This window comes from Hemitrygon akajei, unplaced genomic scaffold (genome assembly GCF_048418815.1).
Source record: "Hemitrygon akajei unplaced genomic scaffold, sHemAka1.3 Scf000100, whole genome shotgun sequence".
Lineage (NCBI taxonomy): Eukaryota > Metazoa > Chordata > Chondrichthyes > Myliobatiformes > Dasyatidae > Hemitrygon > Hemitrygon akajei.
The window spans coordinates 1-72,089 of record NW_027331986.1 but is presented as its reverse complement, the minus strand read 5'-3'; the positions used below and the strand labels follow the sequence as shown (position 1 = coordinate 72,089).

General features: G+C 44.6%; 2 protein-coding genes and 1 long non-coding RNA gene across 6 annotated transcripts; 2 read left to right on the top strand and 1 right to left on the bottom strand.

The window, feature by feature from the left end:
• Positions 1 to 1,532: 1,532 nt before the first annotated feature.
• LOC140723081 (uncharacterized) lies at positions 1,533 to 6,846 on the top strand. The gene is made up of 3 exons (XR_012097798.1): positions 1,533 to 1,649; positions 5,363 to 5,535; positions 6,672 to 6,846. It is a non-coding gene; the product is annotated as an uncharacterized lncRNA (long non-coding RNA).
• A 28,840-nt stretch (positions 6,847 to 35,686) lies between these two features.
• LOC140723102 (uncharacterized) lies at positions 35,687 to 65,911 on the bottom strand. Of its 4 annotated transcripts, XM_073037725.1 has the most exons (7): positions 65,746 to 65,910; positions 63,401 to 63,542; positions 60,653 to 60,818; positions 56,169 to 57,719; positions 42,419 to 42,550; positions 38,727 to 38,930; positions 35,687 to 35,841 (listed from the first exon to the last, which is right to left on the bottom strand). In XM_073037725.1, the coding sequence occupies exon 4, from the start codon at positions 57,397 to 57,399 to the stop codon at positions 56,278 to 56,280; it is 1,122 nt and encodes a 373-aa protein (XP_072893826.1). In that variant the 5' UTR covers positions 57,400 to 57,719; positions 60,653 to 60,818; positions 63,401 to 63,542; positions 65,746 to 65,910; the 3' UTR covers positions 35,687 to 35,841; positions 38,727 to 38,930; positions 42,419 to 42,550; positions 56,169 to 56,277. The 4 variants fall into 4 exon arrangements, with proteins under 4 accessions (XP_072893826.1, XP_072893824.1, XP_072893827.1 ...); XM_073037723.1 differs by lacking the exons at positions 35,687 to 35,841; positions 38,727 to 38,930 and having other exon boundaries at positions 42,025 to 42,550; XM_073037726.1 differs by lacking the exons at positions 35,687 to 35,841; positions 38,727 to 38,930; positions 63,401 to 63,542 and having other exon boundaries at positions 42,025 to 42,550; positions 60,653 to 60,814; positions 65,746 to 65,911.
• Positions 36,190 to 46,184, top strand: LOC140723103 (uncharacterized). Its single transcript, XM_073037727.1, has 3 exons — positions 36,190 to 36,274; positions 38,514 to 38,681; positions 44,661 to 46,184. Exon 3 carries the CDS (start codon positions 45,062 to 45,064, stop codon positions 46,181 to 46,183), a length of 1,122 nt encoding a protein of 373 aa, XP_072893828.1. The 5' UTR covers positions 36,190 to 36,274; positions 38,514 to 38,681; positions 44,661 to 45,061; the 3' UTR covers position 46,184.
• Positions 65,912 to 72,089: the final 6,178 nt, after the last annotated feature.

Genomic DNA, 72,089 nt, shown 5'->3' with positions numbered 1-72,089 from the left:
TGAACACTTGGAGAGGTATAATATGACTAGTAATAGTCAGCATTACTTTGTCAAGGACAGGTCGTGCCTTACAAGCCCGATTGAATTTTTTGACGATATGACTGAGCACATTGATGAAGGAAGAACAGTCGATGTAGTGTATATGGATTTCAGCAAGGCATTTGATAAGGTACTCCACGAAAGGCTTACTAAGTAAGGAGGCATGGGATCCAAGGGAACATTGCTTTGTGGATCCAGAACTGGCTTGCCCACTGAAGGCAAAGAGTGGTTGTAGACGGGTCATATTCTGCATGGAGGCCGGTGACCAGTGGAGTGCCTCAGGGATCTGTTCTGGGACCCTTACCTATTTGTGATTTTTTAAATGACCTGGATGAGGAAGTGGAGGGATGGGTTGGTAAGATTGCTGATGACACAAAGGTTGGATGTTTTGTGGATAGTGTGGATGGCTGTCAGAGTTTACTGCGGGACATTGATAGGATGCAGAACAGGGCTGAGAAGTGGCAGATGGAGTTCAGCCCAGGTAAGTGTGAAGTGGTTCATCTTAGTAGGTCAAATATGATGGCAGTGAAAATGTCGGGACTGAGATGAGGAGAAATGTCTCCACGCCGAGGGTGGTGAATGTCTGTAAATCTACACCACAGAGGGTGTTGAAGACTCGGTGATCGTCCTCACATAAAACAGAGGCTGGCAGATTTGTGGAGACCCAAGGGATCGAGAAAATGAGGATCGGTAGAAGCATGTGGCTGAGATGGGAGAGTAGCCTCCATCTTGCTGATGGTTAAAGGGGCCTAATGGCCTCCTCCTGTTGTTTCTCACTTAATGTTTCAGTGTTCCTGTCCAGTGAGGCTAGAGGAATGTGAATAAAAATGAGTGTTTATAAACATAGACTGATTTAAATGACAAACACGAGGAAATTTGCAGATGCTGGAAATTCAAGCAACACACTCAAAATGCCGGTGGAACGCAGCAGGTTAGGCAGCATCTATAGGGAGAAGCGCTGTCCACGTTTCGGAACGTTTCAGGACTGACGAAGGGTCTCGGCCCGAAGCGTCGGCAGTGCTTCTCCCTATAGATGCTGCCTGCCCTGCTGTGTTCCACCAGCATTTTGTGTGTGTTGACAGATTTAAAAGAAACCTGCTCATTTTCTGTGTGGGTCTGAATTGTGTGTCGGGATGGGAAGTGAATCAAAACTATAACTCTGAGAACTCTGTGACCTGGGGCTGGAGGGAAAGGGATCGAGGAAGATATGGACGGAAAATCTAAATACGTATGGAAATGATATAGGGAAATAATGAAATAATGTGGGAAATGCGGCGGTGGGTAGGGCAGTATGTGAAGGGCGAGGAACAGTCACCGGTCACATGGGAGATCCTCCAGCGAAACGTGATCATGTTTTACCGCAGATCGGCAGCATTTGCGGGTTTGTTTCCGTGGCCCCGCCCACCGCCTGTGACGCAAAAAGAAGCACAATGCGCATGCTCACAGGCCCGAGCCGGGCAGTGATGTTTTTTTCGTTCTTTGTGGAAGTGGGTCAGTGGAGGGTCCGGGTTCGGGATCGGGATCGGTATCGGGAGGAGGTCCTCGTCCCCTTGGACGGGGAGCCGGAGACAGATTATACTCTGCAGGGCAACACCAACAATTTCCCTTCGGTGAGTATTGAAGCCGGTCTCGAGCGGGGAGGTCTGACGTTGAGTGGTGAGTTAACTTTCCCGAACTCAAACAAGAGAAAATCTGCAGATGCTGGAAATGCGAGCAACGCGCTCAAATTGCTGGAGGAACTCAGCAGTCCGGGCAGCATCTAGGGGAAGAATACAGTCGACGTTACCGGCCGAAACCCTTCGGCAGGACTGGAGAATAAAAGGTGGGGGTGGGGAAGGGAGCGAGAAACACAAGGTGATCGGTGAAACCTGAAGGGGGAGGGGATGAACTTTCCCGAACTGGCGGCCTCGCCTCGCTTCCTTCACAGAATCTGCCGGGGTCGGTCCGGGTTGTGAGACCTTCACACCGAACCGTCTGAGATGAGCCGCCGTTCAGCCCCTGTTGTTCTGGTCCTATTAGCAGGATGAAGTAAAACATGTTTCTGTATTGTCACTGACAGAGAATTGTATAATTGCTGTTCTGTGTGTTATCTGAATGTACTTGCCTGTGATGCTGCCACAAGTCAATGTTTCTCTGTACCTGTACCTTCCCGTACTTGTGCACTTGGTAATAAATTCAACAGGACCTGAGAAATCTCAGTGAGATTTGATTAGTGATGATCATCTTGGCAGCTCGGTAGGTCGAATGTATGAGACAGTACATTGTTAAATGCAAAACCCTGAACAGTGTTGATAATCAGAGGGATCTTAGACTCCAAGTTTATCGCTCCCTGAAAGAGACTACACAGATTGATCGGGTGGTTAAGAAGGCAAATGGCATGGTTGTCTTTATCAGTTGAAGCATTGAGTTCAAAAGTCGGGAAGTTGTGTTGCAGCTTTATAAAACTAGTTAGACCACATCTGGAGTGTTTCATACAGTTCTGATCGCTCCCATTCTCGGAAGGATGTCGGGGCTTTGGAGTGGACGCAGAAAAGGTTTACCAGGATATTGCCTGGATTAGAGGGCCTGAACTTTAACGGGAGGTTGGGCAAAATTGTGTTGTTTTCTCTGGAGCCGTGCCAGCTGGGGTGAGACTGGATGGACGTTTATAAGATTACCAGAGGATTAGAAGCAGTGTCTCAGAAAGGCAGCGTCCATTATCAAGGACCTCCAGCACCCAGGGCATGTGGTTTTCTCAATGTTACCAGCAGGTAAGGAGGTACAGAAGTCTGAAGGCTCTCACTCAGTGATTCAGGAACAGTTTCTTCCCCTCTGCCATCTGATTGCTAAATGGATATTGAACCCTTGAACACTACCTCACATTTAAAATATACAGTATTTCTGTTTGTTGCACGATTTTTAATTTATTCACAGAAACATAGAAAACCTACAGCACAATACAAGCCCTTCAGCCCACAAAGTTGTGCCAACATGTCCCTACCTTAGGAATTACTATGGTTACCCATAGCCCTCTATTTTTCTAAGCTAGTATTTCTTTATTTTTCTCCAGTGTCTCCAGGTACCTATCCAAAAGACCATATTCTACCCATCTCCACCACCTTTGCTGGTAGCCAATTCCACACACTCACCAACCACTCCCTGAGTAAAAAAACTTATCCGTAACATTTCCTCTGCAACTACTCCCCAGCACCTTAAACCTGTGCTGTCTTTTCATAACCATTTCAGACCTGGGAAAAAGTCTCTGACTATCCACACGATCAGTGCCTCTCATCATCTTATACACCTCTATCAGGTCACCTCTCATCCTCGTTGCTCCAAGTAGAAAAGGCCGAGTTCACTCAAACTATTCTAATAAGGCATGCTCCCCAATACAGGCAACATCTGTGTAAATATCCTCTGCACCATTTCTATGATTTCCACATGCTTCGTGTAGTGAGGCAACTAGAATTGAGCACAGTGGGGTGTGACCAGCGTCACATATAGCTGCAACATTACCTCTCAGCTCCTAAATTCAATCCCAGGATTAATGAAGGTCAATGCATCATATGCCTTCTTAACCACAGAGTCAACCTGCGTAGCAACTTTGAGTGTCCTATGGACTGGGACCCCAGGATCCCTCTGATTGTTATATCTGTTATATTCTGCCATCATGTTTGACCTAACAAAATGAACCACTTCACAGTTATCTTGGTTGAACTCCATCTGCCACTTTTCAGCTTATTTTTGCATCCTATCAATGTCCCACTGAAACCTCTGACAGCCCTCCACACTATCCACAACTCCCCCAACCTTTGTGTCATCAGCAAACTTGCTAACCCATCCCTCCACTTCCTCATCCAGGTCATTTATCAAAATCACAAAGAGTAAGGGTCCCAGATATACTGTAAATGATTTAGTTGTTTATTTTTATTATTTTATTTTGGTTTTTTTCCTTCTATAATATGTATTGCATTGAACTGCTGCTGCACAGTTTTCAAATTTCATGACACACACCGGTGAAGATAAACCTGATTCTGATTCTGAGTGGACAGACAATCTATTTTTCCTGGGGGTTGAAATGTCTAATATATTTATGGTGAGAGGAGATGTAAGCAGCAAGTTTGTTTCTTTACACAGAGTGGTGGGTAGCTGGAAAACTCTGCCTGGGGTGGGAGACCCGACTGGTCACGTGATCCCGTTTGCCCCTCCCATTTAACAGCAGATGGGCAGCACCTGTGCATCTGTTTCCGAGGCCCTGCCCTCCGGATGATGTGACACTCACTTCGCGCATGTTCACTGTCTCCGGCCAGGTGGTGTTTTCTTTTCCGCTCAGTGCTGAAGTGCATCATCTGTGGGATCGAGGGAAGGGTCCTCACCTCCTGGGTGGGGGAGCCAGGGGTCGGGATCACTGTCTGTGGGCAGAAGATATTGCGTTCCCATCGGTGAGTATTGAGACCGATCCCAAGCGGGGAGATCTGATGTTGGCCGTGAGCCCCGAACTGAGGACCAATTACTCATTTATGTTCCGATTATCTGGGCTGGTCAAAAATGTGTCGATTTCACTTAATCTGCATTGAACGATCCAAACCTGGAGCCCAGGCTGTCTATTGCCGCAGAGTTGAAATGGGAGACCCACCAACAGGTCACGTGAGGCTGTTTACTGCAGATCTGCCCTGCCATTCACTTTGTGATGCAAGATGACATGGTGTGTGCTCAGAGTCCCCGGATGGGTCAGGATGCTTCCTCTATGTTGTGTTGGGGGATCTGATGTTGGTCACAGAGTCCCATTAACTTCCCCCAACTCGCCTCACTTCCTGAGGCTGCTCACATTTGTCCTTGAGCTTTCTGGCTGTTGTGTCTTCTCCCAGACTGGGGTGGGTGAGAAAGGAGAACGTCCCAGGTTGTGGGGATCTTTGATTTCACTGCCTGCTTTACCAAGGGACTGGGAAGTCTAGGGGGGTGAGTGGTTTCTGTGATGTGCACGTGGCCAAGTGGTTAAGCAATCTGAAGGTCATGAGTTTGAGCCTCAGGCCAGGCAGTGCGTTGTATCCTTGAGCATGGCACTTAACCACACATTGCTCCTGCACGTTTATAGCCCAGATGGATCAAATCACCTAATCCTGTTCCTGTGTCTTATGTATTACCATGACAGAATGATGGCTCCTTCTTATCCCATATTGTTTTGTGATGTGTGAGGGACAATAAAAGATTGTTCACTGAGATTATTATATTTGGCTTCAACGTTTAAATTTCAGTGAGTTTTGTTCTTAGTAACATTAAGCAGAAATGTTTGGTTCTCCTTTTCATTGTTAATGTGCTTCATTTTCTCTCTGGTTAATGTTAGACCTGCGGTGAGAGGTTTATTGGAAGAAAAACCCCAACTGGAAGCAAACCATGGCTAAAGATGTGGGAATAGCAACAAGTGAACTGGCCCGAGGACTGAGAGCATCAACTGGAGAGAACAACTCTGAATCAGCTGACTTGGAGTTCCCAGTGAGTCAGTGAGGAGGAAGTTTGGTGAGTCTCATTTACTCAAACACTGGTCCTTTATACATTACATACCTGTACAATAGAAGGTGGGAAATAGTTGGTGAGACTGAATGTGCCCAGAAGAACCATTTATGCCTCTGTCAGACACAGTTGCAATCACACCAGGTCTGGTAATGTGCTTCCAGCAGCCCAGCCCTTTAAAATCACTCGCATTTTGTGGAAGTCAAATCTGGATAAAGTGGTGGAAATCGGGCAGAATCTCAAGTTGCTGAAGATCTGCACTAAAAACTGAAAATGTTTGACGTCATTCTGACAAAATATTATTAACCTGAATTGTAAAGATTGTTCCTCTCCCCACAGCTGTTCCTTACATGCTGAGCAGTTTGGTAATACCAATTTCTTTTTATTACATTCACTCTGGATTGGTTTATGTTTCCTGAAATGTACCGTTTTTAATGTGGAAGTGGAAATGGCTCACTCTGTGACAGTTGAACAATAAAGTAACCACAACTTTTCCCTGCAAATTACCCTGGTGCCAATTAGTTTGTTATTCCTAGAAATGTGTTCAGTACAGTTGTTGTGAACAAGGTTTACAAGAATAATCTCAGGAATGTTCGGCGTTATGTATGAGGAGCATTTGATTGTTTTGGACCTGTGCTCAATGGAGTTCAGAGGGACGGTGGGGGTGGTGGGGGATGTTTGGTTAAGTAAACCTACCAAATGCTGAAAAGCCTGGATACAGTGGACATGGAGAGCATATTTCCATTAGACTGTGATCTGACAGCACAGTCTCGGAATAAAGAAGCTTCCCTTTAAAACTGAGTGGAGAAAACAATTTGGCCAGAAGATGTCTGATCTGTGGAATTTGTTGCCACAGAGGTTGGTTGAAGCTGCCATTTGGGTATATTTATGACAGAGATTAACATATTCCTGATTGCTGAGTAGCTCAGGGTTACAGGAGGAAGACAGGAATATGGTGTTGGAATGAAAATCAGCTGTGGTTAAATGGTGGGGCAGACCAGATGAATCGAATCACCTAATTCTGTTCCTGACTGCATGATGGCTCCTCCTTATCCCATATTGTTTTGTTCTTAGTAACATTAACCAGAAATGTTTGTACTCCTTTTTATTGTTATTGTGCTTCATTGTCTCTCTGGTTAAAGTTAGACCTGCGGTGAGAGGTTTATTTGAAGAAAAACACCAACTAGAAGCAAACCAAGGCTGAAGACGAGGGAACAGCAACAAGTGAACCAGCCTGAGGACTGAGAGCATTAACTGGAGAGAAAGCCTTCTGACTCAAGAGACTCTGAGATTCCATTGATACAGTCAGGAGAAAGTTTGGTGAGTCTCATTTACTCAAACACTGGTCCTTTAGACATTACATACCTGTATAAGGGAAGGTGGGATATAGTAGGAGTGAGACTGAAAGTGCCCATTAGTACCAGTTATGTCTCTGTCAGACCCAGTTGCAATCACTCCAGGTCTGGTAATGAACTTCGAGCAGCCCAGCCCTTTAAAACCACTCCCATTCTGTGGAAGTTGAATCCGGATAAAGTCACTCAGAGACCGTACGGTACAAACTCTTTAATCCAAGCACCCGGGGCTTACTTAGTTAGTCGCTCAAACGGGAACAGTCTGTGACTGTACCCACCAAATCCACTAACTGACTAACAATTCCCCTTACACCACAGATATCTCCATCCATATACCCCCCACACAAGACAGGCGTGAGCCAAAGATATAAACAATAGACAATAGGTGCAGAAGTAAACCATTCGGCCCTTCGAGCCTGCAGCACCATTTTGAGATCATGGCTGATCATCTACTATCAATACCCGGTTCCTGCCTTGTCCCCATATCCATTGATTCCCCTATCCATAAGATACCTATCCAGCTCCTCCTTGAAATCATCCAGAGAATTGGCCTCCACTGCCTTCTGAGGCAGTGCATTCCAGACCCCCACAGCTCTCTGGGAGAAGAAGTTTTTCCTTAACTCTGTCCTAAATGACCTACCCCTTATTCTCAAACCATGCCCTCTGGTACTGGACTCTCCCAGCATCTGGAACATATTTTCTGCCTCCATCTTGTCCAATCCCTTAATAATCTTATATGTTGCAATCAGATCCCCTCTCAATCTCCTTAATTCCAGCGTGTACAAACCCAGTCTCTCTAACCTGTCTGCGTAAGACAGTCCTGACATCCCAGGAATTAACCTTGTGAATCTACGCTGCACTTCCTCTACAGCCAGGATGTCCCTTCCTTAACCCTGGAGACCAAAACTGTACACAATACTCCAGGTGTGGTCTCACCAGGGCCCTGTACAAATTCAAGAGGATTTCCTTGCTCTTGTACTCAATTCCCTTTGTAATAAAGGCCAACATTCCATTAGCCTTCTTCACTGCCTGCTGCACTTGCTCATTCACCTTCAGTGACTGATGAACAAGGACTCCTAGATCTCTTTGTATTTCTCCCTTACCTAACTCTACACCATTTTGATAATAATCTGCCTTCCTGTTCTTACTCCCAAAGTGGATAACCTCACACTTATTCACATTAAACGTCATCTGCCAAGTATCTGCCCACACACCCAGCCTATCCAAGTCACCCTGAATTCTCCTAACATCCTCATCACATGTCACACTGCCACCCAGCTTAGTATCATCAGCAAACTTGCTGATGTTATTCTCAATGCCTTCATCTAAATCGTTGACGTAAATCGTAAACAGCTGTGGTCCCAATACCGAGCCCTGTGGCACCCCACTAGTCACCACCTGCCATTCCGAGAAACACCCATTCACCGCTAGCCTTTTCTTTCTATCTGCCAACCAGTTTTCTATCCATGTCAATGTCTTCCCCCCGATGCCCTGAGCTTTGATTTTACCCATCAATCTCCTATGTGGGACTTTATCAAATGCCTTCTGAAAATCGAGCCTTCTGAATCCTTATGCACCTTGTACATTATTCCCAAGAATACCTGCCATTGCAGTTCCACTGTCTTTTCTGCTAGGATATCCATCCAGTTAACTTTGGCCAGCTCCTCCCTTATGGCTCCATAGTCTCCTTTGTTCAACTGCAACACTGACACCTCTGAGCTGCCCTTATCCTTCTCAAATTGCAGATAGAAACTTATCATATTATGATCACTACGTCCTAATGGCTCCTTTACTTAAGATCGCTTAACAAATCCTTTTCATTACATAACAGTAAATCCAAAATAGCCTTGTCCCTGGTCGGCTCTCGTACAAGCTGTTCCAAGAATGCATATTTACTACATGACAAGCTGGAGCCCCTAAAGACAAACTACTAAATAGTCATAATGGTTTACACACAGAGAACAGACTGAAGCTGTCCTATCTCTGCATGTGAATGCGCAAGGAGATAAGCATCTTGAAACTCTAGCTAGCTACCCACAAGAAGAAACATGACTCAGCACATCAGTTGATCATCAGCAGTTTCTTTCAGAAAAACAGGCTGCTATTGTTTAACGAAGTGTCAACCATTTTACAGATTTTATCATTCCCTCCTTTTGATCATTACATTATCAACAACACAGTAACTTTTTACAGAGAAAGCAACTGACGACAGCATTGACTTATCAGTGGGTAAAGACAGTGCACAACAGTAATTGTAACAAAGATATGTAGAACTATTAGGACATAATGCAGTATCATGCCCCACATATTACCAAACAGGCCTTCAAAGATCACCATTTCGACCCTTCGGTGAACCCGTGCAAATCCTGCCCTCCTCTCTTGATGCTGTCAATCTCCTTTGCAGTGTGCTCGGAGAGGGGTGTAATGTTAGTAGATTCATCAGGGATATAGGTGCAGCATTCTGTGTCAATAATAGCACAGGTTCCCTATTTCTCAGCTGGGATAAACTCTAAAGCTGTACGATTCTGTATGACTGTTTGCCAGATTGCAATCATTTCAGTGGATATTTCTGTTACTTGGGCCTGTGTTTCTGTCAGGGCCCCTGCAGTGTTGTGGCCAGCTCCTCAAGTGCTGTAGCCAAATTGATGATCTCTCGTGAATTCCTGGCTACTCCATAGGAGAGAAAAGTAATCATCCAAAATTAATCAGTCTCAGTTGTTCCTCTCGGCTGCTGGGCACCTGCAAGTATGGCCAGGATGCATGTTTCCCAGTACAGGAAGTTCCGTTTGATGGGGGCCTGAGACACCATCCCTCAAAACACTGACAGCCACAGTCATCTCTGTCTGGACCACAGATCCTCATCTCACTTCCCCGGATGTTATTTGAGAAAGCCCAGGCTGAGAGTTCCTCACTCTGGTTGAGCGGGATTACTGACATTGGAACCATAGTTTTACCATGCTGTGGAATTTCAGCACAAACCCAGCAGGCCCCTAGTTCTACCTGTTTGGCATAGGTATGACAGAAAGACGGAAATGTGTTAACATGGGGGCCCCCGGATGCTGGGGTGAGCCCTCTCAAAGACATAAACATGAACACCACTAACAACCAATACATTTTCCATTAGTCCGAGAGAGACCTTCTACACAGTTCCTTCAGTAACATGTTTGGCACCTAATGATGTATCCACTGAGATTGCCCCTTCAATTTCACAGCTGTGGGAGTGGTCGGTAACACCTGATATGGTCCTCTCCTCCGAGGTCCAAGATTCCCTTAATCCCAGTTCTTCATCAGGAAAAAAAATCCCAGGTTCCATGGTGCGGAGTAGTTCTCTTCCTTGTAAGCCTGTCATACCTGTGAATGTATGCTTGGAAAATTTTGGTTAGTTGGTATATATATTTCCCCATGTCTTCCCCTCATGTATGAATATCCAATTTTGCTGGTAGACTTTCTGGGAGCAATGGTACACAAGGCCTTAGTCCCCAGGGTGTCTTCATGGGCCATCCATAAATGATTTCAGCTGGTGACAACCCTGTTTTCCCCTGTGGGGTAACCCTCATGTGGAACTGGATAACGGTAGGACCTTCAACCAAGTGAGTCCAGTCTCCACTGTTAGTTTGGCCAGTTTACTCTTCAGAGTGCCATTGGCTCTCTCCACTGTGCCAGCGGCCCATGGGTGGTGTACACAGTGGAATTGTTGCTTGATAGCTAGTTCATTACGTATGCCTTTGTTTACTTTCATCACGAAGTGTGGGTCATTGTCAGAGCTCAGCATATCTGGCAGGCCGTACCTGGGAATTATTTCCCGTAATAATACCTTCACAACAGTCATAACAGTATTATTGGTAGTTGGAACAGCTTCAACACATCTACTAAACACATCTATAATATCTAAGCAGTATCTATAGCAATGTACTCTAGGCAATTCAATAAAATCAACTTGTAGACACAAAAAGTTCCACCTGGCAAGGGACTCGTACCCTGTTTGCAGGGTACAGGTTACCAACCATTCCCTCCTTTCTCAGGTGTGTACAATTATGTATCTAATCGACCAATATTGGTAAAAACTCTGTAGGAACACAAATCTGTCCCACTGGGGTGATCCAAAAACCTATGTTGGGGTCTTTCTGGCACCCCATCTGGGACCACAGTTTTCACTCCTCCTCAGAGGTGTCCCCCTGAGAAGAACAAAACTCGAGGTAGCTGTAGAGCGGTGAGTAAGTTCTTTACAAAGGTGGCATTACTAATGGGGTGGCCAGAGGAAGTCAGGAATCTCCATGTTCCCAGAGAGCCCTGTAGTCATGTACAATTCCAAATGTATAACGGGAGTCTGTGTAAACGTTCCCTCTTTACTCTGTTGCTGGGATACAGGCACGAGTCAGAACAAACAGCTCAGCCTTCTGGGCGGAGACAGCTGCTTCAAAAGAGGCCTGCTCAATTACTTCACTGTCCATCACTATTGCATAGTCAGAATATTGTTATCCTGCTGGATCCACAAAAGAGCTTCCATCCTCATAAAATGTTGCCTCGGGATTGAGGGGATATTGCTAAATGGATGGGAGAGTCTGTCCTTCTTTCGTGGTGATCCAGACAGGGGGGCAGTTGATGTGACAGACTTCTTGGCCTGAAATTGCACAGAGGTGGGGTACAGCGACTAGGGATCGGTCAATATTAAAAGGTTGTCTTACCAGATATCCCGTCTTCACCTCAGACTCCCTCCCGTATTGGACTAGACCCGCGGCCAAGTCTTGCCAGTCTCCCTCGGTGCTGGAGGCTTGTTTCGTTAGGGTGTAGGCCAGGAACCCTGGGCTCTTTGGCTTGAACCCAGTGCAAACCCTAATGGTGGTATGGGGAACTACCAGTTCTGTCTGTCGCCAAAGGAAATCTGGAAATTCGCCCAGTAATGCAATACCGTCTCATCCTTTAACCTGTCTAATCACCATGACTGGGAACTTCTGTCCATCGAGGGGTGCATAATATTGGCTTTCCTCAGTGGCACACCCTGTAGGGTCAAAGCACAGAGTCACATGAGGGTCGGCTGCTGGCAGAAGGAGTGGAATCTAAATTAAGTGCCCTCCACTTGGGGGTCGGAAACTGGGGAAGCTGCTGGTTGTTCACCTGTCAAGGGTGACAGCATTGTCTGTGCAAAGAATCTCGACTTCCAACAGACAGAGCAAGTCAGATTACACCCCCCGTCTGGTGGTGACTGTAAATGAAACCTCACACTGGCTCCCCTGGAATTCCACCTGCAGTGGCTGGGTACGTGAATACGTACGTTCCGTGCCTTCGAACCCTGACAGAGTGATTATAATGTCTGATAGCTGGAATCCCTTTTCCAATACTATTTCCTGATCGAGAGTGGTTGTGGTTGCCTCATATCAATCATAAACGGAACTGGATTTCCAGCAACTTGCAATATTACATTGGGCTCTTCCTGAGGGTTGGCACTCATGGTTGGAAGCATCTTCTTGTCAGTTTCTAAACGGGTTGTTGTCCCTACCTGTCCCGTGCTAGGTTTTTTCTCCCATTTCTGTTCCTCAGATATAGCCTGCTCGCGTCCTTCTTCCCACTGAGCATATTCACCTTTAATATTAGTTCCCTTCGGGGTTGATCGAGATTCGAAAGTTGGGTCCTAATGATATGTCAAAGCTCATCGCATTTGATTTCGGTCATTGTCAGTCCAATCCATATTATTTGTTTTAATCATGTTGGCTAACTTAGTTGGTAAGCATTGGAGCAGTAGGGCATTGAACTGGGGGAACAGATTCCCATCATTAAAGTCTTGGTCTCCTGCAAAGGTGCCGTAGCAGGCCACAAATCGCTCTCAATAGTCTGGTCCTGATTTCCCAGCCTTATGTTTGCATACAGGTACTGTAGTGATGTTTACAGGTTGCTGGAGAGCCCTTTCCAAAGCTTGAATGATCTGGTCCATCTGTTCATTCTCATTATGTTTTCCCGCCTGTGACTGCTGATAGGTTTGGTATCTCAATTCTGCCTTCCATTTCCACCCCTCATCAGCTGAGAGAATCATGCAGCAGAGACCGAATAAATCTTGCGGAGTCACATTAAACATTTGTGTAGTACTGTGGACACACTGAGCAAACTGTGCTGGTTTTTCTTTTCTATCTGGGGCCTCATTCATGATCATTATCATTTCTTGAGGCTTCCAGGGTGCAAACACAGGAATCACTGAGGGCTGTCCCTCCTGCTAGTCCTAGGGGGAGCGTTTGCTACTGCTGTTCAGGAGGATTTAAACTAATGTGGCAGGGGGATGGGAACAAGTGCAGAGAGACAGAGGGGTGCAAAATGAGAGTAGAAGCAAAAAGTAGTAAGGTGAAAAGTAAAAGTGGCAGGCAATCAAATCCAGAGCAAAAATCAAAAAGGGCCACTTTTCAACATAATTGTATAAGGGCTAAGAGTGTTGTAAAAACAAGCCTGAAGGCTTTGTGTGTCAATGCAAGGAGCATTTGTAATAAGGTGGATGAATTGAATGTGCAGATAGTTATTAATGAATATGATCTAGTTGGAATCACAAAGACATGGCTCCAGGGTGACCAAGGATAGGAGCTCAACATCCAGGGATATTCAATATTCAGGAGGGATAGACAGGAAATAAAAGAAGGTGGGGTAGCGTTGCTGGTTAGAGAAGAGATTAACGCAATAGAAAGGAAGGACATTAGCCTGGAGGATGTGCAATCAATATGGGTAGAGCTGTGTAACACTAAGGGGCATAAAACGCTGGTGGGATTTGTGTACAGGCCACCTAACAGTAGTAGTGAAGTTGGGGATGGCATTAAACAGGAAATTAGAAATGCGTGCAAAAAAGGAACAGCAGTTATAATGGGTGATTTCAATCTACATATAGATTGGGTGAACCAAATTGGTAAGGGTGCTGAGGAAGAGGATTTCTTAGAATGTGTGCAGGATGGTTTTCTGAACCAACATGTCGAGGAACCAACTAGAGAGCAGGCCATTCCAGACTGGGTATTGAGCAATGAGGAAGGGTTAGTTAGCAATCTTGTCATGCAAGGCCCCTTGTGTAAGAGTGACCATAATATGATGGAATTCTTCATTAAGATGGAGAGTGACATAGTTAATTCAGAACCAAATGTTCTGAACTTAAAGAAGGGCAACTTTGAAGATATGAGACGTGAATTAGCTAAGACAGACTGGCAAATGATATTTAAAGGGTTGACGGTGGACAGAAACATAGAAAATAGGTGCAGGAGTAGGCCATTCGGCCGTTCGAGCCTGCACCGCCATTCAGTATGATCATAGCTGATCATCCAACTCAGAACCCTGTACCTGCTTTCTCTCCATGCCCCCGATCCCGTTAGCCACAAGGGCCATATCTAACTCCCTCTTAAATATAGCCAATGAACTGGCCTCAACTGTTTCCTGTGGCAGAGAATTCCACAGATTCTCCACTCTTTGTGTGAAGAAGTTTTTCCTCATCTTGCTCCTAAAAGTCTTCCCCTTTACCCTTAAACTGTGACCCCTCGTTCTGGACTCTCCCAACATCGGAAACAATCTTCCTGCATCTAGCTTGTCCAATCCCTTTAGAATTTTATACGTTTCAATAAGATCCCCCATCAATCTTCTAAATTCCAGTGAGTATAAGCCTAGTCGATCCAGTCTTTCTTCATATGAAAGTCCTGCCATCCCAGGAATCAATCTGTTGGACCTTCTTTGTACTCCCTCTATGGCAAGAATGTCTTTCCTCAGATTAGGGGACCAAAACTGCACACAATACTCTAGGTGCGGTCTCACCAAGGCCTTGTACAACTGCAGTAGAACCTCCCTGCTCCTGTACTCAAATCCTTCTGCTATGAATGCTGGCATACCTTTCTGCTTTTTCACCGCCTGCTGTACCTGCATGCCTACCTTCAATGACTGGTGTACAATGACACCCACGTCTCGTTGCACCTCCCCTTTTCCTAATCGGCCACCGTTCAGATAATAATCTGTTTTCCTGTTCTTGCAACCAAAATGGATAACCTCATTTTTATCCACATTAAATTGCACCTGCCATGAATTTGCCCACTCACCTAACCTATCCAAGTCACCCTGCATCCTCTTAGCATCCTCCTCACAGCTAACACCGCCGCCCAGCTTCGTGTCATCCGCAAACTTGGAGATTAATTTAAATTGCACCTGCATTTAATTCCCTCATCTAAATCATTAATATATATTGTAAACAACTGGGGTCCCAGCACTGAGTCTTGCGGTACCCCACTAGTCACTGCCTGCCATTCTGAAAAGGTCCCATTTACTCCCACTCTTTGCTTCCTGTCTGCCAACCAATTCTCTATCCACATCAATACCATACCCCCAATACTGTGTGCTTTAAGTTTACACAGTAATCTCCTGTGTGGGACCTTGTCAAAAGCCTTTTGAAAATCTAAATATACCACATCTACTGGCTCTCCCCTATCCATGCTACTGGTTACATCTTCAAAAAATTCTATAAGATTCATCAGACATGACTTTCCTTTCACAAATCCATGCTGACTTTGTCCGATGATTTCACCTCTTTCCAAATGTGCTGTTATCACATCTTTGATAACCGACTCTAGCATTTTCCCCACCATTGACGACAGACCCCGGTTTTTCTCTCCCTCCTTTTTTAAAAAGTGGGGTTACATTAGCCACCCTCCAATCCTCAGGAACTAATCCAAAATCTAAGGAGTTTTGAAAAATTATCACTAATGCATCCACTATTTCTTGGGCTGCTCTGGGATGCAGACCATCTGGCCCTGGGGATTTATCTGCCTTTAATCCCTTCAATTTACCTAACACCACTTCCCTACTAACATGTATTACCCTCAGTTCCTCCATCTCACTAGACCCTCAGTCCCTTACTATTTCCGGAGGGTTATTTATGTCCTCCTTCGTGAAGACAGAACCAAAGTAGTTATTCAATTGGTCTGCCATGTCTTTGTTCCCTATGATCAATTCACCTGTTTCTGGCTGTAAAGTTCCTTAAATTTGTCTTGACCAATCTTTTTCTTTTCATATGTCTGTAAAAGCTCTTACAGTCAGTTTTTATCTTCCCTGCCAGCTTTCTCTCATAATCTTTTTTCCCTTTCCTAATTCAGCCCTTTGTCCTCCTCTGCTGGTCTCTGAATTTCTCCTAGTCCTCAGGTGTGCCGCTTTTTTTTGCTAATTTATATGTTTCTTCTTTGGACTTGATACTATCCCTAATTTCCCTTGTCAGCCACAGGTGCACTACCTTCCCTGGTTTATTCTTTTGCCAAACTGGGATGAACAATTGTTGTAGTTCATCCATGCGATCTTTAAATGCTTGCCATTGAATATCCACCGTCAACCCTTTAAGTATCATTTGCCAGTCTATCTTAGCTAATTCACGTCTCATACTTTCAAAGTTACCCTTCTTTAAGTTCAGAACCTTTGTTTCTGAATTAACTATGTCACTCTCCATCTTAATGAAGAATTCCACCATATTATGGTCACTCTTACACAAGGGGCCTCGCATGACAAGATTGCTAACTAACACTTCCTCTTTGCTCAATACCCAATGTGGAATTGCCTGCTCTCTAGTTGGTTCCTCAACATTCATATGCAATGGCAAGCATTTACAGATTGCATGGATGAACTACAACAAGTGTTCATCCCAGTTTGGCAAAAGAATAAACCAGGGTAGGTAGTGCACCCATGGCTGACAGGGGAAACTAGGGATAGTATCAAGTCTAAAGGAGAAACATACAAATTACCCAGAAAAAGTGGCACACCTGGGGACTGGGAGAAATTCAGAGTCCAGCAGAGGAGGACAATGGGATTAATTAGGAAAGGGAAAAAATGTTATGAGAGAAAGCTGGCAGGGGACATAAAAACTGACTGTAAGAGCTTTTATAGATAAGTGAAAAGAAAAAGATTGGTTAAGACAAATGTAGGTCCCTTACAGTTAGAAACAGGTGAATTGATCATAGTGAACAAGGACATGGCAGACCAATTCAATAACTACTTCAGTTCTGTCTTCACTAAGGAGGACATAAATAATCTGGAAATAGTAGAGGACCGAGGGTCTAGTGAGATGGAGGAACTGAGGGAAATACATGTTAGTAGGGAAGTGGTGTTAGGTAAATTGAAGGGATGAAAGGCAGATGAATCCCCAGGGCCAGATGGTCTGCATCCCAGAGTAGCCCAAAAAATAGTGGATGCATTAGAGATAATTTTTCAAAACTCCTTAGATTCTGGATTAGTTCCTGAGGATTGGAGGGTGGCTAATGTGACCTCACTTTTTTTAAAAATGAGGGAGAGAGAAACCGGGAAAGTTTGCCTGACATCGGTGGTGGGGAAAATGCAAGAGTTGGTTGTGAAAATGTGATAACAGCACATTTGGAAAGAGGTGAAATAATCGGACAACGTCAGCATGGATTTGTGAAAGGAAAATCATGTCTGGCGAATCTTATAGAATTTTTGGAGGATGTAACTTGTAGAATGGATAGGGGAGAACAAGTGGATATGGTATATTTGGATTTTCAAAAGTCTTTTGACAAGGTCCCACACAGGAGATTAGTGTGGAAACTTAAAGCACACAGTATTGGGGGTATGTTATTGATGTGGATAGAGAATTGGTTGGTAAACAGGAAGCAAAGAGTGGGAATAAACGGGACCTTTTCAGATTGACAGGCAGTCACTAGTGGGGTACTGCAAGGCTCAGTGCTGGGACCCCAGTTGTTTACAATATATATTAATGATTTAGACGAGGGAATTAAATGCAGCATCTCCAAGTTTGCGGATGACACGAAGCTGGACGGCAGTGTTAGCTTTGAGGATGCTAAGAGGATGCAGGGTGACTTGGATAGTTTAGGTGAGTAGGCAAGTTCATGGCAGATGCAATTTAATGTGGATAAATGTGAGGTTATTCACTTTGGTTGCAAGAACAGGAAAACAGATTATTATCTGAATGGTCGATTAGGAAAAGGGGAGGCACAATGAAACCTGGGAGTCATTGAAAGTGGGCATGCAGGTACAGCAGGCGGTGAAAAAGGCAAATGGTATGTTGGCATTCGTAGCAAGAGGATTTGAGTACAGCAGCAGGGAGGTTCTACTGCTGTTGTACAAGGCCCTGGTGAGACCACAGCCGGAGTACTGTATGCAGTTTTGGTCCCCTAATTTGAGTAAAAACATTCTTGCCATAGAGGGAGTACAAAGAAGGTTCAACAGATTGATTCCTGGGATGGCAGGACTTTCATATGAAGAAAGACTGGGTTGACTAGGTTTACACTCGCTGGAATTTAGAAGATTGAGGGGGGATCTTATTGAAATGTATAAAATTCTAAAGGGATTGGACAGGGTAGATGCAGGAAGATTGTTTCCGATGTTGGGGGAGTCCAGAACAAGGGGTCACAGTTTAAGGATAAAGGGGAAGCCTTTTAGGACCAAGATGAGGAAAAACTTCTTCACACACAGAGTGGTGAATCTGTGGAATTCTCTGCTACAGGAAACAGTTGAGGCCAGTTCATTGGCCATATTTAAGAGGGAGTTAGATATGGCCCTTGTGGCTAAAGGGATCAGAGGTATGGAAAGAAAGCAGGTACAGGGTTCTGAGTTGGATGATCAGGCATGATCATAGTGAATGGTGGTGCAGGCTTGAAGGGCCTAATGGCCTACTCCTGCACCTATTTTCTATGTTTCTATGAGTGGAAAATTAAAATCTCCCACAATCACAACATTGTGCTTACTACAAATATCGGCTATCTCCTTACAAATTTGCTCCTCCAATTCTCGCTCCCAATTAGGTGGTTTATAATACACCCCTATAAGTGTTACTATACCTTTCCCATTCCTCAATTCCACCCAAATAGGCTCCCGAAATGAACCCTGTAATCTTTCCTTTCAAAGCACCGCTGTAATATTTTCTCGGACAAGCATTGCAATACCTCCCCCTCTTGCCCTTCTGATTCTATCACACCAGAAGCAACAAAATCCAGGAATATTTAGTTGCCAATCACACCCCTCCTGCAACCATGTTTCACTAATAGATACAACATCATATTTCCAATTATCAATCCATACTCTCAGCTCATCCACCTTTCTTACCTTGCTCCTAGCATTAAAATAGATGCATTCAAGAAACTTTCCACCTCTTCCTCTCTGTTTATCCCGAACGGTGCAAACAACTTTATTATCTCTTTTTTTTCCTTCTCCCCTACATCTTTGTTCTGAGTGCTCCTACATCAGGGAAGAAGTTCAAATGATCTCTGTGTTAAAAGTTTAGCCATCAAGTCATCAAGGCGATTGAAGGCAGCTGCAGGTTCATGAGGGACTGTTACTGTCAAATTCTGCAGTTCTTGCAGCTGCTCATCGCACCCAGGACTGAACCCTGGTCACTGAGCATTGGAGGAGTCTGTTCTGCTGATGTTAGTCTTAATCTAGACTGGTGTTTAATATTGTGGATCAGTGAAAGATAAATCAGTTCTGTATCAAATCCCGTGTCTCAGGTACTCACTGTCTCTACCACACTCACAATGTACACTAGAAAGGCCACTCAGCCCATCTGGTTCCTGCCCATGTTTCTGTTCCATATCAGTATATCAAAATCTATCCTGCCGTTCCCCTCTCACTCTCCCTGAGATGACAGGTTGCAACTAGTCACCACTCCGTGGGACGGGAGATTTCCCATGAATTTCATGGAAACATATAAATTCACAACACATTACAGATACTTTGTCCCACATTGCCGTGCCGACCATGTATCTTACTCTAGAAGCTGCTTAGAATTACTCTACCACATAGCCACCTATTTTCCTGAGCTCCATGTACCTATCTGAGAGTCACTTAAAAGACCCTATTGTATCCGCCTCTACCACCATCGCTGGCAGTGCATTCCACACACACACCACTCTTTGCTTAAAAAACTTAGCTCTGACATCTCCTCTGTACCTACTTCCAAGCAGCTTAAACCTATTCCCCCTCGTGTTAGCTGTTTCAGCCCTGGGGAAAAAGCCTCTGGCTATCCATCTGACCAATGCCTCTCATCATCTTATACACCTGCATGAATTTCCTGCGTGATTTTCTCCGGGGTGAATAAGATGATGAGCTCACTGTGGTTGTGACGTTCTCTCTCTCTCTCTCTCTCCTTGTGTCTGACGTCACAGCCCCGCCTCACTCAGGCACTTAAAGCGACACTCACAGTAAGCGAACCTGCGGTCTCGTAACACAATGCACCTCTAAAGTCTGACAGCAGACTAGCGAGTGAATCTTCGATGGTGCAGAGTCAGAAACCGAAGAGTTGCCAGACTGAGTCAGGGGCTCCAGAGAGAGATGGGGTCCAGAGGAGGAGGACGAATAAGACCAGCAGGATGTGGTCAAAAGTGAAAGATTAGAAGCATTTGGAAACTGGTTGATCGAAAAAAAAGGTGGTTAATTTCTGCAAAACACAGGTGGAAATCAACAGATCAGGCAGAAATTTTGGAGAGGAATAAATAGAAAACGTTTAGGCCGAGCCCCTTCCGCATGCCGAGCCTGTGTACTCCGCTGCTTAGTTGCTCTCTGAATTGCAGAGTTCCTCCAGCGTTTTGTGTGTGCATCTCTGTATTTCCAGCAACTGCAGAATCTCCTGTGTTTTATATCTGCATTTTACCTTGGCATTAGATACACGTTGATATTGAGTATATTGCTTATAGGAGCCGCTTTCTGCGTTAAAACAGCTGCAGATTTTTTCTATACCCAAGATAAAAAAAATGAGGTATGGACATTGAACCGGTGCTTGCAGAAATGTTTAATGGCACCGTGATTACCCATAGGGCCATGCGTTAAGAATTTTGCCGGCGCTAAAGCGCCGATGAAATGCGCAGGCGTCAGGCTGAGGACGTCCCTGAGTTTCACGCATGCGCGCAGTACACAGAAGGCCTTGAAAATGTCGGTTGCAGGTAAGAGCGTTTCTCTGTGTTTTTATCTTAAATACCAACTTCGGGATAATTCCTGTGAAATCCGGTCACTGTGACCAGCAAACCCGGGACAGTCCTGCCCTCTTCCCTCTCTCTCAGCCCCACGATCCATACACGGGCCCCGGGGAGCTTCCGGTTGATGAGGGAATGGGAACTGATGGATCTCTCAGACAGAGCTGAGCTCCAGCTATCTAAATAAAAGGATTAGGAACTCGGAGAAAGGGAACAAAATCTTTTACATCAGCAGTTGACAAAATCCGCATTAGTACTCTTTTCCGTAGATGCTGCCTGGCCTGCTGAGCTCCTCCAGTATTTTGTGTGTGTTGCTTCCTCTACCTCCTCTTGCTCTGGACTTTTCTACCGGTGAGAACATGTTTTGTCCCATTCTCTCTGGGTACGTAATGATATCAAATACCTTTACCCTGGGCAACAAGTAGCTTTCACATCACAAATGTGCCAGACTCCAGTGAGACAGAGAACTGCCCTTCCCTTCATGTTCATTGGGATTTCATTCACTGAGTTCACCACCGTCAGTCATTGGGGGAGGGTTCAGGGGGAATATTTATGTAGAATACAGAAACTGGTGATGCCTGCGTGCATTGTGGTGATGCAAAAGTTGCTGGAGAATTTGCAAGTGGGAAGAAGTGGAGTGATATTTGGAAATCTGACTTTTTAAAGCATAATTTAGCAAGGAAACCACATATGGACAATGTGCAAAAGTTTTGGTGAGAAAATCCTTCATTACCCGTTACAGGCCTGCTACGTAGGTTGTGTGAGAGTGCAGATAAACTGGATTGAACCCAGAGGAGATCAAAGTTCCTATTGACCGTGATTTGCTAGTGTGTCACTGTGCACATATTGTCACTGGGTAAAAAATGCACAGTACAAGATTTATCTGCACACTGGTTATTACAAATTAGAGGGGAGATTATTACAAATTAGAGGGGTATTGGAGGGAAGGAGGGGAGACCTCCAGTGTCCCTGATGCCCTCACCTACAAGATGTGCAGCTTGTAACCCTGCACTTCAATGAGCTGCAACTTGAAATGGGTGAATTCCAGATCATCCAGCAGTTGGAGGGGGTGATAGATATGACATGAAGAGAAGTGAGTTACTCCCAAGGTGCAGGACACAGGAAACTGGGTGAGAGTCAGGAAGGGGAATGAGGTTAAATATCCATCGCAGAGTACTCTTGTGGCCATTTCACACAACAACAGGTGGACAACTTTAGTAGCTGTTAGAGGAATTACCGGGCAGAGGAAAGTCAAAAGGCTGATAGGGGATTTGTTAGTTAGAGGAACAGAACAAGAGGGGACGAATATCCTAGTGGTAAGGCTTGCTAGTGGTAGTGAGCAGGGGAGGGGGTGATGTGGTTAAAATAAGTTGTAGGGGGAATGGGAGCCAGAATGACAACAGATAGTGGAGAGGGTGAATTGAATTGACTTTATTAGATACATACTTCATAAACATGAGGAGTAGAAATATTTACCTTACATCATCTAAATGTGCAATGTGTAATTTATAGTAATTTATAATAGATAGTTTGCACATAGGACAGTCAATATAACATCGAAATGCAATTGTATCAGCATGAATTAATCATTCTGATGGCCTGGTAGAAGATGATGTCCCGGAGCCTGTTGCTCCTTTTGCTGTGATACCGTTTCCTGGATGGTAGCAGCAGGAACAGTTTGTGGTTCTGATGAATTGGGCCTGTTTGACCCTGATATTCGTTGGGCCCTTTTTACACACCTGTCCGTGTAAATGTACTGAATCGTGGAAAGTAGATTGTGCAATGTATAATTTCCTTGTTTATATTTAGAGACATTTTTTGGTGTATAAAATGATGAGGGGTATTGAGCGTGTGAGTGGCCAGAGTAGTGTTTTTTTATTTTTCCAGGGTTGAAATGGTTAATGCCGCTTTTCCACACTTCCATAGACCCTTTGTCCATCTCCTGAGTAAATAGAGATGGAAAAATATTTAAGATGTCCCCCATCTGCTTTGTTTCCACACGTGGATTGCCATTCCGGTCTTCCAGAGGACCAACTTTGTGCCTTGCAATCCCTTTGCTCTTAATCTATCACTAGAATCCCTGAGGATTATCCTTCACCTTTTCTGTGACAGCAACCTCATGCCATCTTTTAGCCATCCTGATTTATTTCTTATGTGTTCTCTTGCATTTCTTATCCTCCATAAGAAACTGACTGCCTATCCCTGTTATGCAATTCCATTTTGTGCTTTACCAGGGTCTCAATATCTCTTGCAATCTAAGTTTCCCTACAGTTTCTATCTTTACCTTTTATTCTGACATACCCGCTCTGATACGGCTTTCAAAATTTCACTTTGAAGGCCTCCCATTTTCCAAGCCCACCTTTGCCATAAAGCAGCCCGTCCCAGTCCACAGTTGCCAGATCCTAGTGTTGATTCCAGGTGTTGATCCATGCCCTGAACACATCCACCTTTCCTACACTGCTCCTTGTATTGAAATACACAGGGCTCAGCATATTCACTGCACCATGCTCAACTTTTTCATTCCTGACTTTGTCTGAGGCCTGAACAACATCTGTCTCCACAACCCCTCCACTATCTGTTCTGTTATTCAGGCTCCCATTCCCCCTGCAACTTTAGTTTTACCCCCCTTACCCCCACCTCCCAGCATGCAGCTCTATCACCCCTTTGGCTTTCCTCTCCCAGATCAATAAAAAGGAGGTGCATACCAGGTACAGGCAGATAGGAACAAATGAGGTACTTATGAAATACAGGAAATTCAAGTGAACACTTATGAAAGAAATAAAAGAAGGCATCAGCTTGCCCCAGACAAGGTGAAGGAGCATCGTCAGGGATTCTGCAGATATGTTAAGAGCAAAAAGATTGCAAGGGAAAAAATTAATTCTCTGGAAGATCAGAATGGTAATCCATATGAAGGGATAACATAGACTTGGGGAGATTTTTTTTGCATCCGTATTTACTCAGGAGATGAACACAGAGTCTATAGAAGTGAGGCAAAGCCACATCAACTTCATGGACCCTGTACAGATTACAGAGGTGGAGGTGTTTGCTGTCTTGAGGCAAATCAGTGTGGATCAATCCCCAGGGCCTGACAAGTTGTTCACTATGACCCTGCGGAAGACAAGTGCAGAAATTATTGGGGCCTTAGCACAGATATTTAAATCATCGTTAGTGACGGGTGAGGTACTGGAGGATTGGAGGACAGACAATGTTGTTCTGCTGTTCAAGAAAGGCTGTAAAAATAAACTAGGAAATTATAAATTGGTGAGCTTGACATCAGAACTGGGAAAGTTGTTGGAATGTGGGTGTAGGAACCAAGTATATACTGTAAGTATTTGGATAGGTGTGGACTGATAAAGGATAGACAGCATGGCTCTAGCCAATCTTATAGAGTCTCTCGAGGAAGTTATCAGGAAAGTGGATGAATGCAAGGCAGTGGATGTTGTCTACATGGACTTTAGCAAGGCACTTGACAAAGTCTCATATGGGAGGTTGGTCAAGAAGGTTCAGTCACTCAGCATTCAAGATGAGATAGTAAATTGGATGAGACACTGTCTTTGGGAGAAGCCAGAGTGTGGTAGCAGATGGTTGCCTCTCTGACTGGAGGCCTGTGTCTAGTGGTAGCCACAGGGATCAGTGCTGGATCTGTTGTTGTTTGCCATGTATATCAGTAATCTGGATGATAGTGTGGTTAACTGGATCAGCAAATTTGTGGATGACAAGACTGGGGGTTTAGCGGACTGCGAGAAGACTATCATGGCTTGCAGTGTGATCTGGACCAGGTGGGAAAATGGTTTTAGAAATGGAAAATGGAACTTAATGCAGACCAGTGTGAGTTGTTGCACTTTGGTATGACCTACCAAGGGAGGTCTTTCACAGTGACTGGTCGGGCACAGAGGAGTGTTGTGGAAGAAAGGGACCTGGGAATACAAGTCCTTAATTCACTGAAAGTGGTAGATAGGGATGGAAAGAATGATTTCAGCCCATTGCCCTTCATGAACCAAAGTACTGATAACAATAGATGGATGTTATGTTGACTTCTAGAAGAGATTGGTGAGGCCTAACTTGGAGTATTGTGTGCAGTTTTGGTCACCTACCTACAGGAAAGATGTAAAAGAAGTTCAGAGATTTCAGAGAAAATTCACAAGGATGTTGCCATGTCTGGAGGACTTGGGTTATAAGGAAAGATTGAACAAATCAGGACTTTATTCCTTGGAATGCAGAAGATTGAGGCGAGATTTGATTGTGATAGAGAGGCACAGATAGTGTTAATGCAAGCTGGCTTTTTCCATGAAGATTGGATGGGACGACAACCAGAGGCCATGGGTTAAGGGTGAAAGGTGAAATGTTAAGGGGAACATGAGGGGAAACTTCTTCACACAGACGGTTATCCAGCAGTGGAATGAGCAGCTAGCACAAGTGGTGCATGCGAGCTCGATTTCAACATTTAAGAGGTTTATGTTGGTACCTGGATGGTAGAGGTGTGGGAGTGGGCTGTTTAAATAGTTCAGCACAAACTAGATGGCCCAAAGGGCCTGTTTCTGTGTTGAAATTTTCTATGATTGTGACAAGAACTTGAAATAATACAAAAATTCACTCTAACCCCTTTTGACAGCTGTGTGAACCAACCAGTCATTTCAGCAGGAATTTTTTATATGGCGTTAAAACTGTGGCACTTTAAGTTAATAATACATAAAAGAAGATCCCAGCTGCACGTCAAGAAAAACTATTTGTGTGAGAGTGTTTCAGTTACTGTGGGGCGAGGAACCCATGCAGCTCAGTGGGAACAGGGAATAATACCAATGGAGAGAGTCAAACTGAGCAAGGAGATGGCAGAAATGCCCCATTCTTATAGAGACAGGAAGGTCATTCCAGATACCAGCACTCTGCCCAGTAAAGAGATGATTTCTCTGTCCAACTTTCGTTGAACCTCACTGTGACAGTGTGATACCAGATCAAACCTTGGCAACTCAAGTGATCTCATCTGAAATGTTGTCCTACACCCATTGATGGATTTTGTAAATCTTTTTACAGGTTAAAAATGAGAAGGAATTCGTCTCCAGGAAGCTCAAACACACCACGCCAGTTTTGTTGTCTCTGTCTAGATATTTAAGAAGTGGAGCAAGGGATCCTTCCTGCTCAGACAGTGGGGAGGGATTCACTCTATCATCTGACCAACTAGCAAGCCCGGCATTTTACACAGGAGAAAGGCCGTTCACCTGCTCAGACAGTGGGAATGGATTCACTCGGTTATCACAATTGAAGGTACATCAGCAAGTTCACACTGGGCAAGGCCATTCATCTGTTCTGTGTGTGAGAAGGGGTTCAGTCGGTCTTCCCACCTGTGGACACACCAGTCAGTTCACACCACTCTGGGCAGAGGCTGGTCACCTGCTGAATTTGAGGGGAAGGATTCACTCAGTCATCTGACCTAATGGCTCACCAGCGGGTTCACACTGGGGAGAAGCCATTCACCTGCTCAGTCTGTGGGAAGGGATTCACTTATTTATCCCAACTGCAGAGTCATCAGCGAGTTCACACCGGGGAAAAAGCGTTCACCTGCTCAGAATGTGGGAAGAGATTCACTTTCTCATCCACCCTACAGAGACACCAGCGAACTCACACTGGGGAGAAGCCATTCACCTGCTCAGTCTGTGGGAAAGGATTTACTCAGTCATCTGCCCTACTGGTACATCAGCAAGTTCACACTGGAGAGAAGCCGTTCACCTGCTCAGTCTGTGGGAAGAGATTCACTAATTTATCCAGCCTACAGAGACATCAGCGAGATCACTCTGGGGAGAAGCCATTCACCTGCTCAGTCTGTGGGAAGCGATTCACTAATTTATCCAGCCTACAGAGACATCAGCGAGTTCACACTGGGGAGAAGCCATTCACCTGCTCAGAATGTGGGAAGAGATACGCTGACTCTTCCACCCTACAGAGTCATCAGCGAGTTCACACTGGGGAGAGGCCGTTCACCTGCTCAGTCTGTGGGAAAGGATTCACTTGGTCATCTGACTTACGGAGTCATCAGCGAGTTCACACTGGAGAGAAGCCGTTCACCTGCTCAGTCTGTGGGAAGAGATTCACTCATTCATCTCACCTACACAGTCACCAGCGTGTTCACACTGGGGAGAGGCCGTTCACCTGCTCAGTCTGTGGGAAGGGATTCACTCGGTTAGCTAACCTACAGAGACACCAGCGAGTTTACACTGGGGAGAAGCCGTTCACCTGCTCAGTCTGTGGGAAGGGATTCACTCATACGTCCCACCTACAGAATCACCTGCGAGTTCACACTGGGGAGAGGCCGTTCACCTGCTCAGAATGTGGGAAGGGATTCACTCAGTTATCCCACCTACAGAGACACCAGCGAGTTCACACTGGGGAGAAGCTATTCACCTGCTCAGTCTGTGGGAAAGGATTCACTCGGTCATTCACCCTACTGGTACATCAGCGAGTTCACACTAGGGAGAAGCCATTCACCTGCTCAGTCTGTGGGAAGGGATTCACTCAGCCATCTACCCTACTGGTACATCAGCGAGTTCACACTGGGGAGAGGCCATTCACCTGCTCAGTCTGTGGGAAGGGATTCACTCAGTCATCCACCCTACGGAGACACCAGCGAGTTCACACTAGAGAGAGGCCGTTCACCTGCTGAGAATGTGGGAAAGGATTCACTCAGTCATCCCACCTACTGGCACACCTGTCAGCTCACAATGGGGAGTAGCCATTGTTATGAATCCCTAGGTTTTGTTTGCTGTGGACTGTCATTTTAAGAGAGAGAGAGAGAGAGAGAGAGAGAGAGATTAAGAAGGCAAATCAGTCTGACTTACAGCTTGTTTTCATCGTGTGCAGCTTGTTTAGTTTTAACCGAGGACACAGACACTCAGAGTCAGACGGAGACAAAGGAGGAAAAATGGAAGAATCGAAACCAGGGAACTAGTGGCCAAGGGTCACTGTTTGGAACTTTCCTTTGCCCACAAGGGTGGGCTAATTATCGATTCACCGTACATCGAATGTGTGGTTGTCACCTCATTTGATCCATAGGAGTGGATCTGATTTGGCGTATCCTGTGGAGACCACTTATGTGTTAACCATTGCCTGGCTGTGGTGTGGTAATTCATTAAGACAATACCAATTATGACAAGTCACTTCGGGTGATAATTAGTATGTGGATTTGGAAGGATGACAGATAAAATCTACAGTGACTGTTGTCTCGTTTTACCACCATGGAACCTGTGGAATACAACATAATTGCCTTCTCTCAATATTTACCCTGGATTACAAATATCTCTCTCTCATCACCTATTCTGTGGTTGAACTGAACTTTCATACTTTACCATCTCAAGACTCCAAGCCTTGTTTCCCCCGAGCTCAATAGTTTGGGAGTTATATCTATACACATTTATACACATAACACTCACGAGGAAATCTGCAGATGCTGGAAATTCAAACAACACACACAAAATGCTGGTGGAACACAGGTCAGGCAGCATCTATAAGGAGACGAACTGTTGACGTTTCAGGCTGAGACCCTTCGTCAGGACTAACTGAAAGGAAAGATAGTAAGAGATTTGAAAGTAGTGGGGGGAGGGGAAATGCGAAATGATAGGAGAAGACCGGAGGGGGTGGGATGAAGCTAAGAGCTGGAAAGGTGATTGGCGAAAGTGATACAGAGCTGGAGATGGGAAAGGGTCATGGGACAGGAGGCCTCGGGAGAAAGAAAGGTGGAGGGGAAGCACCAGAGGGACATGGAAAACAGGCAATTAAATATGTCAGTGATGGGGTAAGAAGGGGAAGAGGGGCATTAATGGAAGTTAGAGAAGTCAATGTTCATCCCATCAGGTTGGAGGCTACCCAGCCGGTATATAAGGTGTTGTTCCTCCAACCTGAGTTTGGATTAATTTTGACAGTAGAGGAGGCCATGGATAGACATATCAGAATGGGAATGGGATGTGGAATTAAAATGTGTGGCCACTGGGCGTAGTCTGTTGCTGCTGGTTCGTTTCTAAATCATTATGGTTTGTAACAAAATGGGACCTGCGTCTGGGATATGAACAAATTTAAGGATTGATTTATTATCGATTTCATTGGGGAAATCCCTTTTGATTTATTTGTGTGTGGAAAACCAGCAGCAATGGATGTTGATAGATATCTGGAAGTGTGAACCTCTCAGGCATTAGAGGACACCAGAAGGATTGAGTTGTTGAGTATTGCTAAAATGTTAATACTTGCTAAGGTGAAATTGACAATAAGGAGGGCACAGATGCAGAGTGTAATAGCTGAACATTATGTATCTGAGGGTGTATTTAAAGTGGAGGAGTTGGAGCTGTTTCCTGAAAGTAAACCTAGTGATCTTGAGCTCCAGTAGAAAAATTAAAGATGGAGGCTCCGGAAAGGCAGAGTCAGTTTCAGGCTGGAGAGGCAGAAAAGCAGAAAGAAAATTCTCTTACAAAGTGTAATTAAGGGGAAGGCTTAGCAAGCCTATTCTGCTTTGACAGTTGCTGAAGCAGCTTATTATTTATTTATTTATGCTGCCCCAATCATCGCCACTGGGCTATAAATGTGCAGGAGCAGTGTGTGGTTCAGTGCTTTGCTCAAGGACACACACGCTGCCTCGGCTGAGGCTCGAACTCATGACTTTCAGATTGCATGTTCAACACCTTAACCACATGGCCACGCACCACACATTATGACATAGTGAAACAGGCTGTGCTCAAAGCTTACGAGTTGGTCCCAGAAGCAGACAGGCAAAAGTTTAGAAATTTGAAGAAATCTGTGAACCAGACATACGGAATTTGCTTATGAGAAATTTGTGTGCATTGACCGCTGGTGCACATCTGAACATGTAAATGATGATTTTAACAGCTTGAAAGAGTTGGTTTTAATTGAAGAATTCAGAAGGTGCGTCCCTGATGACATAAAGACGTATTTAGATGGAAATGATGCTGCCACTATGCAGGAATCTGCTAGATTAGCAGATCAGTTTGCTTTAACTCATAAAGTTATGTTTACCCTGAATAAGAGTTTCCAAAAGGCACTTGTCAAGTTGTGGGTAAACCTAATGAGCTCACCCCAGTGGCCTGTACCTGCATTCGGTGAACCCTTTTCCAAAGTTATAGTGGACTGTGTTGGCCCATTGCCAAAGACTAAAGCTGGCCATCAGTATCTGCTAACCATTATGTGTACTGCATCCAGATTCCCAGAGGCAATACCTCTCAGAAATATTAAAGCTAAAACTGTGGCGAAGGCTCTTACCAAGATTTTCACATTATTCGATTTGCCTTAAGAAATCCAGTCTGATCAAGGATGTAATTTTACATCTGGATTATTCCAGCAGGTAGTTTCTGAACTGGGAGCAAAACAAATTGCATCATCTGTGTACCATACAGAATCACAAGGGGCTTTAGATAGATTTCATTCTACCCTCAAAACAATGATTAAGACATATTGTGTTGAAAATGGAAAAGACTGGGATGAAGGAATACATTTGCTTTTGTCCACAGAAAGAGTGTCAGTACAGGAATCACTGGGCTTTACTCCATTTGAACTTGTATTTGGTCACAGAGTGACCTTTGACCTTGTTAAAAGGAACGGTGGATTGATGGGGATGTACATGTTAACTCGTTAGACTGTTTTAAAGTTCAAAAATAAACTACACCAAGCCTGTAGTCTAGCGAGATTTCTCAAAACAAAATGAAGTGTTGGTTTGATAACAGGGCTCGCGAAAGAAAATACCAGGTGTGAGATAAGGTGCTTGCCTTACGTTGACGAATCCACTTCAGGCGAAATTCAATAGACCGTATGAAATAGTCTCCCAAATTAATGATGTGAATTATGTTATTAAAACACCCAACTGACTTGAACTAACACAAGTGGTACACATAAATATGATAAAACCTTTTTTGACAAGCAGGTACCATCTGTGTGTGTTGTTGTCAAAACAAATGAAACTGGCAACCCTGAGAATGAAACAATTGACTCGTCTGAGACTTTTCACAAGCCAAACATGGTCCCAGTTAGGCTAATGAACTCGATTGTTCCAGAAAACATTGCTAACAAGTTGTCTCATCTGCAGCCAAAGCAACAACAACAGCTGAAGGAATTAATTCTGAAGTTTAAAGGTTTATTTCCTTATGTTCCCAAGCAAACCACGGTCGCAGAACATGATGTAGATGTTGGTCAAGCCAAACCGATTAAACAACTCCCAAAGCGCATTAATGTAGAAAAGTGTAAATTGGCTGACCAGGGAATTGAGTATTTGATGGAAAATGGTATTATTAGGCCTTCAAAATGAGATTGGAGTCACCCTGCATTATTGTGCCCAAACCTGATGGTCATGTTAAATTTTGCACTGATTATAGAAAGATAAATGCAGTAACAAAAACAGATGCCTATCCTATCCCTAGGGTGGATGATTGCATCGATAAGGCTGGAAAAGCTAATTTCTTACAAAGATTGATCTGTTGAAAGGGTATTGGTGTGTTCCATTGACGGACAGAGATAGAGAAATTTCTGCATTTGTGACACCATCTGGGTTGTATGAATACAATGTTTTGCCTTTTGGAAGGAAAAATGCTCCAGGAACATCCCAGAGAATGATTGATTTTGTAATTCGAGGGTTAGAACACACAGATACCTATATTGATGACTTAGTTACAGGGAGTGGCACTTGGGAAGAGCATATCTCTGCAGTAGAAAAGCTATTTGACAGGCTTTCATTGGACAACCTTACAGTTAACTTGGCTAAGAGTGAATTTGGACATGCCAGTGTGACCTGTCTTGGCTATGATGTTGGTCAAAGCAAGTTGGCTCCTGTTCGGGCAAAAGTCCAGGCAATTTCTCAAGTTCCTATTCTGACTGCTAAGAAGGCTCTTAGAAGGTTTCTGGGAATGGATGGATATTATCGTAAGTTCTGTAAGAACTTTGCTGCTATCACTCTTCCTCTGACCAATCTCCTGAAGAAGGGTGAAAAGTTTGTTTGGACCGAGCCTGGTCAGAAGGCATTTGATTGATTGTTATCAGTATTTGAGATTAGGCCAATCAATGTAGTGCTGTCAGCAAAATTTAATTAGCAGATTGGAGCTATGGGTGGCAACACAAGTCATGGGTGCACAGAGAGTAAAGAAGGGGGCCAAAGTGACAACCCTGTGGGGTATGTGTGCTGAGGGTCAGAGAGACAGAGGAGATGGAGCCCACTCTTACTTCCTGCTGGCGATCTGACAGGAAGTCCAGGATCCAGCTGCACAAGGCAGGGTGAAGGCCGAGGTCTCTGAGCTCCTTGTCGATACTTCACGCCTTTGTATGGCTGCTTCTCTGCCCATGACTGCAAGGAACTGCAGATAACTTTGGAGAGCAGAGAACATCAGAGAAACAAGCCTCCACTCCATGGATTCTTCCTACACTTCCCCTCCCTTGGAAAAGCAGGCCAAAGAACCTCATTACCTAGACATTCTTGCTGCAAACCTGCTCCCCCATCGGGGAAGAGATACAAAAGCCTTAAAGTGCGTAACACCAGGCTAAAGGATGGCTTCCTGTCTGCAGTTATAAGCCAAATGAATGATAAAATGGACTCAACCTCACAATGTAACTTGACGTGACTCTGCACCATATGTCTAACTGCACTGCACTTTCTCTGCAGCCATAATGCTTTGTTACAGTGATTATTTTGTTGTATATCAGCTCAATGTACTGTTGAAATGTATCCATCTGTGTGGATGGTACGTCAGGCAAGATTTTCACTGCAGCTCAGTACATGATGATAATGAACAAATTCCCCATTTTAATTGTGTGCAAATATTAGACAGACTGAGCTTCTGCTCTAGAAGCTCAGAAGGAAACTGACCTGTTGTCATTTCTGTGGAAAGCAAATATATGGAAAATGCTTCAATCTCACATTACAATCTGCGGTAACTGGGATCAGGTGACCGGTGGTGGGTCTCCCATATCAATATAAGAATCAGGTTTAATAGCACCGGCATATGACATGAAATTTGTTGTCCCTGCGGTAGCAGTAGAACCTAATTCATAACAATAGTTATTAACAATTGTGATTTAAAATAAGAATATACATATATATAGTACAAAAATAGAAAAAAAATGTAATAAGCTATTTTAATTGTGTGGAACAATTTGACTGACTGGGTGTTGCTTTGGAAATTCTGAAGTGAAGCTGAACTAAACTTTACACATTTATGAGAAGCTCAGATAAATACAAATGGCTAAATTCTCACATGAACGGGTCAGACACCCAGAAACATCGGCTGCACTTCAGCACCTCAAAACAGTGGAGTGAAACATGCAGAAACTATTGCAGAGAGAAAAAAAAACATTGTCCACCCACAATGAGAGGATGTGACAGATCCGGATCTCACTGACTTGTCTGAACGGGCGAAAGATGAAGCTACACGGACACGTAGAGCAGTGACCCGCAGATGCTGCAGATCTGCAAAATAACATGAACAGGAAACGGGATCAGGTGACGGGTGGAGGGTTTCCCTCCTGAACCGGTGACTCTGCTCCTTGCCCCTCACACGCTGCCCGACCCATCCACCACATTCCCCACATTATTCCATATTTACACCAGATACATGTTTATTTTTCCACACCATATCTTCCCCGATCCCTTTCCCTCCACCTCCAGGTCACAGAGTCACCGGCTTAATTCCCATCCCGGTCCAAAACATAATTCAGACCCAAACAGGAAATGTTCACGTTTCATTTAAATCAGTTCTGTGTTTATAATCACTCATTTCTATTCACATTCCTCCGGAGCCTTGCTGGACAGGAACACTGAAACATCAAGTGAGAAACAGCAGGAGGCCATTCAGCCCCTCTAACCATCAGCAAGATGGCGGCTGTTCTCCCATCTCAGCCACATGTTTCTGCCCGATCCTCATTTCCTCGATCCCTTCGGTCTCCACACATCTGCCGGCCTCTGTTTTATGTGAGGACGATCACCGAGTCTTCACAGCCCTCTGTGGTGGGGATTTAAAGACATTCACCACCCTCGGAATGGAGACATTTCCCCTCATCTAAGTCCCGGACAGTCCATCCCTGTTTCAGAGACTGGGATCCCTGGTTCAACCGGTAATGATGTTGTGCATTTCAATGTGTTCACCTCTCAGTCCTCGATTCTCTAAATGAAAGGGTTATCGCATTTGATCTTTCTTCATATGATGACCCCACCACTCCAGGGATCAGCTTGGTGAATCTTCATTGCACTCTCTATAACAAATACTCTCTAACCTCTTTGTTAATCCTCTATGGAATTAATTTCCACCTTCTGCAGCCCCGTGTTGCCCCAACCACTCATCTCCCACCCCTGTTACTATTTCCACCTTCCCACCTCCCCCTCACCTGGATCCACCTCTCGATCCCCAGCTCTTGCCCCATCCCCACCCCTCACCTCTTTTCTCTAACTATTTCCCGTCCACTCTCAGTCCAGAGGGAGGGTCTTGGCCCGAAATGTTGACGGTCCATTTCCCTCCACAGATGCTGTCCGACACATTGAGTTCCTCCGGCAGTTTGTCCTTTGGTCTGTATAACCCGTGTTAGTGTGGGGAGCGGGATTTTACACCATATTCCAGGTACAATCTCAACAAAGCACAAATAATTGTCACTTTGCCCGGACCATCGGCCCCGCTTGCAGGGCAACAGTCTGCCGGTGTTTGCCCCCAATGTGGTGAATCCCTCTGCTCGACACCACCGTGGGCTCAGACATTTCCACAGATGAGCCCCTCCTGTCCCCACCGGGACAAACATCCTGTCCGCCCCCTCTCTCACCATCTTCACCCTCTCAATAAAATCCCTCCCCGGGGAACTGGCATCAAACCGACGGGCCGAGCGGTCTCCTCCTACCTCTCGGCGATACATCAGACTCCGGCCGCGGGAGACGCTTCACAAACGCCCCAACTTCCCTCGGAGGGAAATGGAAATAAATCAGAAAGCGGACATTTCTCCGCACTGTGGAGGCGGTCGGCGCTTGAGCGGGAGACGGACTCAGCGGGGTAACGCCCACTCGGCCTGTCCGCCTCCGCAAATGGTTGTAACCTGTGATTGGCATCGCTTCGCACCAATGGGAATAGCGCAGCTCGTGACTCCTCTGTTGACAGCGGTGGGGGAAGGGGCTGGTCACGTGATTATTAGCCCAGCCGTTAAACCGATAAAGCTCGAGCACAGCAGCGCGTGAGTGACGTAAGACACCGCGCACGTGAGGGCAGATCCCGGTGTCGGGAGCCCGTGTGTGACGTCAGGCGCGTAGGGGGGGCGGAGCTGTGTGACGTCACCTGTGGGCGAGCGCTGGCATTTAAAAGCACCTTAATGGACTTTTCAGTGGGACAACAACATTAATCACGGGTTTCATCACTGAATCCAGTGTTGTGAGATGTAAAGTCCCCTGTTATGTGTCCGGCTGTGCCGTGTTGTTGGTGGAGTGGGCAGCGTGGTGTTTGTCTCGATTCGGGTCACAACACCAGAATTGCCAGCGGGGTCCACACACAGTGTATTAGTCAACAGAAAACTTCTCGTCCCTGCAGTCTTTGTCTCCTGGTAAACTCAACACCCTGACAGTGTGGACCATAGATACCCCTTCCTCTCAGAGTCAGGGAATCATTCAGACAGCTGATCGCTGAGAGGAATTATATTTATTGGTTATTAAAGTTCACCCAGATTCGTTTGGACGGATTTGATGTGGAGTTCGGGGTATCAGAGTGAAAGGGCCGGACGGTCGATCTCTCTCCATTGTTCAAACATCCTTCCAGGTGAGGCGACACTTCACCTGTCAATCTTCCGGGGTCACCTGTTGTGTCCGCTGCTCCCGATGCGGCCGCCTCGACACTGGTGACACCAGCTCCTCCGCAGTTGTGCGGGGTAGGAGTGTTCTTATCGGGGGTCGATATTATTGTTCCCTTTTGTGCGGGAGGTGTGGTTTTTGGGGTTTGAAGATTGGGATCCCGTACTTCTTGATCCGGGGGGTGGGGTAGGTTTGATTTTTCCCTGTGAACGACTTTCATGCTCTTTCTTTGTTTCGTGGTTCTCTGGAGAAGAAAAAAAACTCAGTTGTTTACGGATATCTGCTTTAATAATAAACTAACCTTTGAACTATCCGCTCCGAGCGGGACTTCCCGGTGTCCAAACATTTTCATTCCGGTTTCCATTCCCGTTGCTACCCGGCCTGCTGTGTTTGGCCAGCATTTTGTTTGTGTTGCTTTGGATTTCCAGGAGACTTTGTCGTGTTTGTGATTTTCCTCTCCGTTGTCCCTCCGGCCTCCGGGCACTGGTGGCGCTGTGCGGATCTCCGGCCACTGGTGGTGCTGTGTGGATCTCCCGCCACTGGTGGCGCTCTGCGGACCTCCGGCCTCGGCACCGAGGAGCAGACCTCCGGCCACCGATGGCGCTGCGGAGAAACGCCTGTGAACGCATGCGCGGTGCCGACTGCAGCTGTTTGGCGGTTCTCTGATTCGAGCAGGGGTGAGTAGGGAATGATCCCGGTGTTGTGTAAATGTGGGCCGGTTGCATTGGGAAAGAGCCGGGTCCGAGCTCTACCGGACGGCTGGAGCAGGGGTGCAGTGGCAATTTTTTAGCTGCCGGATCTGTCCGGGGGGAGGAGGTTGGTTGATTGATAAGTTCGCGACCTGAAGTTATACAGCGCTCGGTACCTGCACGTGTAGTTCAACTCTTTGAGTGATTATGCAGAAAGTTTGAAATTAATAACTTTTGTGGTATTTCTGTTTCAGATAATTGAAAATTGCTAGGTTTTGTAAAATTGAATCCTTCCACCTTAGTTTCAATCACCCTTAGTTTGTGACACCCAATTTGTGTACCTGCGCCTTTCATGTACTGAACAACTTCCTTGCCCCATTCGTGTAATGAGCAGGTACACAAATTGGGTGTGACATATATAGGGCTTCTTGTAACGTCAAGCAGTAAACCAAGATGAAAGAAATATATGAATTCCAGAGCTCCACAGAAATATAGTGATAGCTAAGACATTAACAAGGTTATAGCCTCTCACTACATTTCAGTGTATATCTGGTACAATTAAACATATAATACTTAATTTAATAATATGACAAAGTATTACACAGTTGCACTTAACTGATTATCATAGAATATAATTATCAAGCAAGTAAAATAACTTTGTTTGCTTAGAAGTCAAAGGGTTTTTAGTGAGAAAAATGTACTTTAGGCTTAGCGAGTAATCCACGGACCACCACAGATGTAGCCTCACTAATACGACTGAGTCGGAGCAGACGGCAGGGCCCGCAGCGCTTAGCAGTGTTCCTCAGAGGTATAAAAATAACAGAAATAAAGCAATTCATTTTTTTACACTTTTAGCCCCTAAATTGGAACCAAGTAATCAAGTATGAAAAAAGAACATCTGATGAACTATTGCTAAAGCCATGAATATTGGTGAATATTAGTCTCAAAAGCTGTAGGTTGGCAACTTTGCCTTGTACCGTTTCTCTCGGAGAAATGGTTGGACAGGAAGTGTACCTGTGAGTGTCGATACTCACAATATCCTCACACGTCGGTTGTTACATGGTTAGACCTTTACAGATCCTGTTTAGTCTTTAAATATATAAAAAATTAAAGAAGCTTGAATCTTTACATAAATTATTATCACATCTATACGAATAGAAAATATTGTATTTTGGAAGTGATAAATGTTAACGGGAGGAGAGCAACCATTTGGGAGGTTTGGAAATGTGTTTTGTCTCGGCTGTGAGTAAATGGGCTGTTCCGTGTTTAAACAGTAGAAATAGACCCTGAGTTTGGTGTTCAAACTGTGTTTGGAAATCCACCCCCCCCCCCCCCCCACCCTCACTGTCACACAGTGGAAATCAGGTAGCTGTGCTGGAGATCTACACTAAAAACTGAAAATATTTGAAGTCATTCTGATGAAATGTTATTAATTGAATTGTATTGTAAGCTGTTCCTTACCTGCTGAGTGTTTCTGGTAATTCCAGTTTCTTTTTATTTCTTGGTTTATATTTCATGAAATGGACCTGTTTTAACCTGGAAATGAAAATGGCTGTGATAGTTTGTAGGCCTCCGTTGGAGTCTCTGCAAGTCTCTGATGGTTCTGGACCTGTGCTCAATGGAGTTCAGAGGGACGGTGGGGGTGGTGGGAGATGTATGGTTAATTAAACCTACTGAATGCTGAAAAGCCTGGATACAGTGGACATGGTGAGGATGTTTCCATTAGACGCAGAGTCTGTGATCTTACAGCACAGTTTCAGAATAAAGATGCTTCCCTTTAAAACTGAGATGAGAAGAATTTTTTGGCTAAAAGATATCTGATCTGTGGAATTTGTTGCCGCAGAAGTTGGTTGAGGCTGCCATTTGGGTATATTTATGACAGAGATTAATATATTCATGATTGCTGAGTAGCTTCAGGGTTACAGGAGGAAGACAGGAATATGGTGTTGGAATGAAAATCAGCCCTGGTTGAATGGTGGGCAGACCAGATGGATTGAATCACCTAATTCTGTTCCTGTGTCTTATGTCTTACCATGACAGAATGATGGTTCCTTCTTATCCCATATCGTCTGTGACATGTGAGGGACAATAAAAGATTGTTCACTGAGATAATTAAATCTGCCTTCAGTGTTTAAATTTCAGTGAGTTTTGTTCTTAGTAACATTACGCAGAAATGTTTGGTTCTCCTTTTCATTATTAATGTGCTTCATTGTCTCTCTGGTTAAAGTTAGACCTGTGGTGAGAGATTTATTTGAAGAAAAACCGCAACTGGAGGCAAACCACGACTAAAGACGAGGGAACAGCAACAAGTGAACCAGCCCGAGGATTGAGAGCATCAACTGGAGAGAACCCATCTGACTCGGAGATTCCAGTGATTCAGTCAGGAGAAAGTTTGGTGAGTCTCATTTACTCAAACACTGGTCCTTTAGACATTACATACCTGTACAAAGGAAGGTAGGAAATAGTTGGAGTGAGACTGAATGTGTCCAGAAGAACCAGTTATGCCTCTGTCAGACCCAGGTGCAATCACTCCAGGTCTGGTAATGTGCTTCCAGCAGTCCAGCCCTTTGAAATCACTCCCATTCCCTCACAGTGGTTACTCAGTTCAAGATCTTGCATCCTCTGTTGTAGCTTTTGGTCAGTTCTGAGTGGGGAGAGGGAAAGAGAGGGGAGTGTTTATGCTGACTGTCTTTCAAAAAGATTAATTGTTTGAACTTGCTGCAAACTCTCTCCCCATACCCTGTACTTTCTCACTAAATTATTGACATAGAAGACAAGTAGCAATGGGCGTAACCCCTGGGAAAGTCACTAAGCACGGGACTCAAGTCCAAGAAACAGGCTGTCACCATAACACTCTGCCTCTTACCAATCATCTGTTTGCAGACCCTGGGGCTCTGTAACAAACTCAATGTTAACAGGAAGATTAGTCAGTGATTAAGATGAAGAGAGAATTGTGGCCTCCTGAAAGGACACGTGAGCTGAGCTGTCTGATTCAATGGACCAGATCCACCCTCGTTGACAATGTAATTTACCCCTTGCACATCCACTCAGGTCATGTTACATCCGATCACCCACAGTACCCCAACCACCCTCCGTCCCACCAGTGGCCCCACACCCTTCTGACCATTCACCCCACACCCACTCATAGACAGGCCCCCTTCACCTACATCCACCCTCCCAAGCTGGAGGAGAAACACAACAAATTGATCCCGCAATCCCGACTCAGGCGCAAATCTAAAAGACTGGAGAACCCGGTGCCTCCAGCTGTCTGGATCGATCCCAGCCCATTCCCACTGCAACCGGCCCTCGATTTACACAAACCCGAGATTAACTCTTTCCTCACCACTACCTGAACAGGAGAAACACCAGCATCAGCTGGGGTTGGCATTGCACTGCGATTTGCAGTAGGTCTCCGTATGCTGTGAAACTCCCCACTGTCAAACATGTAGACCAGAACCGTACGCGTTAAGACTCCCCACTGTCAGATATGTTGACCAGAACCGTACGTGTTAGAGCTCCCCACTGTCGGATATGTTGACCAGAATCATACACAGTAAATCTCAAGGCATGGAACCGTAATCGCATGGTGGATTTGTTCGGTGATTGTGAACATATGTGATTAACGACCCTGCAACTGGGGACTGAATAAATAGTTAGTCTAACAATTCTAATCAGACACACCATCTTCTCACATTTCTCCTCATCCCTGTCTACGCACCCCGTTTCCCTCACCACTCCCTCCTCACAGTCCCTCTTCATCCTCCTGCCCTCTACTCCAGACCTCCCTTTTTATTCAGTCTCTCCCTCGCCATCTCACCTCTCCCTCACCCCTTCCATATCATCACCCCTCTCAATCATTCTTGCTTCCTCCCCACCTCTACCCTCCCCTTCCCTCTTCTCTATCCGCCTCAGTGACACTGCTACTTGACCATTCTCCCACTCTCTTTCACCTTCTGCCTTCCCTTCTCCATCTCCCCCTCTCTCATGCACCCTCTCACTTCAATCAAATTTGTCTCTCTCACTCAGTCACCTCCACCACTCTGTAACCTCCATTTCCAGCTCTCATCCTCTCTATCTCTCTCCCTACCTTCCACCCTCCCCCCTCTCTCAAACACTCTCCCTGCTGGCTCCTGTATCCCACATTGTCTTCCCCTCTTTATCACCCTCTAAATCTACCACTCACCCCACACGTTCTCCCTCTTCGCTCCCTGTCAGTCCTCCTCCTCACCCCCCCCATCACACCCCGTGCTCACCACCTCATTGAATACAGTGGTATGCAAACAGCTGGGCACCACTGGTCAAACATTCTGTTACTGTGAATAATTTAGTGAGTAGAAGGTGAACTGATCTCCAAAAGTCATAAAGTTAATCACAAAACATTCCTTTCAACATTTTAAGTAAGATTAGTGTGTTATTAAAAACACAAAATGCTGGCAGAGCACAGCAGGCCAGACAGCATCTATGGGAGGAGGTAGTAACAACGTTTCGGGCTGAAACCCTTCATGAGGAGTTTAGTGTATTATTTCTGTTTTGTACAATTTTAGAGTGGGGAAAAAAAAGGAAAGGAGCACCATGGAAAAGTCTGGGCACCCAAAGAGATTTGAGCTCTCAGTTAAATTTTACCAAGGTCTCAGACCTGAATTAGCTTGTTAGGACAATGGCTTGTTCACAGTCATCATTAGGACAGGCCAGGTTATGCAAATCGCAAAGCTTTATAAATACCCTGTCTCTTCAAACCTTGTCCCAACAATCAGCAGCCATGGGCTCCTCTAAGCAGCTGCCTAGCACTCTAAAAGTTAAAATAAATGATGCTCACAAAGCAGGAGAAGGCTATAAGAAGATAGCAAAGCGTTTTCAGGTAGCCGTTTCCTCAGTTCACAATGTAATTAAGAAATGACAGTTAACAGGAACAGTGGAGGTCAAGTTGATGTCTGGAAGACCAAGAAAACTTTCTGAGAGAACTACTCGTAAGATTCCTAGAAAGGCAAATCGAAACCCCCATTTGACTGTAAAAAAACATTCAGGAATATTTAGCAGACTCTGGAGTGGTGGTACACTGTTCTACTGTGCAGCAACACCTGCACAAACATGACCTTCATGGAAGAGTCATCAGAAGAAAACCTTTCCTGCGTCCTCACCACAAAATTCAGCGTCAGAGGTTTTTCTGACATTGAGGGAGAGGTTGTTTTCTTCACACCAGACAGATGTTGTTCAGACCTCAGATAGAGTCAGCAATCAAATGCTTGAGCATGGTGCAATAGATGTGTTGAGCTGTGGAAATCACAATGCAAGAAGCATCGTAGCAAAGCCAGATGAGCCCAGGGCATGGAATTATGATATCGTAGGCATTACTGGGAATTGGTTGCACCCAACAGTCTGAGGGATTCAGAGGAACAAATTTGTAGAGAGTTCACAGACTATACCAAGAAACAAAAGTTGAGATAGTAAGTGATTTTAACTTTCCATATATTGACTGGGACTCCCATACTGTAAAAGGACTAGATGGGGTCGAGTTTGTCAAATGCTCCTTAATCAGTACGTAAAACATCCGGCGTAGAAGTGTGCAATAAGCTGTAGGGAAACGATCCAGGGCTGGTGACAGAAATTAGTGAATGGGAACACTTTGTGCATAGTGATCATAATGGCATGAGATTCCAAGTAAATACAGAAAAACAGAGATCTGAACCTCTCGAGATTCTAAATTGGAGAAAGATCAATTTTTATGGTATTTGCAAGGATTTGACAAGGGTGGATTGGGACAGGCTGTTTTCTGGCAAAGGAGTACTTGGTGAGTGGGGGTTCTTCAGAAGTGAAATTTTGAGGGTGTAAAGTTTGTATGTGCCTACCAAAATAAAAGTTGAAAGGTAACTGGTGCAGGGAACCTTTGTTTTCAAGAGATATCGAGGCCCCAGATATTTTGTTCCTCTAAATTCCTCAGGCTGTTGGGTGCTACCAAGACACATTAATGACTACAATATCATATATCCACACCCTGAGCTCATTTGACTTTCTTTAGTTGTCTTCTGTTGGTTTCTAAAAGCTTCCCAATAGTTTTTGCTCTATTATTTGTCCTCTCTTTGGCTTTTATGTTGACTTTGGCTTCTCATTTCAGCCATGGTTGTGTCCTCCTACCTTTCCATTTCTTCCACTTCTTTGGGATGTGTCTATCACTCAGCTCCGAAGTTGCTCCCAGAAACTCCAGCCATTGCTGCTCTGTCGTCACTCCTACCAGATTCCCCTTCCAGTCAGGTGTGGCCAGCTTCTCTGTCACAGAAACATGGAGAAGGTCAGAACAGAAACATGCCCACTCTGGACGATCAGAATGGTAATCTATACGGGAGACAAATAGATGGCGGAGGTTTTAAATAGTTGTTTTGCATCCGTATTTTCTCAGGAGATGGACACAGAGTCGATAGAGGTGAGGCAAAGCAACATCAACTTCAGAGTCCCTGGACAGATTACAGAGGTGGAGGGGTTTGCTGTCTTCAGGCAAATTAGCGTGGATCAATCCCCAGGGCCTGACAAGTTGTTCACTCGGACCCTGCAGAAGACAAGTGCAGAAATTGTCGGGGTCCAAGCAGAGATATTGAAATAATCCTTAGTGACAGGTGAGGTACTGGAGGATTGGAGGACAGCCGATGTTGTTCCACTGTTCGAGAGGGGCTCTAAGGAGAAACGAGAAAATGTTACGTTAGTGAGCTTGACATCAGTAGTAGGAAAGTTATTAAAACATATGTGCAGGAGCCGGATATATAAGTATTTGGATCGATGTGGACTGATTAAGGATAGACAGCATGGCTTTGTGCATGGTAGGTCATGTCTAACCAGTCTCTTGAGGAAGTTATCAGGGAAGTGGATGAAGGCAAGGCAGTGGATGTTGTCTACATGGACTTTGACAACGCACTTGACAAAGTCTCATATGGGAGGTTGGTCAAGAAGGTTCAGTCACTCAGCATTCAAGATGAGATAGTAAATTGGATGAGACACTGTCTTTGGGAGAAGCCAGAGTGTGATAGCAGATGGTTGCCTCTCTGACTGGAGGCCTGTGACTAGTGGTTGCCACAGGGATCAGTGCTGGATCTGTTGTTGTTTCTCATCTATATCAGTAATCTGGATGATAAGATGGTTAGGTATCAGCAAATTTGTGGATGAAACCGAGACTGGGGATTCAGCGGACTGCGAAACGACTATCATGGCTTGCAGTGCGAACTGGACCAGGTGGAAATATGGCTTGAGAAATGGAAAACAGAATTCAATGCAGACAAGTGCGAGGTGTTGCATGTTGGTGGGACCTACCAGGGTGGGTCTTACGCAGTGACTGGTCGGACATGGAGGAGTGTTGTTGAAGAATGGGATCTGGGAATGCAGGTCTATATTTCACAAAAAGTGGTGTCACAGTTTGATAGGGACGGAAAGAAAGATTTTGGCACGTAGTCCTTCATAAACCAAAGTACTGAATGGTATGTTATGTTGACTTTGTACAAGACATTGGTGAGGCCTAATTTGGAGTATTGTGTGCAGTTTTGGTCACCAACCTACAGGAAAGATGTAAAGACTTTGAAAGAGTTCAGAGAAAATTCACAAGGATGTTGCCAGGTCTGGAGGACTTGGGTTATAAGGAGAGATTGAACAGGTCCGGACTTTATTCCTTGGAATGTGGAGGATTGAAGGGAGATTTGATGGAGGTATACTACAATTATGAGGTTTATAGATAGGGTAAATGGAAGCTGGGCTTTTACCACTGAGATGGGGTGGGACTACAACCAGGGGCCATGGGTTAAGGGTGAAAGGTGAAACATTCAGGGGAACATGAGGGGAAACTTCTGCCGGGTGAGTTTCGAAAGAGATCACCAGCTCGTAACCCAGCACGGATGGAAAGCGTGCAGGGGAGCCAGCTGGATTCGAACTCAGGACCTTTCGTCCCGAAGTCTGGCACTGATGCCACTACGCCACCAGCCAGGTCAGGAGATATTGACATGGCATTGAAACTGTGGCACTTTAAATGAACATTACATAAAGGAAAACCCCAGCTGCACGTCAACAAAGGCTATCTGTGTGAGAGGGTTTCTGTTACTGTGGGGCCAGACACCCTTTCATCTCAGTGGGAAGAGGGAATAATTCAAATGGACAGAGTCAAACAGAGCCAAGTCACAGACTGGAAATGGCATAAGTGCCCCATTCTTACAGAACATCAGAGGGTTTGAGGGTCATTCCAGATACCAGCACTGTGCCCAGTTAGAAGGTGATTTCGCTCTCCAACTTTTGTTGAACTTCACTGTAACAGTGTGATGTACGATCACACCTTGGCAACTCAAGTGATCTCATCTCAAATGTTGTCCTTCACCCACTGATGGATTTTTAAATCTTTCTACAGGTTAAAATCGACAAGGAATTTGTCTATGGGAATTCAAACGCAACACACCAGTTGTGCTGTCTCTGTCTAGATATTTGAGGAGCAAGGGATTCAATCAACCATCCTTCCTGCTCAGACTGTGGGGAGGGATTCATTCGGTCATCCGACCAACTGGCACGTCCGTCATTTTACACAGGGGAGAGACCGTTCACCTGCTCAGACAGTGGGAATGGATTCACTCGGTTATCACAATTGAAGGTACATCAGCAAGTTCACACTGGGCGAGGCCATTCACCTGTTCTGTGTGTGGGAAGGGATTCAGTCGGTCATCCCACCTGTGGACACACCAGTCAGTTCACACTGGGCAGAGGCTGGTCATCTGCTGAATTTGTGGGGAAGCATTCAGTCGGTCATCTGATCTAATGGCTCACCAGCGAGTTCACACCGAGGAGCGGCCGTTCACCTGCTCGGACTGTGGGAAGGGATTTACTCGGTCATCTTACCTACTGAGACACCAGCGAGTTCACACTGGAGAGAGGCCGTTCACCTGCTCAGACTGTGGGAAGGGATTTACTCGGTTATCTTACCTACTGGTACACCAGCGAGTTCACACTGGAGAGAGGCCGTTCACCTGCTCAGACTGTGGGAAGGGATTCACTCTGTCATCTCACCTACTGAGACACCAGTCAGTTCACAGTGGGGAGAGGCCATTCACCTGCTCAGACTGTGGGAAGGGATTCAGTCAGTCATCCCATCTACAGAGACATCAGCAAGTTCACACTGGAGAGAGGCCATTCACCTGCTCAGACTGTGGGATGGGATTTACTCAGTCATCTCACCTACTGAGACACCAGTCAGTTCACACTGGGAAGAGGCCATTCACCTGCTCAGATTGTGGGAAGAGATTTACTCAGTTATCCAACCTACAGAGTCACCAGCGAGTTCACACTGGGGAGAGGCCATTCACCTGCTCAGACTGTGGGAAGGGATTTACTCGGTCATCCGACCTACAGAGTCACCAGCGAGTTCACACTGGGGAGAGGCCATTTACCTGCTCAGAATGTGGGAAGGGATTCACTCAGTCATCCCACCTGCAGAGACATCTGCGAGTTCACACTGGGGAGAAGCCATTCACCTGCTCGAACTGTGGGAAGGGATTCACTCAATTATCTGATCTACAAAATCACCAGCGAGTTCACACTGGGGAGAGGCCGTTCACCTGCTCGAACTGTGGGAAGGGATTCACTCAGTTATCCACCCTACACAGTCACCAACGAATTCACACTGGGGAGAAGCCATTCACCTGCTCAGAATGTGGGAAGGGATTTACTCGGTCATCCCACCTACTGGTACACAAGTCAGTTCACACTGGGGAGAAGCCATTCACCTGCTCAGAATGTGGGAAGGGATTTACTCGGTTATCTTACCTACTGGTACACCAGCGAGTTCACACTGGAGAGAGGCCGTTCACCTGCTCAGACTGTGGGAAGGGATTCACACAGTTATCCACCCTACGGAATCACCAGCGAGTTCACACTGGGTAGAGGCCGATCACCTGCTCAGTCTTTGGGAAGAGATTCTCTCGGCCATCTCCACCAAATGTGCATCATTGTCAAGTCAAACTTGAGTTTCAGGAAGGTATTAAGGCAGAGAGGACGGAACCTACTGCCTGAGGGTGGTTTCTGCCCAGAACATTTGGGCGGAACCTGCAACGTCACAGTGGCAGTCCGAGAGCAGTGTCACAACCCGCGGTAAGATGCCGAACTTTAAATAATTGTTGAGACTGTTTCAGGGAAAGGAGCACTGCTGTCACTGCGTTTGGGTTAACTCTGCCACCGGGATCATCGCACACAGGCACTTCTTGAAAACGGCGCGAGGCTTAGGAAGAGCTTGCGATACTTTGAGAGGGTTCACCCAGTTTGGAACCATAATGGCCCAGTAGAGAAACGGAGGTGCAGGCCTGAAATCGTCTCCGAAGTCCGAGAGGCAGCCAGTTTTTCACCTAATCCTAATGCTAATGCTACTGCCACTGCCTTATGACTAACATTGACTAGACTAATAACTGACATGACTGATTATTTATCACTACTGACTAATAACTAAGAACTATGAACTGCCACACTTGCGAAAATAAAAATAAAAAAGGAAAAAGAAGGAAAGTTGTTTGGTCATTGAATGGAATCCAGTTAAAACCTTTGGGTAGGCGTATTCAGTTCCTTTCAAGTGGGGAAGCTGCACATGTTCAAAGGGAGCAGTGAAAATACTGCTTGACAAAACTGTTTGACTCGGAAACTGTTTGACCAGGAAACAGAAATCTGGGAGCTTTGAGCTGGAACAGCAAGAGCAATAACCTGGAGTCCTGAAGAAGGAAGGAAATCAAGTTCAGATAAAACAACATCAAAGCATCACTAAAAAGTTGTACTCTCACCTGTGAACAGCCTGCAGAGGGAATCAAACATGTCTGATCAAGCTATTGGGAAATCGGTTGAGCAACTCAAGCTGGAGAGAATGACAGCAAAAAGATTGTTTTCTCGTCTGGCCAACAGCATTACCAGGATCTATGAAGACATGTCTGAAGAGGAGCTCAGAGTGAGTTACAATAAACTCACAATGGAAGCCGAGAGAGTCATGGAAGCCAATGATGATGTGGAGGCCGGACTCACTGCAGAACGGGAGGCGGAGCTGAACACAGAGAAAGTAGCTGTGTCAACTGAACAGCAAAAAGCCGACCTGGCAAAGACGGCAAATGAGTGTGAGTTGAAACTAAAGGAAATCAGAAGGCTGATCCAGGAGACTCTTTGGACCAACTTTGGAAATGTTGAGTTGCTCACAGTACTACAAGCAGCAGAGGATGAATGTGAAGACGTCGCTGCTGTACAACCCGATGGCCACCAGGAGGCGTATGTCTTCATGCTTAACCACCTGCAAGGACTGGTAATGACAGCAAAGGAGTTGGGAACGATGGATCCCGCCAGGGGATCGGAAGCACCTTCAGAGTCGCCTAAAGGGGCTCGAACTCCACGTCCCCAAGTTGGTTTCCAAGAAGGCCCACTTCATACAGGCAAGGAGAAAGGAGGATGCTGAAAGACTAACACTGACGGCGTTGGGCTTTTCCTCCAATTTTCCCACGCCAGCCATCAGACTGAAACCGACGGCCCTTCCCAAGTTTCCTGGCAGCAGACGTGATTTTCACAGGTGGAGAAAGGACTGGGAAGCACTCCAGAGGCAGGGAGAGCCGACCGGTTCAAGAGAGGTGAAAAAGTTTCAACTGCCGGACAGTCTTGACGACAAAGTCAGAAGAGACCTTCGCCTCAATACTTATAAAACTGCAGATGACATCTTCCGTTTTCTAGAAAACCGCTATGGAAATTGAGCGTGGAAATCGGAAGTGGGATAGTATCGGCGCGGCATGCGAGCCAAAATGTGGGGGTTGCGGCTGCGGAAACTGCCAGCCGGGCGGCAAAGGAATGACTCTTGCTGAAGAGAGGGAACGTATACAAATTCATATAAAATCAAAGCAATGGTGATAAGAGAGAAAGAAAGGCACGAACATTGACTTCTCTAACTTCCGTTAATGCGCCTCCTCCCCTTCTTACCCCATCCCTGACATACTTAGTTGCCCATCACTCTGCCTGTTCTCCATCTCCCTCTGGTGCTCCCCTCCCCCTTTCTTCCTCCCTCGGCCTCCCGTCCCATGATCCTTTCCCTTCTCCAGCTCTGTATCACTTTTGCCAATCACCTTTCCCCCTTTCAGCTTCACTCCGCCCCCTCCGGGCCTCTCCTATCATTTCGCATTTCCCCCTCCCCCTCCTACTTTCAAATCTCTTAGTATCTTTCCTTTCTGTTAGTTCTGATGAAGGGTCTCGGCCTGAGACGTCGACAGTGCTTCTCCCTATAGATGCTGCCTGGCCTGCTGTGTTCCACAAGCATTGTGTGTGTGTTGTTTGAATTTCCAGCATCTGCAGATTTCCTCGTGTTTGCACAATATACGAAGGATACTTCACATTATGGATCATATATACAAAGAAAATTCAAAGCAATAGTGATAAGCGTGTACGCTGAAAAGGCACTTGATTCGGTTAATTGGAATTTTCTTTACAGAGTTTTACATAAATTTGGTTTCCATAACAATTATTAAAACTATACAGGCACTATATGACAACCCTACCGCTAGGATTAAAATCAATGGATATTTATCAAATAGTCTTACCCTGGAAAGGGGCACAAGACAGGGTTGTGCATGGTCAGCACTACTCTTCGCATTATATCTGGAACCATTAGCTCAATACATCAGACGAAATGGGGAATTACTAGTAAAGGGACAGAGCATAAATTGGCTTGTTACATGGATGACATTTTGATCTATCTAGGGCAACCAACATACTCTTTACCTGATTGATGCAATCCTTTGAACAATATGGTCAATTATCAGGAAACAAGATCAACACAGTTAAAACCCAATTACTTTCATATTACTATAGCCCACCAAGAGAAATTGAAAGTTGATACCCCTGGGCATAGCAAACAGAGTCTTTCAAATATTTGGGCATCATTATCCCAAAAGATTAGACAACATTATCAGAATGTAATTATCAGCCTTTATATAAAAAAAAAACATTAAGGAATATATAGCAAGATGGAACCTGATTCCTTTCTTTTAGTTTCAGTTCAAGGATTGAGTCTATTATAATGAATATACTGCCCAGACTGTTATAGCTCTTTCAGCCCCTACCAATAGAGATTAATCAAAATCAATTCCATGAATGGAACAAGATGTTATCAAGGTATATTTGGCAAGGTAAAAGGCCTAGAGTTCATCTCAAAACTTTGCAATTAGCAAAGGAAAAGGGTGGATGCGGCCTAACTTCTCTTCGAGGTTATTACTTTGCAGCACAGTTGAGAGCTGTGATATGCTGCAGCAACCCATCATATGACGCTCAATGGAAAAACATTGAGGAGTGGGTACTTCCATTCCCCATACAAGCAATTTTGGCTGATAATAACTTGCAAAGGTACATAAATACTATTGATAATCCATGGGTGAAATTGACTCTTAAAATATAGAAAACTGCTATAAAAGAATATAACCTAGAGGGAGATACCGCAATTCTTAAATGGTGTGCATATGACTCGGATTTTACACCAAATAAATTGGATGCTAGATTTAAGGACTGGACAGCTAAAGGAATAACAGTTCTTTGCAACATAATGAAAGAAGGAACACTGTTCAGCTTTGAAATGCTGAAAGAGAAACATTTAGAAAAACAAGATTTTTATCAGTATTTATAGATGCGACAGTATGTTAATAGGATGCTTAAAATTGTAACCAAGGCAAGAACATGCATGATAGAGCTATTTAGAAAAGCATATAATTCAGATAACGGTAGTAGAATTATTTCAAGCATGCATAAGGGTTTGTCAAATCTTAAAACATATTTGACTTCATACATTAAAACAAAATGGGAGAAGCAAGGAGGGATAATTATATCTGAGGAAGAATGGACAATAATATGGAGGTATCAATGGAAGTGTACCAGTTCTCAGAAATGGAGGGAGTTCGGATGGAAAAACTTGATAAGATATTTTATTACACCCTCCCAGAAATCCCATTATGATATTAACCTCGCTGTTTGCTGGAGAAACTGTGGAAATCGAAATGCAAATCATCATTATATTTTTTGTGACTGCCCTGTTATCAAAGACTATTGGAGGGGGATACACAATGCCCTACATGGCATCTTTAAATGTGAAATACCCTTGAGGAGTAAGATAATATATTTTGGATATATACCTCAAGAATGGTTGAAAAAAGATAAATATTTAATGAATATGTTGTTGGTGGCTGGTAAAAAGACTGTTACTAGGAAATGGTTATCACAGGAGAGCCCAACTTTAAATGCATGGATAGAAGTTACCATGGACATTTACAAAATGGAGAAGATAATCATAATCTGGAACAATTTGATTCACACTGGGAAAAATGGTTTAACTACATAATGCCTCATAGGCCTGATTTTATTCTCACAAATCAATGAATATGTTGTTAAAAAAAAGATCACTCCCTACTTGTACATAGTTTTTTTTTCCTTTTGCTTGTTTTTTCTTTCACTCTTTTCTATAAGTGTATACCTCAGATAAATTCTATGCGGAGATTTGTGGCATATATGATTATATGATATATATCTACAATGTCTGAAATACATCTTCTGGAAATGTTTGATGATGAACTTCAATAAAAAAAACAAGAAAAAACAGATAAAACTTTTAAGTATATATTTTTATCAAAAATGAACAGGATTCATGTTCATGTGTGTATATGCAATCGTGATAAGAAATACAGACCAGAACACGTACATGAGAGGCCAACTCAGAATAATAATAAATCACTCTGGAAGAAAACATTAACCAGTGGAATGAGTATGACCCTCCATGCGAGACATCCCAACAATCTGAGTAGACTAGATGGGGACAAGGAACCCTTGAGCACCTGACTGAGAGTTGGAGACCTCTCCCCAAAAAACAAAGGGGTTCCCTGCAGAAATACAGGACAAGATGTTTGACAAAAGGGGGGAAAACATCAAAAATACATGAAATATTAACAAATGAGGCAGTTAGCGCAGAAAATGCCAGAGAAACCAGACACAATCCAACACGTTCCAGGATCCTGCAGCAGTAACTCAATCACATTACTTACAAAGGTACAAACAAATGGCAAACATCATTCACCAAAATCTTGCTTTAAAATACAAACTCATGAATGCCCTCCATCACTTCATAAAGGTACCATAAATTCAAGCCCGATACAGTTTTGGTGTCAAAATCTTGCAAGTTAGATGATAATCAATACATTATTTCAGATAGTACAATCCATAAAAACCATCCGGATATAATATTACAGGTTAAACAAACAGGAACAACTCCCCCAACAGATAAAACCATTCCCAACACACGCGTGTTCCTCGACCAGTGGAGCACCGCACCCCAGGTGTTGTTTGTGTCATCAGTCAACCAAATTATTTTCTCTGTCAATCAGCTTCCAAATGTTGCTACTCTGTCATTCGTTGCCACACCCTGCTGCTGATTCCCTTCTCATCATACGTTCTTACCTCGACCATCGTCCAGAGCCCCAAACTCTGCCCTGTGCAGACTCGCCTCTGGTTTCTGACCCTGCTTCATTGAACATTCAACTAATCATTTCCCATTCTGCTTTCAGTCTTCAGAGAACAGTGGCGTTCTCTAACAACACTTTAGAAGCAGGGAAAGTGACCCATAATGTGGAAATGAGTCGTGATTAAGGAGTTTAACTCCCGATGTCATTCTTCCTCATCCAGAGATTAGAGGGGTGAAGAACATCTCAGACAGATCTGCAGTCAGCTCGACTTCTTCAGTCAGTAGAAAATTAAAGGGAAACCTCTTCACCCACAGAGTGGTGACTGTTTGGAACCCATCACCACAAGGAGAGTGAGAGGGGGAAAACGGGAGGATTTAAAAGGACTGTTGTGGAACAGAATCACTGGGTCCAGCTGGCCTGAGTTGACTCTCTACTGTACACTAGGTGTGTTGTAAATTCACCAAGACAGAGTTTAAAATAGAACTGATTTATTTGTCTCAGGTCCAGAATATTAAATTCCAGTCCCATTAAAGGTGAATTTGCAGCAGAAGAAACTCCTCCCATGCCCAGTGACCAGGGTGCAGAACTGGGTGTGGTGAGCAGCAGCAATAATTGCAGAGTTCAGCACCGACAGTCACTCTTGAAATTGCATTCAGCAACGGTGATGGACAAATATCCAGCATGCAGCTTATTGAAACTTTCTCCCCAGTGTGAACCCGGTAGTGTGTCACAAGTATAACAATGTTTAGGTTACGACTAGAGATGACAGGGATTTGGAGTGCGGGGCTATCCAATGAGAGAAATGTTCTTTCTTGTGAGTTTGTAAGAGAGATTTTGTGCTCTTTTGCTGGGGAGATGAGAAGACGCAAATGGAGAGAGTGGGCCCTTTTTCTTTTTTTTGTTTTCTTTACTAACCCTATAGTCAAAGTAAGAATCATAAAGCACAATCATTTAATCACATATTGTGTACTGTTTTGTATTTCAGGGTACTGATTTGTTACAGGGGACACAACACACAGCACCCACCCAAACAAGATTTCTTAAGTTTGGCCGGGCTGCGGGTCTATCACCCCCTATATTAAGCTGAAAGCCAAAGCAAGAGTTACATAAGGTTAGATTAAAGGACACTGAGGTTGTCTACAAGAAGAGTCAGTGCCGTCTCTATTTCCTGAGGAGACTGAGGTCCTTTAACATCTGCCGGACGATGCTGAGGATGTGGTGGCCAGTGCTATCATGTTTGCTGTTGTGTGCTGGGACAGCAGGCTGAGGGTAGCAGACACCAACAGAATCAACAAACTCATTCGTAAGGCCAGTGATGTTGTGGGGGTGGAACTGCACTCTCTGGCGGTGGTGTCTGAAAAGAGGATGCTGTCCAAGTTGCCTGCCATCTTGGACAATGAATCCCATCCACTCCATAATGTACTGGTTAGGTACAGGAGTACATTCAGCCAGAGACTCATTCCACCGAGATGTAACACTGAGCGTCATAGGAAGTCATTCCTGCCTGTGTCCATCAAACCTTACAACTTCTCCCTCGGAGTGTCAGACACCCTGAGCCAATAGGCTGGTCCTGGACCTATTTCCACTTACCCCTAGACATTGATAGAGCTTGTTTCTTATTATTGATTATTATTCCTACACTTCTATGTTTATTATTGCTAACCTGTTTTATATGTGTATTTGCATTATTGATATTGTTTAGCTTATTTTACTAATAAACACCTTTAGCTAAAGTGATTTGATTACCAAATTGGGGGGCCGGTGAATCGGGATAGATTTCCCTTATCTGATCTGGTTGTGTGAGAAACCAGAAAGACAGGCAGCAGAAATGGATGTTGACGAGTTTCTGTTAAACCCTGTGGGTTTAAAGAAGGCTAAAAAGTCTGAGTTGTGGGAAATGGTGGAGTCCTTGGAACTCAAGGAGGTTAAGAAAGGGATGACGAAGGCAGAGATACAAGGTAAGATAGCTGAACATTGTCACGATGCAGATATTCAAGGCGGAGTTGTTAGAACACTTTCCTGTAGGGAAAGGGGAGGTCCAGTTACGTCTGGAAGAGAATTAAGTTGGAGGTGGAGGAGGCAGTAAAACAGCGACAGTTTGAGAGGGAGAAATGGCAACACGTGGATAGCGGGGCAGACCGTGGAGAAAAGTTTAATGTTAGTCAGGAGATTAGGTCAGTACCTCCATTCTTGGAGACGGACATTGATCGGTACTTCTTGCATTTTGAAAAAGTGGCCTAGAGATAAGTGGGTGGTGTTGTTACAAAGTGTACTTAAAGGGAAGGCTCAACGTGCATACGCAGCATATATGTCTGATTTGGTTAAAAAGGAATGCAATCCTTTTGGGTCAGATGGACTTGGTTCAGTGAAGAAAGGGTTAACCTTGGCACCAGAGGAAAATGAGGATTCTCAGTCACTTGTGTTGAGATAAAAGCTGGTGAGATGGATGTTATTAGATACTGAGGGAAAAAGTGTTACTGGACATTTGAATAAAGTAAATGTAAAGTCAGGTTTGGTTCCAGGACTGTTGTGCAAAGGGAAGGGATCATTAATTAAACAATGGTTTGTTAACAAGGTGTTTGTTTTGAAACTTAGGATGCACAACTTGGTGATGTTGCTCAAGTATGTGATTTGGAGAGGCAGAACTTGAAGTGTTGTTTTGGCCCAGAGAGACCATCTGCTAGTGTCATTAAGGAAACTAATCAAATTAAAGATCCTGAAGATAAAATTAATGACCTGCTTAAAATTAATGAGTGGTGTGGAAGTTCAGAAAATGGGCTTAGTTTAGAAAACATTGGTGATAAGCTTTGTTTTCTGGACGAAGCTTGTGAAAGTTAAAGACGATATCATAGTAGGTTGACTGAAAGTTAAGTTTAGAAGTAAAATAGAGATTACTATTTGCACAAACTTCTGTAATGTACTACATTATAATCACTCATGTATTGGTTCACTCTTTGTGATATACACCTAAGCTAAGAATTAACTCCACTGTAGAAAAAGAATTACTGTCACTTATCCTGGCATTACAGCATTACAGCATTTGTCCAGCACAGAAACCAGTGATAGTTTATACTGATCACAACCCCTTGGTATTTTTGACAAACATGAAGAATAAAAATAGACGGTTATTAAGTTGGAGTCTGTTGTTACAAGAATATGATATGAAAATACAACATGTAAAGGGAAATGATAATGTAATTGCTGATTGTTTATCTAGGTGTTAATTTGAAAGTATATCTGTGTTATCCTTGTAGTTAAAGACCACTTCTGTATTAGATTAGACTCTGTAATGTGCTTTACTAGTTAATCTTCACCCCGGTGAAAATTCTTTGAAGGGTGGGGGTGTTCTGTGTGCTGAACAGACCAGATGGAAATGGGGTCCAGAGCTGACCCTTCCCCCCTGAGGACTATGCTGCTAATGAGAGAGAGAGAGAGATGAAGAACAGAGGTAGAGACATCTGCTACAGATAAGAGAGAGAGAGACGACTGATTTATGTATTATGGCTTCTTCACTGATGGAAAGGTAAACAAAACCTTTTGCTGCAGGGACACTTCTTTCCTCATTAACATTCCTGAGGAGACAGCAGGAGTGGCCTAGTTTGATGGACATAGACACATTGAGTTGATGGATGGCTGATACCTCGTCAGTGAGGATAAAAGACGGGTCTGGGGAGACACTCCTCAGACACACCAGTGGACACTGAAAGAGTGTTGTGCACCCACAGGAAGGTGGGGGCTTAGAGGACCGAATCAGGAGATCGGTCACAAAGCTCACAGTGTGACGGCAGGGCCGGTGGGGGCTTGTGTGTGTGTCCACTCATGCCAGAGTGACGAGTCCACCACTGAAGAACAGTCCAGCTGAGAACGGAGGGGCCATAACTGAATGACCACAATGGTACAATGGCACAAGAAGACAACAGAAGGTTTGCCTGCTGCAGCTGCCCAATCTCATGCTCGCTCTCGCTCTCTCTCTCCCTCTCCAACAATTGCAGCACAGCAACGGTACCTCAGCATGGACGAACTGAACTGAACTTTATATTCTCTTACGACTATTCATTTACCCCTAGACATTCATAGAGCTTGTTTATTATTATTGATTATTATTCCTACACTTCTATGTTTATTATTGCTAACCTGTTTTATATGTATATTTGCATTATTGTTACTGTTTTGCTTATTTTACTAACAAACACCTTTAGTTAAAGTACCACCAGACTCCAACGTATCCTTCCATTTCTGCTGGTCTGTTAACCCAGTTACGGGGTACATAACAGCATAATTTACTTAGTATTATTTAATTATTTATGGTTTCATATTGCTATATTTCCTATTCTTGGTTGGTGTGACTGTAATGAAACCCAATTTCCCTCGGGAACAATAAAGTATGTTTGTGTCTGATTACTGAGTGAATTGCTTACCACATTCACAGCAGGTGAACGGACACTCCCCGGTAAGAACTCAATGATGCACACTTGGTTGATTTGGCTGAGAAAATCTTTTCCCGAAGTCTGAGCAGGTGATCAGCCTCTACCCAGTGTGAACTCGCTGATGTACCTTCAGTTTAGATGACCGAGTGAATCCCTTCCCACAGTCTGAGCAGGTGAACGGCCGCTCCCCGGTATGAATTCGCTGGTGTGCCAGTAGGTCGGATGACCGAGTGAATCCCTTCCCACAGTCTGAACAGGTGAATGGCCGCTCCCCGGTGTGAATTCGTTGGTGTGCCAGTAGGTCGGATGACCGAGTGAATCCCTTCCCACAGTCTGAGCAGGTGAATGGCCTCTCTACAGTGTGAATTCTCTGATGTACCTTCAGTTGAGATGATTCAGTGAATCCCTTCCCACAGACTGAGCAGGTGAATAGCCACTCACCAGTGTGAACTGACTGGTGTCTCAGTAACTGAGATGACCGAGTGAATCCCTTCCTACAGACTAAGCAAGTGTACAGCCTCTCCCCAGTGTGAACTGACTGGTGTACCTTCAGCTGGGATGAGCAAATGAATCCCTTCCCACAGTCTGAGCAGATGAAAGGCCTTTCTCCAGTGTGAACTCTCTGATGTACCTTCATTTGGGATGACCAAGTGAATCTCTTCCCACAGTCTGAGCAGGTGAATGGCCTCTCCCCGGTGTGAACTCGCTGATGTACCTTCAGTTGGGGTGAGCAAGTGAATCCCTTCCCACAGTCTGAGCAGGTGAATGGCCGCTCCCCAGTGTGAATTCGCTGGTGTGCCACTAGGTTAGATGACCGAGTGAATCCCTTCCCACAGTCTGAGCAGGTGAATGGCCTCTCCCCGGTGTGAACTCGCTGATGTACCTTCAGTTGGGATGACCGAGTGAATCTCTTCCCACAGTTCGAGCAGGTGAATGGCCGCTCGCCGGTGTGAACTCGCCGGTGTGCCATTAGGGCGGATGACTGAGTGAATCCCTTCTCACAGTCTGAGCAGGTGAATGGCCTTTCGCCAGTGTGAACTGACTGGTGTGTGAGTAGGTCGGATGACTGAGTGAATCCCTTTCCACAGTCTGAGCAAGTGAATGGTCTCTCTCCAGTGTGAACTCTCTGATGTACCTTCAGTTGGGATGACCGAGTGAATCCCTTCCCACAGTCTGAGCAGGTGAATGGCCGTTCCCCGGTGTGAACTCGCTGGTGAGCCATTAGGTTAGATGACAAAATGAATCTTTCCCCACAAATTCAGCAGATGACCAGCTTCTGCCCAATGTGATCTGACTAGTGTGTCACAGGTGGGAAGACGACTGAATCCCTTCTCACAAACAGAACAGGTTAACGGCCTTGTCCCAGTGTGAACTTGCTGATGTACCTTCAGTTGCAATGACCGAGTGAATCCTTCCCCGCAGTCTGAGCAGGAAGGATAATCGAGTGAATCCCTTGCTCCACTTCTTAAATATCAAAAGAGGCAGCAAAACGTGTGTGTTGTGTTAGACATTCCCGTAGACGAATTCCTTGTCATTTTTAAACTGTAAAAAGATTTACAAAATCCATCAATTGGTTTAGAACAACATTTCAGCTGAGATCACTTGAGTTGTCAAGGTGTGATCTGACATCACACTGTTACAGTGAAGTTCAACCCAATTTGGAGAGAGAAATGACCTTCTAACTGGGCACAGTGCTGGTATCTGGAATGTCTATCAAACTCTCTGATGTTCTTCCTGTCTCTTTATAAGAATGCAGCATTTCTGCCATCTCCAATCTGTGCCTTGGCTCAGTTTGACTCTCTCCATTGGTATTATTCCCTGTTCCCACTGAGCTGCATGTGTGCTGGCCCCACAGTAACTGAAACACTCTCACAGAAATAGCCGGCAGAGCATTCCAAACACCCACCACTCTCTGTGTGAAAAACTTACCCCTGACATCAACTCGGTATCTATTTCCAAGCACCTTAAAACTATGTCCCCTCGTGTTAGCCATTTCAGCCCTGGGAATAAACATCTGGCTGTCCACACGATCAATACCCCTCATCATCTTATACACTTAAAAATGCTCTAAACATAAAGAATGAAGTTATACATTGCTTTGAGTATTTGTCAGAAGTATACAACATTATAAGGGTAAAGATGGGGTAAATGGAAGGAGGATTTTCCACTGAGGTTGGGTGCAATGATAACCAGAAGTCATAGGTAAGTGGAGAAGGTGAAAATTTAATGGGAACATGTGGAAAAGCTCTTTACTGAAATGGCTGTGAGAGTGTGGAATGAGATGCCAGCACAAGTGGTGAATATGAGCTCGGTTTCACAATTTAAAAGAAGTTTGGATGTGAGCCTGGATGGTAGGGGTATGGAGGATGATGGTCTTGGTGCAGGTAGTTGCACAGCTTAAATGGTTTTTTTCAGCATTGACTAGATGGGCCAAATAGCCTCTTTCTGTACTGAACTTCTCCATGTTTCTATGTCGGAGAAGCTGGTCAAACTTGTTTGGAAGGGAAAAGGTAGGAGTGACAATGGAGCAGCATTGGCTGGAGTTTCTGGGAGCAATTCGGAAGCTGAGTGATCGATGCATCCCAAAAAAGTGGAAGCATTGGAAAGGCAGGAGGACACAACCGTGGCTGAAATGAGAAGCCAAAGACAACATAAAAGCCAAAGAGAGGGGAAACAAAAGAGCAAACACTATTTTGAAGCTTTTAGAACCTAACAGCAGACAACTAAAAAAATCTCAGATGAACGCAGGACGTGGAATTATGATATTGTAGTCATTAATGAGTCTTGGCAGCACCCAACAGTCTGAGGCATTTAGAGGAACAAAATATCCGGGGCCTCAATATTTCCTGAAAGTCAAGTTTTCTGCACTGGTTACGTTTCAACTTTTATGTTGTTAAGCATATACAAACTCTGCACTCTCAAAATTTCACTTCTCAAAGCCTCCCACTTACCAAGTACTCCTTTTCCAGGAAACAGCCTGTCCCAAACCACACTTGTCAGATCCTTCCTGATACTATCAAAATTGACCTTTCTCCAATTTTGAATCTCAACCCTTGATCCAGACCTCTCTTTTTCCATATTTATTTTGAATTTCATGGCATTATGATCACTAATTTCTGTCACCAGCCCTGATCATTTCCTAACAGCTTATTGCACACTTCTACATCAGGAATTTTACATACTGATTAAAGGCACATTTGAGAAACTCTACCCCATCTACCCCTTTTACACTATTCGAGTCCCAGTCAATACAGGTAGTCCCTGAGTTACGAAGTCCGACTTACGGACAACTTGTACTTACGAACCGAGGAAGGAGAACGCAGTCCGCCATTTTAAGTCGTTGCCATTGACACTGTGTTGAGTGTTTAACTTTGTTTTGGGCTTAAATTTTTCTTAGTAAGATTAACCCTGACCTCACACCCCCCTCCCGCCATTCCTGTCAGCTGGTGGCGCAGTCAGCTCAGCACCAGGCTAGAGAACGGAGGTTCCCGAGTTTGTTTTAGTGACAGACTGCTCCCGTGCCGGGTTGATGTCGATCCAGTGACTCCCGTACCCTCCATGCAGGGTTGGTGTCGAGCTCGCAACTCGACCTCGTAAAAAAAAAACACTGCCACCTCCAGTTTAAATTCCCACACAGAATATTGTGGAAGATCAAATACCCAAACCCAGCACAACCCCCAGTCCCATTTAACCTGTCTCAGTGTGGTGCAGTTCAGGACCTGGGGAATTTAGTGCTGCAGTTCTTAGGACCCAGTGGACCTCGGGAGCTGGCGCAGGTCGGCACCCACCACCTGCAGTGTTTCTGTTCCATTGACAGGAAGCGATCGCATTTGAAAATAAAGTGCGAATAATAAAGCGTTTGGAAAGAGGTGAAATGCCATCTGTCATTGGAAAAGCGTTAGGCTACAGACGGTCAACTATTGTAACACATCTAAATGATAATGGATAAATTGAGAATAATGGAGCATGTGAAAGTCCCTGCCATGATGAAAGCCACAATTATTACTAAGCAACACGATAGTTTAATTATTGGAATACTTACATTTCTTAACTGTTTTATATGCATAGAAAAGTAAAATATATACTATATACTAAGACAAATGTTTGACTAACTGACGCTAAATAATATCGGATGTACTTGTTCCGACATACGTACAAATCTGTCTTAAAGATTGACTCAGGTACGGAACTCATATGTAACCCAGGGACTGCCTGTATATGGAAAGTTAAAATCACTTACTGAATCAACTTTTGTTTCTCGGCATGGTCTGCAATCTCTCTGCAAATTTGTTCCTCTAAATCCCTCAGACTGTTGGGTGTAAACAAGTCCCAATAATGGCTACAATATCATAATTCCCTGTCCTGAGCTCATCTGGCTTTCCTATGATGCTTCTTGCATTGTGACATACACAACTCAGCACATTCATCGTACCAAGCTCAACCATGACTTCAATGTTTGTCTAAATGAGACTCACCAAACTTTCTCCTGACTGAGTCAATGGAAATTCTAAGTCAGAAGGGTTCTCTCCAGTTGATGCTCTCAATCCTCGGGCTGGTTCACTTGTTGCTGTTCCCTTCTTCAGCTGTGGTTTGCTTCCAGTTGGGGTATTTCTTCCAATAGACCTCTCACCGCAGGTCTAACTTTAACCAGAGAGATAATAAAGCACATTAACAATAAAAAAGGAGAACCAAACATTTCTGCTTAATGTTACTAAGAACAAAACTCACTGGAAGTTAAAAGTTGAATGCAGATATAATGATCTCAGTAAACAATCTTTTATTGTCCGTCACATGTCACAAAATAATATGGGATAAGGAGCCATCATTCAGTCAGGAACAGAATTAGATGATTCAATCCATCTGGTCTGCCCCACCATTCAACCCTGGTTGATTTTTATTCCAACACAATATTCCTGCCTTCCTCCTGTAACCCTGCAGCTACTTAGCAATCTGGAATATATTAATCTCTGTCATAAATATACCCAAATGGCAGCCTCAACCAACCTCTGCTGCAACAAACTCCACAGATCAGACATCTTTTGGACAACACATTTTTTCTCAGTTTTAAAGTTTCTCATCTTTATTCTGAGATTGTGCTTTCATATCACAGACTCTCTGTCTAATGGAAACCACCTCTCCATGTCCACTGTAACCAGGCTTTTCAGCATTTGGTAGGTTTACTTAACCATACATCCCTCCACCACCCCCACCGTCCCTCTGAACTCCATTGACCATAGGTCCAGAACAATCAAATGCTCCTCACACATAAATCCAATCTTTCCTGAGATTATTCATGTGAACCTTGTTAGCAACAACTGTACTGAACACATTTCCAGGAAAACCAGACAAATTGTTACCAGGTTAATTTATAGGGAAAGTTGTGCTTTCTTCACTGTTGTACCAGCACAGAATGAGCCATTTCCATTCCCAGTTTAAATCAGGTCAATTTCAGGAAATATCAACCAGTCCAGGGTGAATGTAATAAAAAGAAGCAGCAATTACCAGAAATGCTCAGCAGGTAAGGAACAGCTGTAGGGACAGGAACAAACATTACAATTCAGGTTAATAACATTTCGTCAGAATGACTTCAAACATTTTCAGTTTTTAGTGCAGATCTCCCGCAACTTCAGATTCTGCTTGACTTGCACCGAGTGGCCAACAGGTGACAGTGAGAGGGGGGATTTCTAAACACAGTTTGAACACCAAACTTGCAGGTTTATTTTTACTGCTGTAAACACAGAAAAGCCCATTTACTCATAGCCACTCCTCAGATTAGTAGTCAATGCTTCCAAAGGAACTCCAGAAACAAACATCTGATCCTACATCAGAAGTACACACTTAACACCTCATAAGCCCAAGCAGCTCAATCCCGGGTCCATTTTACCTGGATCAAAAACTGTGTTATCCCAGGACCAAACCTCACAATCACACAGCTGAATCTGCTGCTCACCGACCCTGAGAGTTTCACACATCATCCCTGAATCTGGGTAGTGCAGTCCGGGATTTCCCCACAACCAATGTGCAGCTGCTCGAAATTTCTGCTTCATTGCAGGATGACCATCCAGCCCCTTCTGTAGAAACACTAACCAAAGTCAAAGCCATCACAGGACTAGAGTCCAAGCACCAACTCTCCCAGTACTCTTTGCTGACTGTAATATGATGAAGTGTGTCAGCCCGTCACTGTTCATAAACTAGCACCTCCACACCAATACACAACAGAACTGGTACCTGATGACCTTCTGCCATTCCAGCTAACAAAAAGTGATTTTGGAAATAACTCAGTGAGGTCAAAGGTGTAAAAGAATAGTTCACAATGAAGACAATGGTTAGAAGGATTGCTGATATATATCACTGAAAAGGTGTGATACAGGGTGGACCAAGGTTGACCCAGATAGTTGATGCATATCACTGAAGCTGGGGGGAGAGAGACTGGACAGAGGTTGAACAAGATGGGCAGGGAATGAGCAGATGGAACCAGATGGGAGAAGAGATCAAGGACAATCACTGATGGTTCTCCAGCAATATGCAGATACTGAATTAATGGTACATACTACTGTATAAAGGATTCTAAAATGACAAAGTTAGAACAAACAGTAAGAACTTTGCCAGATATACTTTGATCCTCACCGTATTTTTATCAACAAGCTTTCCATCTGGACACTTCATGCTTTTTATGGTAACTACTCTGCTCATGACTGTGAGGATCTGCAGAGACCTTTGGATCCAGATCAGCACATCACAGAAACCACTCTCCCCCCTAGACTTCCCAGTCCCTTGGTAAAGCAGGCATTTAAATCAAAGATGCCCACAACCTGGGACGTTCTCCTTTCTCACCCACCCAGTCCGGGAGAAGACACAACAGCCACAAAGCTCACGGACAAATGTGAGGAGCCTCAGGAAACGAGACGAGTTGGGGGAAGTTAACGGGACTCAGTGGCCAACATCAGATTTCCCCAACACAACATGTGATCTTGCATCACAAACCGGAGGGCGGGAGAGTTCTGCAGGAGAAAGCCTTATGTGACCTGTCCGTGGGTCACCCATTTCAACTCTGCAGAAATAGACAGCCTGGGCTCCAGTTCTGGATCGTTCAATGCAGATTAAGTGAAGTCGACACATTTCTGACCAGCCCAAATAATCAGAAAATAAATGAGTAATTGGTCCTCAGTTTGGGGCTCACGGATCATCAGATCTCCCCGCTCGGGATCGGTCTCAATACTCACCGATGGGAAAGCGATATCTTTGGCCCACAGACTGTGATCCGACCCCTGGCTCCCCCACCCAGGAGGCGAGGACACCTTCCCCGATCCCACAGACAATCCACTTCAGCACTGAGCGGAAAGGAAAACACCGCCCAGCCGGAGTCTGTGAACATGAGCAAAGGGATTGTTACATCGGCGGTTAAATGGGAGGGGCAAACAGGATCACGTGACTGGTGGGATCTCCCACCCCAGGCAGAGTGTCTAGCTACCCACCACTTTGTGGAAAGAGACAACCTTACCACTTACATCTCATCTCACCTTAAATGTATTAGACATTTCAACCCCCAGAAAAAATATACCATCTGTCCACTCAGATTCAGGTTTATTATCACTGGCGTGCGTCATGAAATTTGTTAATTTTGCAGCAGCAGTTCAATGCAATACATAATATAGAAGAAAAAATAAAATAATAAAAATAAATAACTAAATCAATTACAGTATACATATATCTGGGACCATTGCTTGTCGTGATTTTTATAAAATGACCTGGATGAGGAAGTGAAGGGATATGTTAGTAAATTTGCTGATGACACAAAGCTTGGGGGTGTTGTGGATAGTGTGGAGGGTGTTAGAGGTTACAGCGGGACACCAAAAGGATGCAAAACTGGGCTGACAGGTCGCAATTGGAGTTCAACCCGGATAAGTTTGAAGTTGTTCATTTTGTTTGGTCAAACATGATGGCAGAATATAGCATTAATGATAAGACTCATGGCAGTGTGGAGGATCAGCGGGATCTTGGGGCCTAAGTCCATAGGACACTCAAAGCTGCTGCGCAGGTTGACTCTCTGGTTAAGATGACGTATGGTGCATTGACCTTTATTAATCGTGGGAATGAGCTTAGAAGCTGAGAGGTAATGTTGCAGCTATACAGGACCCTGGTCACACTCCACTGTGCTCAATTCTGGTCACCTCACTACCGGAAGAATGTGGAAACCTTCGAAAGAGTGCAGAGGAGGTTTACAAGGATGTTGCCTGGATTGGGGAGCATGCCTCATGAGAATAGGTGAGTGAACTCGGCCTTTTCTCCTTGGAGTGATGGAGGATAAGAGGTGACCTGATAGACGTGTATAAGATTATGAGAGGCATAGGTCGTGTTCAAGGGTTCAATGTCCATTTGGAAATCAGATGGCAGAGGGGAAGAAACTGTTTCTGAATCACTGAGTGTGTGCCTTCAGGCTTCTGTACCTCGCTATCTGATGGTAACATTGAGAAAAGGGCAGTCCTGGGTGCCGGAGTTCCTGAACAATGGACGCTGCCTTCTGAGACACTGCTTCTAATCCTCCGGTAATCTTATAAACATCTATCCAGTCTCACTCCAGAGAAAACAACATAATATTGTCCAAAGTCCCGTTATAGCTCATGCCCTCTAATCCATGCAGTATCCTGGTAAACCTCTTCTGCGCCCTCTCCAAAGCCCCGACATCCTTCCGAGAATGGGGGCGACCAGAACTGTATGAAACACTCCAGATGTGGGCTAACTAGTTTTTCAAAGCTGCAACACAACTTCATGAGTTTTGAACTCAGTGCTTCAACTAATAAAGACAACCATGCCATTTGCCTTCTTAACCACCCGATCAATCTGTGCAGTCTCTTTCAGGGAGCGATGAACTTGGAGTCTAATATCCCTCTGATCATCAACACTGTTCAGGGTTTTGCATTTAACAGTGTACTGTCTCATACATTCGACCTACCGAGATGATCATCACTAATCAAATCTCACTGAGATTTCTCAGGTCCTGTTGAATTTATTGCCAAGTGCACAAGTACGGGAAGGTACAGGTACAGAGAAACACTGACTTGTGGCAGCATCACAGGCAAGTACATTCAGATAACACATGGAGCATAAATTGTACAATTCTCTGTCAGTAACAATATAGAAACATGTTTTACTTCATCCTGCTAATAGGACCAGAACATCGGGCTGAGTGGCGGCTCATCTCAGACGGTTCGGTGTGAAGGTATCACAACCCGGACCGACCCCGGCAGATTCTGTGAAGGAAGCGAGGCGAGGCCGCCAGTTCGGGAAAGTTCATCCCCTCCCCCTTCAGGTTTCACCGATCACCTTGTGTTTCTCTCTCCCTCCCCCACCCCCACCTTTTATTCTCCAGTGCTGCCGAAGGGTTTCGGCCGGTAATGTAGACTGTACTCTTTTCCTGGATTCTGCCCGGCCTGCTGAGTTCCTCCAGCATTTTGTGCGCGTTGCTCGCATTTCCAGCATCTGCAGATTTTCTCTTGTTTGAGTTTGGGAAAGTTAACTCACTACCCAACGTCAGACCTCCCCGCTCGGGACCGGCTTCAATACTCACCGAAGGGAAATTGTTGGTGTTGCCCCGCAGAGAATAATCCGCCTCCGGCTCCCCGTCCAAGGAGGCGAGAACCCCCTCCCCATCCCGATCTCACCGCCGTCCCGCTTTCACAAAGAACGAAAAAAAACACCGCCTTTCCCGGGAATGTGAGCATGCGCAATGTGCTTATTGCGTCACGGGCGTTGGGCGGAGCCTCGGAAAATGCTGACGATCTGCGGCAAAACAGGATCACGTGACTCGGTGACTGTTCCTCCCCCTTCACATATTGCCCGACCCACCGCCGCATTTCCCAAATTATTTCATTATTTCCCTATATTATTTCCATATTTACACCAGACACGTATTTAGTTTTTCCCTCCATATCTTCCCCGATCCCTTTTCAGCCACCCCCAGGTCACAGAGTTCTCAGGGTTATAATTTCGATTCCCATCCCATCCCGACACACAATTCAGACCCACACAGGAAATGTGCAGATTTCAGTTAAATCAGTCGATGTTTATAAACACTTAATTTATTAGCCCAGCCGTTAAACCGATAAAGCTCGAGCACAGCAGCACGTGGGTGACGTAACACACCGCACCCGTCAGGGCAGATCCCGGTGTGGGAAGCCCATGTGTGACGTCAGGCGAGTGGGGGGGAGCTGTGTGACGTCACCTGTGGGGGAGCGCTCGTATTTAAAAGCACTTTAATGGATTTTTCGGTGGGACAACAACATTAATCACGGGTTTCATCACTGAATCCCGTGTTGTGGGATGTGAAGTCCCCTGTTATGTGTCCGGCTGTGCCGTGTTGTTGGTGGAGTGGGCAGCGTGGTGTTTGTCTCGATTCGGGTCACAACACCAGAATTGCCAGCGGGGTCCACACACAGTGTATTAGTCAACAGAAAACCTCTCGTCCCTACAGTCTTTGTCTCCTGGTAAACTCAACACCCTGACAGTGTGGACCATAGATACCCCTGCCTCTCAGAGTCAGGGAATCACTCAGACAGCTGATCGCTGAGAGGATTTATATTTATTGGTCATTAAAGTTCACCCAGATTCGTTTGGACGGATTTGATGTGGAGTTCGGGGTGTCACAGTGAAAGGGCCGGACGGTCGAACTCTCTCCGTTGTCCAAACATCCTTCCAGGTGAGGCGACACTTCACCTGTGAATCTTCCGGGGTCGCCCGTTGTGTCCGCTGCTCCCGACGTGGCCGCCTCGACACTGGTGACACCGGCTCCTCCGCAGTTGTGTGGGGTAGGGTTGTTTTTTTTTGGGGGGGGGAGGGCTGTCGACGATATTGTTCCCTTTTGTGCGGGAGGGGTGGATTTTGGGGGTTTGATGATCGGGATGCTGTCTTTTTGATGCGGGGGTTGAGGTGGGAGTTTGATTTTTCTCTCTGAACGACTTTCATGCTCTTTCTTTGTTTCGTGGTTTTCCGGAGAAGAAAAAAAAGCTCAAGAATTGTTTACGGATACCTGCTTTGATAATAAATTAACCTTTGAACTATCCGCTCCGAGCGGGACTTCCTGGTGTCCAAACATTTTCATTCCGATTCCCACTGGGGAATCTATTGATGTTGAAAATGATCATAACATGATAAGGAACGGCTACAAGTGGCACATGCAACTCGTTCATTATCTGATCCAGAAACACGTTGTGCCAAGATTGAAAAAGAATTGCTCAGCATTTTGTTTCCTTGTGAGGCATTTCATCAGTTTGTGTCAGGGCAATCTTTTAATATTGAAAATGATCATAAACCTCTGATTGCATTGTTTTATGCGGGGGGTGGGGTGGGAGTGTGGTTTTTCTCTCTGATAGATGCTGCCCGGCCGGCTGAGTGGTGGTGTCAGTGACCTCTGTATCAGAGAACAACACGGGTTTCTAACTCCTCCTGTGAGATATAAATGTCCTCACAGTGGATTCGGTTCAGCTGGCATATCTGGAGTTTGCAAAGGGAAAGGGAATAGGGAAGAGGCTGAGGAGAGAGAGTTTTAATTAGCAAACCATCGTCCGGGATGGAGGGGTACAGGAGCTGTCTGATAGATCGTTTTACAGTGATTGTATTTTTAAATAATCTCACAGACGGTGACTGAGGAAGAGGCTTGTTGGTGGAGGATACCCGGAGGTGAGCAGGTCAGACACGGTATCAGGAGACTGACAGTGATGTGATTTCCTGTGTCACGGGTACAGACAGTCGTCTCAAGTGAGGAGTTTGTGTGGAGATGCGGCTTCCCTGGAGGTGGAGGAAAGAGGACACACCAACAGGTGGAACCAGCTGTGGGAGGACATGGTTTGTCAGGTCTGACGACGAGCTGAAAGTACCATAACCTTCAGACTGAATCAGAAAACCATTCTGAGGGTATTTGAAATGTCAGAAGCAGGGGAGATGTGATCCCATGTCTCCATCAGACCCTCAGTGAGATGGCTCCAGTTATAACGTGCAGGGATGAAAGCACAGTGTTTGGAGTCTGATTTAATCACTGATTCTGACACAGTGAGAGGGTTAGTTTTGCTGTGAGGCAGCAACATTAATGGAAGAAGACACAGAAACTTCATCAATTGCCAGTTGTTTAGCAGAAGTGATCAATCTCTATGCTACCTTGACAGAAACTGATACTGACAGTGGTGACAAAGGGGTACAGTCTGGTTTATTTCAGGTTGGAGAGGGGTGTGGAGTCCGGAGTGGAGGATCACACAGCATGGAAACAAGCCTTTGGCCAGCCATACCTGTTCTGACCATCCACTCACTGTCTACACTGGTCCCATTTATCAGAACTTGGTTCACAGCCGACTGTATCTCGGCAGTTTCAATGCTCATCCTCTTCGTAAATGTTGTGAAGGGACCTGCCTCCACCACCACCTCGGGCAGTGTGTTCCAGTTTTCAGCTACCCTCTGAGTGAGAAATCTCTTCCTCAGATACCTCTAAACCTCTTCATCCTCTGTTTAAATCCATGCCCTCTGATCTGTGACACCTCTGTCCCAGGATCGGGGCCGATATGGGCATCAGTGAGGCCTTTGATAAGGTTCAGCATGGTAAGTTGCTGTGGAAAGTCAGATCACCTGGGATCCAGGGAGAGCTGGCTCACTGGATGCACAGTTGTCTTGATGGTAGGAAGCAGAGAGTGATGGTGGGAGGCTGTTTATTGGGCTCGAGGCCCCGGCCTAGTGAGGTTCCCCAGGGTTACACCCCATTGCTCTCATTATTCATTGATATTTAAATATATTTCCATTTGCACAGTTGAATTCTATGCTTCACTTGATCTTTCATTGATCCTGTTATTATTCTAAAGATTTGCTAAGTGTTCCTGTAGGAAAAACTATGTCAGGGTTTTATGTGGTATGTGACTATATAAAATTTCTGTACTCTGATAATAAAATTTACTTTGAACATCAACCATTGCTACTTGACATCTCGATCAATAATCTGGTTAAGAATATACAGGATATGGAGAGTAGGTTTGCAGCAAGTTCAAACAATTAGTTTTTCTCAAAAATATTATGTATATTCTCTCTGATCTGTTTCCCTCTCCACACTCGACCACCCCTCCCTTTACTGTCTTCCCTCTCTGCCCCATCCTCCCTCTCACCCTACCATTGGACAAAAGTTCAGGGTGAAAGTGAATTATTTTCAGGGAATCTGAAGGGGAATTCTTCACTGGGAGGTTGGTGAGAGGGTGGAATGAGCTGCCAGTGGAAGTGGAGGATGTGGGTTTGATTTAGACACTAAAGAGGAATTTGGGTGAGGACGTGGGTGGGAGGTGTATGGGGGCTCTGGTGCAGGTAGCTGGAAATGGGCAGTAACAACAAAAACAGGTTGGCATTGACTAGAAGGGCTGATAGGCCTGTTTCATTGCTGCTTGGCTCTGTGATTCTAATAATATTGTGATTTGTAATTTCCACAGTAAGTACATTGCTACTAATGTCTGAACCCAGAAATTTGCCCAAACAGGAATTGAAAGACTCTTGGCTGGCTACAAAAAGTGTCTACAAGCTGTGATACTTGCCGAAGGGGGTGCTACTGAACATGTAGGGTACCCAAACATTTGCTTCTGGCCCTTTTCCTTTTTTTGTTATTTTCAAACTGTAATAGATTGAAATAAAAATGTAATCTTCCTTAAATATTAAAGAAATGTGTCATCTCTAACTTTATGCCTTTTGGAAATCAGGTCGTCTTTTACTCGCTGATCTATTCACAGTAGCAGACATTTTGACAAGGGGTCAAAATCAAGGAAAATCATTGGGAAAATCAGATCGCTACTGGAAGAGTGGATTGGGAAAATCAGGTCGGCAATGGATCTCAAGAGAGTGAATTTCTAGAACGTCTACGAGACGGCTTTTTAGAACAGCTTGTTGTTGAGCCCACTAGGGGATCGTCTGTACTGGATTGGGTATTGTGTAATGAACCAGAGGTAATTAGAGAGATGGAAGTGAAGGAACCCTTATTGATGACAACATGATTGAGTTCACTGTGAAATTTGAGAAAGAGAAGCTGAAATCAGATGTGTCGATATTTCAGTGGAGTCAAGGAAATTACAGTGGCATGAGAGAGGAACTGGCCAAGGTTGACTGGAAAGGGACACTAGCGGGAAGGACGGCAGAGCAGCAGTGGCGGGAGTTTATGCAAGAAGTGAGGAAAGTGCAAGACAGATATATTCCAAAGAAAAAGAAGTTTTTGAATGGATAAAGGATGTAACCGTGGCTGACAAGAGAAGTCAAAGTCAAAGTAAAAGCAAAGCAGAGGGCATACAAGGAAGCAAAACTTAGTGTGAAGACAGAGGATTGGGAAGTTTTTTAAAAAAAACTTATGAAAGGAAAGTATGAAGGTAATTAATAGAGAAAAGAAGAACTATGAAAGAAAGATAGCAAATAATATCAAAAAGGATACTAAAAGCTTTTTCAAGTATATAAAGAGTAAAAGACAGGTGAGAGTAGATATAGGACCAAAAGAAAATGATGCTGGAGAAATTGTAAATGGAGGTAAGGATATGGCGGAGGAACTGAACAGACTCCATGTGTGTATATGCAATTATGATAAGAAATACAGACCAGAAAACTTAAATGAGAAGCTGGCTCAGAAAAATAAATCATCACTCTGGAAGAAAACATTAACCAGTGAAATGAGTATGACCCTCCATGGGAGACATCCCAATGATCTGAGCAGATAAGATGGTGACAAGGAAGCATCGAGCACCTAACTGAGTGTTGGAGACCTCTTCCCAAAAACAGAGGAGTTCCTCGCGGAAATACAGGACGAGGTGGGTAACAAAAGTAAAACAAATCGAAACTTCATGAAATACAAACAAACAAGGCAGTAAGTGCAGAAAAGGCCAAGAGAAACCAGACACAATCCAACACATTCCAGGATCCTGCAGCAGTTTAACTCAATCTGATTACTTACGCAGGTACAATCAAGTGGCAAATATCATTCACCAAAATCTTGCTTTAAAATACAAATGGATGAATGACCATGGTAACTTCATTAAGGCACCCTAAATTCAAGCCTGATTCAGTTAAGGACATAATCCACCAATTTATATGATAATCAATACATTATTTCAGATAGGATAATCTCAAATAACCATTTGGATATAATATTACAGGATAAACAAGCAGGAATAACTCCCTCAATAGGTATAACCATTCTCAACACACACATGTGCCTCCACCACAGGCATTGTTCGTCAGTCGGATAACCAAATTATTTTGTCTGCCAATTAGCGTCCAAATACAGGACAAAGTAGTTAACAAAAGAAAAAAAATGCAGAATACTTGAAATATTAACAAACAAGGCAGTAAGTGCAGAAAAGGCCAAGTGAAACCAGACACAATCCAACACTTTCCAGGATCCTGCAGCAGTTTAACTCAATCTGATTACTTACAAAGGTACAATCAAGTGGCAAATATCATTCACCAAAATCTTGCTTTAAAACACAAACTCACGAATGCCCTCCATCACCTCATGAAGGCACCATAAATTCAAGCCTGATCCAGTTTTAGAGTCAAAATCTTACAAATTATATGATCATCAATACATTATTTCAGATAGGTCAATCCATCTGGTTATATTACAGGATAAACAAGCAGGAACAACTCCCCCAATAGATAAAACCATTCCCAACACACGTGTTCCTCAACCAGTGGAGCACCTCACCACAGGTAGTGTTTGTGTCATCAGTCAGATAACCTAATTACTTTCTCTGTTAATCTGCTTCCAAATGTCATTCGTTGCCATGCCCCGCTGCTGAATCCCTTCTCCTCATCATACGTTCTTACCTCGACCATCGTTTAGAGCCCCAAACTCTGCTCTGTGCAGACTCGCCTCTGGTTTCTGACCCAGCTTCGTTGAAAATCCAATTGATG

Excerpts from the sequence above, each read along its gene's own strand:
- LOC140723103 (XM_073037727.1), top strand. The coding sequence starts at position 45,062 with ATGGCTCACCAGCGAGTTCACACCGAGGAGCGGCCGTTCACCTGCTCG.
- LOC140723102 (XM_073037726.1), bottom strand. The coding sequence starts at position 57,399 with ATGGCTCACCAGCGAGTTCACACCGGGGAACGGCCATTCACCTGCTCA.